This window comes from Pholcus phalangioides, unplaced genomic scaffold, assembly GCF_987345545.1.
Source record: "Pholcus phalangioides strain wild (caught in Gottingen) unplaced genomic scaffold, Ppha-v1.0 ptg000013l_1, whole genome shotgun sequence".
Classification (NCBI taxonomy): domain Eukaryota; kingdom Metazoa; phylum Arthropoda; class Arachnida; order Araneae; family Pholcidae; genus Pholcus; species Pholcus phalangioides.
Genome location: NW_028301606.1, coordinates 18,497,560 through 18,569,648, shown reverse-complemented (window position 1 = coordinate 18,569,648; position 72,089 = coordinate 18,497,560). Strand labels below are relative to the sequence as shown.

General features: G+C 38.2%; 5 protein-coding genes across 5 annotated transcripts; 4 read left to right on the top strand and 1 right to left on the bottom strand.

The window, feature by feature from the left end:
• Positions 1-19,705: 19,705 nt before the first annotated feature.
• LOC149078703 (disintegrin and metalloproteinase domain-containing protein 10 homolog) lies at positions 19,706-21,805 on the top strand. Its single transcript, XM_089241405.1, has one exon. It carries the CDS (start codon positions 19,706-19,708, stop codon positions 21,803-21,805), a length of 2,100 nt encoding a protein of 699 aa, XP_089097531.1.
• A 6,028-nt stretch (positions 21,806-27,833) lies between these two features.
• On the bottom strand, positions 27,834-29,294 carry LOC149078702 (disintegrin and metalloproteinase domain-containing protein 10-like). Its single transcript, XM_089241404.1, has one exon. It carries the CDS (start codon positions 29,292-29,294, stop codon positions 27,834-27,836), a length of 1,461 nt encoding a protein of 486 aa, XP_089097530.1.
• A 10,631-nt stretch (positions 29,295-39,925) lies between these two features.
• On the top strand, positions 39,926-41,560 carry LOC149078701 (ADAM 17-like protease). The gene has a single exon (XM_089241403.1). It carries the CDS (start codon positions 39,926-39,928, stop codon positions 41,558-41,560), a length of 1,635 nt encoding a protein of 544 aa, XP_089097529.1.
• Positions 41,561-59,829: 18,269 nt separating this feature from the next.
• On the top strand, positions 59,830-61,932 carry LOC149078700 (disintegrin and metalloproteinase domain-containing protein 10 homolog). Its single transcript, XM_089241402.1, has one exon. The coding sequence runs from the start codon at positions 59,830-59,832 to the stop codon at positions 61,930-61,932; it is 2,103 nt and encodes a 700-aa protein (XP_089097528.1).
• Positions 61,933-69,866: 7,934 nt separating this feature from the next.
• LOC149078699 (disintegrin and metalloproteinase domain-containing protein 10 homolog) lies at positions 69,867-70,892 on the top strand. Its single transcript, XM_089241401.1, has one exon. It carries the CDS (start codon positions 69,867-69,869, stop codon positions 70,890-70,892), a length of 1,026 nt encoding a protein of 341 aa, XP_089097527.1.
• The last annotated feature ends 1,197 nt before the right edge of the window (positions 70,893-72,089 follow it).

Genomic DNA, 72,089 nt, shown 5'->3' with positions numbered 1-72,089 from the left:
GAAAAATTAACTGTCTAGAACGTGAGTAACTGAAAAAAGACTGCTTAATGTTCTCTACACCAATCGCCAAGTCCTCGAAGCGTATACGTGAACACGAAAAGTTGCTGGAGTGAGTGTAGCTCGGCTTTGGATGCTTGAGTTTCCAGCAGCGGTTCCGAACCTTTTCAGTGCATACCCCAAGCAGATCATGAGTAAATACTAAACAAGGTATTGAGCGAAACAAGAGGGACCACCTTAGGGACCCCATGGATGGAAACAAAGTCCCTTTGGTCGGGTCCAATGCCGAGTGGGGAGTACTGAGCTGATATGAATTAGTACGAGACAAGCAGAGCCAGTTCAGGGCCCCACATGGATCTGCCGGCAAATAGATAGAATCTATTCTATGAGCCCACAGAGGGCTCACCTGGAATCACTGAGGTAAACAAAGTTCATTTGGCCGATCCCATCACCGGCATTCAAAATCTGAACAGGGAAAACATCTACCCTGTGCTGTACTGACACCTAAACTGCCTTATCACGGACCCTACATGTGAGAGGACAAAAGCTGCGCCGCATAGGTTCAGCTTTTTATCTGAAGCCATGAAGTCACTTGAAGTTTGAGTGGTCACAAGAATTTTTCGCCAGCTCAGTGCGACACGTTACGGGTAAGGGGGCTGTCAGTGTGCGCGTAGTAGCCTACCTATTTATTTGATAACTACTTTGTTGTTGTGCGTAAAGTTCATGCTCCCAAGGGTGGAGCTGACAGGGCCGGGGACGATTCTCATCATTTTTTTTGTTTTTCAAGCTATAAATTAACTATAAAGGGGCCCCACTAGAGGCTTTAGCCTAGGGGCCCCGCTCTAGGAAGTGGAGGCCATGGTCAGGGCTTTAGATAATTTTTTTTTTCCTTCAAATGTTCAAGGATCGTCTCTCTTAAACGAGGTTTCTTGTATCCGAGTTAGCTTAGAATTCATTTCCTCTGGTTGACCGAGATCCTTATTTTATCCATATTATTTTGCCTAATTGTTATCATAACGTCACAAAGAGAAACGTTTAATACTTTCACAGGGATCAAAAAAATTAAATTTAAACGGAAAGTATCTCTCTACTTCGACTTGGAAAGCTGGAAAAAATCATTTATCGAATACATTCGGATGAATTTTTATTTGTGCACATTGTTTTGTCCGGTTAACTGTGAGCCTTGATTTTTAATTTTTATCAAGCGAAGGAGGAAGAAGTAGTATTCTATTAACATTTTAAAATACCAATTCTTCATACGCTTTTCATATTCTGCTCTCTTTTCATGTGCAAAGTTTTTATTTATTTGCACAATTGCTCATGATTCTGTTAATAAAAAAACATTTTTAACTGGTAATGTGCATCAGAATTCCTTACAATGTTTATAAATATAACACACATTATTCAGTCTGCACCTCAAACTTTTTTTTCGTACGGTATTTTTTGCGAGGGTAGCCGGCACAAACGTTCAAATTTATTATCAAAAACATATTATTCATTAATTGTAACACCAGTTGCTGCAAGCAAGTTTTTAAATAAGTATGTTGCATATTGAAAAAATATAATTTTTATAAATATAAATTTTAATTTAGATTTAAATTTAACTGCCTTCAATTTTTAATTAATTTTTATTTTCAATTAAAATGTAATCTTAATTAATTTTAATGTTCAATTAATTTTTTAAATGAAAATTAATTGAAAGTTTTAAATAATTTTAATTCTTAATTAATTTTTTATTAGTTTTTTTATTTTAAGTACGTTTGGCACCTGCGGACACTAGGTTGGGTCTCACCGATCGACATCTTCATTGTAAAAAATCGCCCCTCCCAACACATCACCCTGGATCCGCGCCTGGAACAGCTTCATGCTAATCAAGGGTTCTGCGAGAAACTTTACGTCGGAAACCCCAGAAATGAGAAATGGACAGTCAGAACATTACGGAGCCAAACAGCACCACACTAGAAATACTTCTGGTATGGTGTTGCGAAAAAAAGCATTTGTCGGAAGACGAATAAGCCTGGCTCTAGTCCTGCCAACAACCTCCACGGCCTCGATATCACTGCTGAGAAGAGGCCCCAATAGTTCCTCCCAAATTCTAAACGAGGGATCATACTGAGCACTCACGGTCCCAGCTACTACGCCACTTCTCAACGCGAGCACATACTCCTTCTTCGGCTCCAATATCACTGCAATGTTAAACCTGGCGCTGGCCCTGTATGTAAGCCCTTTGGTCACCTTCAGATTCCGTGACTTGTACGCGTATGAAATGTTTCCTTCGTGTTTTCTTTTTCCCCTTTTTGAATATGTCCGTCCGCTTTCCGAATGATGCGTGCTTACCTCTCATTCGACGCTATTATGTACAGTATTCGTATAAAAAATCGTTCTTCTACCATTTATTTTCTCTCCCAGCTTACACATACCTTCCAATGGAATATGTGTAAATAAATGGGAAGTTTTGTGTGAGTTACATATGTGAGTTATCTGTAGCTTAATGTTGGAGCACTTACCCTGACTGCGAATGGCGACGGTTCGATTTCTTTTAGTGGCATGTGAATTTTCTTCCGAAATCAGTTCCGCTTGGAATCCAGACTTCTTTAATTAGTCTATGCTTCCATCTTTCTTCCAAACCGGGCACAACTGCGGTCTTTTGCCATGAGCAATTTACTAACAAATGTGCTGTGCCAAAAGTACCTGTCTGAGTGCGTAGCTAGTGTAGTGTTTGATTTTTCACGCGGTTGCCTTCTATATTTTAAATTTTAAGTGGCATGTAATGATTGAATATTTGTATTATTGTAGGCCTGCTGCTCTCTGGGGCCAGAATTTTTAACGGGAAGATCGGCTCGCATACATGTCACTAGGTCACCACCAAAAAGATAAAAAAAACTTATAAATTCTGTGGAGACTCGTATGTATATATGACATTTTAAAACTAGACCTTCTGCTAGCCTACCTCCAGACTCAGACACATCTTCGACTTCAGTCTTATCAGATTACTCACCGCCTGTTACTCGAAGCAAAACACATTCATTCCCAAAATATGCCAGTTAACAGCCGACTCATATGAGATAAGACTTCGGGATTTTCATGTGCTTTTGGATGCGAAATATTTTAAGCATCGTACGAGTTTGAGCACGCGTATACTTTAGAGATGTTGTTTCTTCGGCTTCCAAAATACTTGCTGGAAAATGCATGAAAAAAAAAAATTAAGGATTATTTGTCTGAAATAATTTAAATGAGTAAAAAACTTAATTTAATGCCTAATTTATTCCAGGTGCTTTGAGTAATTTTTGAATTTTAAGTTCAGTAAAAGTCAATTTTAAGTATGAGATATTTTTATTATCTGGAAAGTAAATATTTATTTTTTTTCCGTTAGGATCAAATTCCATTACAAAGACGTTTTTTGAGGAATGTTTTAAAATTCGTGAAATCAAAAATTCCTTTCTAACGAAATTTCGTAATAACGAAGTGATTTAATCAGTCCCTTGAAGATCATTTTAACGGGATTCGACTGTAATAAATATTGGACATCCATATTTTTCGGGAATTTTTTTCGAGCCACCTCGTTGAGCAATTTGTCTGTTGATTGTTTCAATATGTATTCGCATTTATAACATGTGGAATGCGTGATAATCCCCATATTAACTGTTAAGCCCTAATTACAAATCCACGTACGAAAGCATGCTACTCTCGAGCAAATGCAACAACTAGCTTATCGTAGCTTTTGTTTGAATGCTATCAATAAGCTTATTGATTGCATTTGCTTGAAATTAGCGTGCTTTCGTGCTAAGTAGGGCCCGCATTACAGGCCCCATGGTCTAGAGAAGTGCTGCTTTTCCAGCAGAGCAGAAATGACGTCAGACGAGAGGACTTACATTTTTAGGACATGTTTCTACGTTTCGCTTTTCTGACAACCTGAAGGGATTTTGAGCATTGATTTCATCGTAAATATTGTTCGTCTTGATGGAGAACATCACAACCTTTCTAAACAGTTTACGAACGCCCTGTTTATAATGTGAGCATGATATTTTCGCTTGATATTTTCGACGTGATAATTATATGCGCATGTTCGAATAGGGTGGGTCGAGTAAAAAACTTGAGTATATAACGTGATCCCTTTCATAATATTATACACACTAAAACTAATGCCTGAGAACTATCAGGCAGAAACCTCAGAAGCTGCGTCAAATAAATAAATTATCGTTTTTCGAGAATATATACACATCATAGATAAATGTTCTTTTATCTAAAGAAATCACTAACATAGATAATAGTAAACAAACAATACAAACAGAAATGTGTTTAAATTATTTTCTGATCTGAGGATCACTTTTATTGCCAATTAAAAATGTTGTTCCGAAGGGATAACAAATGAAAAAAAAGTAAGAGAACATTTTAGATAAGTAAATTTTCAAATAAATCTTGTGTGTGTGAAATATTCACCATCTTATGAAATAAACCGAAATGCAGTATTTTTTTGGATTCGAATCAGCTTCAATATCTGGCATTTTTTGATGTAGACACCGTTCCGCATATAGCTAATGATGTGTTCCAAGCCGATGTTGCGGAGGAGCTTTAATTACACCATGTTTTCCACGAATCCTTGATGGATGCAAATCCCGACGCGCTGACGATTTCTGTGCAGTTTTGCAGGGCCATACTCGGGGAAGATGCCTCTTCTTCTTGATAACATAATAGTAGTATGTACCAGCAATGACAGCGATCAAAAAGATCAGCGGGACAAGTACATATGGCCAAACAACAGTTTCACTTGGATATTCACCGGTGGGTGACTTGCACCATCCGTACCCATTGCACTGGAGTTTAGGGCCACATATTGTTCCATAAGGCAATTTTGCCCTAACGCCTTGAGGAACAAGTCCCAGTATCTCGCTTGAAATGCACTTTCCCTCTTTCAAACAACAAACTCTGCATCTCAATTCGTATTTGCACATGCAGTCATCCAGATAGTGGTCTCGGCAATAGCTGCTATTGCACGAGCCTGAAGAGCAGGTATAAACACCGCCGCTCACACCTGAACAAGTTGTCCCATCTCTAGAAAAAGTTTTTTTCCAGCAGTCCTTGGAATTACCATCGCATATCCCCACGACGCAACCACCCTTTTCAGAAGCACATCGTGTCCCATTTGCGGCCACTCTACAGTTTGAGCAGCAGGGGTCCGTTTCGTCACTGCATGTGTAACCCTTACTACGACGGTAGGTGCATTCTTTGTCTTCACCCAGACCACCTTTCGGTGTGCAACACTTGTCCATTTTTCCGCAAACATGTTCATCGGGACCGCAATCACATTCTTCGTCACCTTCCCTCACTCCATTTCCACATTCTGGAGATGAGGATCTCATGCACTCCCTCACGTAGTCCAGTTTTAGCGTAGCCCGTATAGCATCGATACTGCATGGAGAAAACTTAGCGCTATTTTCACCTATCGAACCGTAAGGCATCATCACGTAATTGAATATCCCATATGGTACGCATGTAGCATTTTCATCTATATCATGGGGTGACCCAAATGAATGACCAAACTCATGAATGAACGCTTCATCTAAGCGCGGTACTCCAATTCTTACGACTAGGAAATTTGCACTATTTCTAGAGCAGACAGTTCCTTCACCTGATATGCCATCGGCATTCACGGCCGTTCCAGTTACACCAAGTATTAAACAAGAATAATTACTACGTTTTTCGTTAATCTTTTGGAATTCCGTGTGATATTCATAAATGTCTTTTATGGCTCCAGGGAACGGATAGTCTGATCCGTCTTTATTTTTATAAATCTTAATCTTCCAAGGCAATACTCGGACGATATCCGCTCCTAAATCTGTATTGCGGAACGCGTGTGGTCGACTAACTTCAGCTTTAGATACAAAAATTGAAGAGTATCGCCTTTGTACGATTCATAAAGTTCTACGTCACCGAGTACCTCGACTCTACATACCAGGGAATTATTAGAACTAGGGACTTGTTGTTTAGCAATTGGGAAATCTTCAAATACACTGAGTTTGTGATGAAAGTTAGAGCGGTTGTTGTATGAATCGTTCTTGTTTCTGGATTTTTGATCAGTCGACATATATTTCTCTTTGGCCGTGGAATGCTGATTCGGTGCACAAATCGGAGTTGTCTTTTTCTTGATATCGACATCTCTGTACACCACAGTCTTCGACATCATGTTGGTGTCGTTGAAGTACCTAAACGCCTGAACACAATAATAAGTGACATTTTTCAATTTCACATTTCCTTCGAAACCACCACTTTCAGTCAAGTATCCTAACACTGACGTTGTTTCGTTCTCGAACTCGTAAATCTTGCCTTGAAATGGTCCGACGTATTTCTCTCCATTTCCATGTATTTCCACCGAGGTCTTTTTCAGCAGCACATCTGGAGTTTTATAGGCTGATATTGCAATGTCGTGTCCAAAGTAGTCGAAACCTATGTGCAAGGTGCGATTGGGCGTACCTACCGATTCAATTTCATCTTCATTCTCCTCAAACGATATGCGTAAATCGGTGATTTTGTACTGGGTTAAAACTTTCTCTAGTTCAGCTGAGGCAATTATAAATCTATACAGATTTATTATGAATAAGAAGACAATTCTACAAAACGTTTTTGAAAAACCCATTTTTTCTGGTATGATTTGTTTCTCTGGATTGTGTTAATTTTAATTCCTATTGTTCGGCAACAACTTTTCGACAAACAACGAAATCGTTTCCTGAAAGGAATGGATAAATATATTATCTCGTCTGTTACATATTTCTTTTGTTGTATTATCCTGTGAGTTCTTAATAAAGATTTATCAAAATTGATTTCTTTTGAGATAATTTTTTTTTATTCCTCTAATTTTCCTTTCAACTATGCTGAATCAAACGAAGAATTGTGTGCTGTGAAGCTATTTAAGAATACTAGAAACAATACCCGGCGCTGCACGTGTCTTCTAAATATGCTGCAAGCAAAACAAATTAAACCATTGTAGAGGAACAAAACTGTCTAAAACCTATTGTTGTGGAACTACAGTAAACAACGTAAACATATTTTTAATATTTAGGCATTTCAGATATAGTACACACTTTCAATGAATTCTTGTCATTCTTTACTTTTTTTGGAAAAAAGAATTTGCATTTCCAGTAGCAACTTGTTTGTTCTCTGAGAATTCCCTCGGTATGTTTCTGAAGGGAATCTCCCACTAGCTCACTATGCACATAGAAAACTTCTTATGCGTTTGGACACTCGAAATTTTTTTGCGCTCAATGAATTTTCATCATGGCTAAACACAGGGATTTTTGTCGGAGGGGGGGGGGAAACCTTGGTTTTGCCTCCGCTCCTCGTAACTGTAAAACTCTATGCCAATGTTTTCCTTTTTTATTATGTTTCAGAGTAAAACAATTATTTCAATTGGAGTCCAACAATTATTTCATAATCAGTACGTTCTCTTCATTTGATGCATACGCATTTCTGACTTGTATGCTACATAATTAAAATCTTTTTTACCTACGCCGCGCCGTTGCTCTCCCATAACGTAAAGTTATTTGAACCCCGACATAAACGAAACCCATCTCAAGAGAATTTAACGACACTCTTCCGGAAATAGCCAATGGTACGAGCCAAACTGACCAGATTCGTTTCAACATTGAACAATGACGAGAAAGAAACCGACTAGAAAATCGACTTGACGGATCGTTTGACGGAAGAATTCGACGAATTATTTCCCATCGAAGATGATATTCACGCTCTACTATCGGACGAGGACTACGCGATAGATATCGAAAAATTCGAGAAAGCGAAATGTGCCATGTTCGATGTGTCCCTCGTGTTGCCTCCTTCAGCTCAGCTTCCACCGACTTCATCAACACCATGTGCTCTCTAGCTGCCTACCATACACCTAGAGCCTTTCCGTGGTTGCGATGAAGACTGACAACAATTCACCTCTTTGATCGACGGGAATCTCCAACTGTTGACAAACACGTTTTCCTACAGGGATATTTTCCTGTAAGCTACCAAGAAGTTCGTCGATGGAGTCAGCGTCACAATCGGCGTCGGAAGCCTGAGAGATGGTGAAAACATGCTAATCGACAAGTGCGAAAATAAAGATTTCATCATTCAGACCCACATCGACTTCTCCTACATCCTGCGTCCAGCGACAGCTTCATCACCGGAGTTTCTCAACGACACCTACTTGGAAATCAACGCTCATGTTCAAGCTCTCCGATCACTCGACGAAGATGTCGGTAACTACAGCCGTATTTTTAACTCGAAGATTCTTCGGATATTCGTCAACGATGGATCATCCACTCTAAACGGCAAGAAATCTTGGGCATGGACATGGTGAAGAAATCGACCGACTTCGATTTTCTAGCAAAGTGAGAGTTTCGTTTGCCGTCTTCCACAATTTCCGATCAACTTGGAAGAATTTCATGTTCTCAACTCCTCCATTGAGCTTATATTACTGGAGAAAGCATCCAGCCGCCGCGACGGTAGCGACATGAAATGCAAAAAAAAAAAAAAAAAACACGTGACTCGGTGAAAACAAAGTTCCCGCCTGGCAATTTACCTATAGAAATGTGCAGTTCGGTCTCTAAATATTGGGTTTTAAAGATTAAAAAAAAGATACAGAACTCGTCTGAAGATGAAAAAAGATTAAATTACTTATTTCATTATTACTTCTCTCACCAAACACCAACCCTGGCCTTATCGCTATATTATAGTCCAGTCATTTGTTGTGAATATGTGACGTACATGGTAATGTTTATGTGTATAAACAATTATTATAAAAAGGGAAATTTATATTATGTAATTAGCGTATATTATGTAAATATGTGTGGGTAATTCAAATGTGATCGCTGCCACCCAGCACTGTCAACGGAGGCTCTGTTTGATTATTCCCGTTGCAGTGCAGGCTCTGTGTGAATTCTGTGTGTGTGTGTATATTGCATATTCTGCAATAGGACAGGCAAAACTGCTCAGCACTGTGGACGGAGGCTTTGTTTCTTCGTTTCCCGTCACAGTCGAGGCGCTGTATATATGTAATTTGTATACATTGTGTATTGTGTATTTTGATCATTCTCAAAGCTCTCCCACTTCAACTTGCCAGCTTCTTCCTCTTCTTTGTTGCCCACAAGTCTTTTCCACATTTCTTTCGGAATCCCAGGCTGCGGTCTCCGGCCCTTATGTGTCACTGGGCGCACGTGCAATTTTTCTCCCTAGTCATTGGATTCAGTCACCCATTTTTGTCAAATGGCTGGTATGTTGCATTGGTTGATGGCTGTCTTCCTGGGAGAACGACGCGAGTAATTTGAAACTTGCGGGCACGGGGCAAGGGGAGCCACCACTGTAAATCTTTGCTAACTTTTCCGACACAACTCTGCCTCTTTTGAGGGAACGGAAGTAAGGTGCTTTGCATCAGTCCGGGGTTGTGAGCGATTCTATCTATCTATCTATTATAGTCCAGTATTATTTCATTAATACTAGAATCATTTCTTTCATTAATACTAGAATCATTTCTTTCATTAATACTAGAATCATTTCTTTCATTAATACTAGAATCATTTCTTTCATTAATACTAGAATCATTTCTTTCATTAATGTGGAATAATTTATTTCATTAATGCTGGAATAATTTCTTTCATTAATGCTGGAATAATTTCTTTCATTAATGCTAGAATAATTTCTTTCATTAATGCTGGAATAATTTCTTTCATTAATGCTAGAATAATTTCTTTCATTAATGCTGGAATAATTTCTTTCGCTAATGTGCTGAAAAGTTACTTTCATCAGTTCTTGAATTTTCCTTCATCAATTCTTGAATTTTCCTTCATCGATTCTTGAATTTTCCTTCATCAATTCTTGAATTTTCCTTCATCAATTATTGAATTTTTCTTCATTAATTCTGGATTGTCCATTAATTTTCTTCATTGATTCAGGAATTTCCTGAATAGATGACTAATAATTATACAAGCTGGGAAGATACGTCAGCGCCATCGTGTGGGCAGTACTACAGTACCCCCCTCGCAGTCCGAAGGACGAGGACAGAAGAGAAAGAATTAAAGTTTAAAAGTCACGTGCTTCGATGAACGTAGACGGTTTTTCCAAATATTTTTGCAGGTCGTTGTCTTTTTTGGGATGCTTTTCGAAACGACGGAGGAAGTTTTTGGCGCGGATACATCTGTGTTTTTGTTGGTTGGCTGAGGCACACTGCCGGTGAGCAGAAAGGCAGGTTTTAACCTGTCGACCGATACCGTGGAAGGTTTTCCTTTTATGAGAAGGCAAAATGTCTTCTCACCACGTTTCAGCACTTCGTACGGTCCGTTGTAAGTGGGGACGAGCGCTCGTTTCACTGTGTCTGACCGCAGGAAGACGTGGGTGGTGTTCTTCAGTTCTGAATGTATGTACAGTCTCTTTTTGCCATGCGCCGTTGCAGGAGTTGGTTGTAGCTGCTGCATCTGGTCCCTTAGAATGGAGACAAATTCTGTGGGACACGGTATGTTGTTACTACTGTTGGTGATCAGATCGCCAGGCAATCTGAGCTCTGTGCCGTATACGAGTTGTGCTGGTGTGGCTTTGAGATCTTCTTTGTAGCAGGATCGTAGCCCTAACAGGACTGTTGGAAGTGTGTTCACCCAGTTCATGTTTGACCTAGCTATCAGAGCTGCTTTCAGCTGTCGATGAACTCTTTCTATCATCCCGTTAGCTTGATGGTAAGGTGTCGTCCTGATGTGCTGAATGCCAAGGAGTTTGGTGAGTTCGTGAAAGATGAAGCTTTCGAACTGTCGACCTTGGTCTGTTGTTATTTTCTCTGGGTTTCCGAAACGACTGATCCAACCAGAATAGAATGTTGAAGCAACAGTGGCTGCTGTCATGTCCTTCATCGGTAAAACGTCGATCCAACGGCTGAATCGATCGATGCAGGTGAGGCAATATGTGTAATCTTGGGATGACGGAAGTGGACCAATGGTGTCGATGTGAACGTGCTTGAAACGAGCGTCTGGCATTTCTATTTTTCCCTGGAGCAGAAACAGTATGTTTGTGCACCTTTGACTTTTGGCAAAGCACACAACATCGAGTCCAGGTGGTGCAGTCTTTCCGAATTGAAGGCCATGCAAAGCGATCGCAGACAAGACGTGTTGTTGCTTTGATGCCTGGGTGGCATAGATTGTGAAGAACATCGAAAACGTGTCTTCGAAGTGTATTCGGTATATATGGGCGTAATCGATTGCAGGATGTGTCACACCAGAGTTGTTTTTTCTATGCCAACTAAATTGCAGATGTTGAGTTTTAATGAGGAGGAATGCTTGAGAGAGTCAAGTTCGCTGTCGGTCGCTTGAGCTTCTGCGATCTTGGAATAGTCTATTGATGGAGGGCATGCAATGGCTTGTATTCTAGAAAGAGCATCAGAGACTAAGTTCTGTACGCCTGATACGTGTCGTATGTCGGTGGTATGCTCTCCGATGAAGTCAAGATGTCGTGTTTGTCTGGGAGATGTCTTGTGAAGCTTTTGACGAAATGCAAATGTCAAGGATTTATGGTCGGTGTAGAGGATGAAATGTATTCCTTCGATCATGTGTTGAAACTGCTTCACTGCCGCATATGCTGCTAATAGCTCTCTGTCGTAAGCGCTATAATTCATCTCAGCTTTGATAAGTTTCCTGGAGTAGAAAGCGAGAGGTTGCCAGTGCAAGTTGACAAGCTGTTGTAGGCAAGCACCGATTGCTGTATTGGATGCGTCTACCATGATAGAGAGTTCGGCTGATGGATGTGGAAAAGCAAGAAGTGTTGCAGAAATGAGTTTTTTCTTGCAATCTACGAAAGCTTGATTTGATGTTTCCGTCCACTCGATCTTCGCGTTGCTTTTGGCTTTTTCTTGAAGATATAAACATAGTGGAGCTTGTGTTTCTGCTAACCCAGGAAGGAATCTCCGATAAAAATTCAACATTCCTAGAAAACTTCGAAGTTCTTGGATGGTTGCCGGTCTTGGGAAATCTTTTATCGCCTTCACTTTATCATGAAGAGGAGAAATTCCTTTTCATGATATCCTGTGTCCGAGAAATGTGACTGCATATTGAAAGAATTTGCACTTCAGAGAGTTGATCTTTAGACCATGTTCGGCCAGTCGTTTGGAAACTATGTCCAGGTGCTGTTTATGCTGTTCAGAGTTCGCTGATGCGATGAGGATGTCATCTATGTATCCCGCTAAAAAACTGAGACCAGCCAACACTTGGTTGATATACCTCTGGAATGTCTGGGCGGCATTGCAAAGTCCGTAGGGCATGAAAAGAAATTCATAAAGCCCGAAAGGCGTGATGACGGCAGTCTTGGGCACGTGAGTTTCTGCCACTGGAATTTGTTGACACGCCGAGACGAGGTCGATGGTCAAGTATATTGCATAAGTTATGGCTGGTGTGTTTGTTAACTCATGGCATGTATATCTCCCCCTCCAATTAATCCAGTGTTTCTTAAACTTTTGGCACCCGTGGCTCCCCTGTCTTCGTCATAATTTATCCGTGACTGCCCAGAATAGCCTGATGCAGGGGGTCTCGAACTTTTTCCTCCCGAAGGGCCCCTTTCCCCTAATCAATGCTTGTCCGCGAGCTCCGTCAGCTCCCTAGAGCTGTTTAACAAAAAATATTTTCGAAAAACCTTTGTCGGGTCCACCACTAAGCATCCCGAAGGTTTTTCAAAGAGATTGTTAAACTGCTCTGGGGAGCCGCGGGCAAGCATTGATTAAAGTAACGGGGCACCGCAGACTGATAAAAGTTTGAAAACCCCTGCGCTAGTCTGTATCATTCATCACTCATATATTTTCATTCTTCTCTGATTTGTTATAAAACACATCGCATGAATTTATTTCACTAGAAATAAATATACATATACTATGCGCAATGCCTTTTTAAGTTTTTGAACTTCGAGCTGAATTCCCCCTTTAAATAGTATCTCCAAAGGAAGCCGGTTGATAATAAAACAAATGAAATATTTCAATCTATTCATACACCTGCCACTTTCACTTCGATTCGGAAGATGAGCACAGTTGCATTACAAACACGCATCAGAGATACTTAAATAGATTACAGACACATGCGACAATTTATGGCACTCTAATTCGTTTGAAGCAGTGGTTCCTAAACCTTTTTGGATTCAGGCCACCCTCCGCTTGTGCGTCTGCAATCCAGTAGTATGTGATAACCACTGCGATCGCGTGGGCATCATGATGGATTCATTCCGGTTTGAACCCCACTAGTGGCACAGTAGCGGTTGACTGAAGCGAGTCTTTTTTCTTTTTCTTCAATTTCTAGGTACGAATGTTGACCCATCTTTCGTTTGGAAAGCCTTCCCGCAGAGAGCAGACAGGCTTCAACCGTGGTATTTGCATAACACGAAACTTCAGGCATTTGCCAGTTTTACTTCTAATATGGAAGACAGAGGGCAAAACCTCTCGAACTGAAACCATGCATAACTATGACATCATATACAAATACAACGCCACAACAGACAAAATGCCCAACGAGGTGGCTGATAAAAAGATGCCCATAAAAATATGGTTGTCATATATTTTAAAAATACAGCAACCCAATCAAAAATGCAATCAACACAAATTATAAACAATATATACACATGATAAAACATTATACAACGCCCATAAAGAATACTAATGGTTGTCTTATTCTAAGAATGAATAGCTTCTCGATTTACCATAACATGTTTATAGTATTTCTTTTTAAACGTGTCAATTGTGTTACAATTTACTACCTCCGGGGGTAAGCTATTCCATTTATTAACAACCCTATTAGAGAAAAATTCCCTGCGACACCATAACCTTGCATTGTCCCTCACCAATCGACACTGGTGTCCCCCTGTAAAAGCAGTCGATTGACGGTGTACAAAAAGTTCATGGTCCATCCTATCCATCCCAATGAAAATTTTGAACACCTCAATCATATCTCCTCGATACCTGCGTTCATCCAATGTAAACATATTCAAAAAATGAAGTCTCTCTTCATAACTCAAGCCCTGTGTGCCAATAAGGACACGCGTAGCTCTTCTCTGCACCCCTTCACCCAAGTCTATGTCCCTCTGTAGGTATGGTCTCCAAAACCTTACAGCATACTCCAGTCCAGGACGAACTAACCCTCGAAAAAACCGGAAGAATGATTTTAGGAGAACACGAAGAGACCTTTTTGAAAATGAGACCAAGCATTCTATTCGCTTTTTGACCACCGCTGAATAATGTTCAGAAAACCTAAGTCGCTCGTCAATGAGAATTCCCAAATCGGTGACCCTAGTTGTGGTGGAGATAACATTACTTGACAGTCTCAGCAGATAAAACAAAGTTTCTATGGATATCTTCAAAAAAACCTCCCACCATCAGAATGCTTGGAAAATCTATAAAAAGAACCAATGTATTAAAATACCTCGGCGTGTACTTAGATTCTAGACTAACTTGGAGTCCACACATAGAAAAGCAAACCGAAAAAATTAATAAGCTTCTTCTCCAGCTCCAAAACATCGGCGGAGCGAAATGGGGAATCAAATATCGACACCGACGAGTTCTCTATTGGACAATAGCAACACGAATAATGGCTTACGCAACACCTATTTGGTACGCAGGCACAACCAACTCCATGCAACAGAAATTAGACTCAGCCCAACGTAATTTACTATTATATATCACAGGAGCGTACCACACAACACCAAATAGCGCATTATATGTCATTACAGGTTGTCCGCCTTGAAGCCTATGAATGAATTATGAAGCACAAATGGGTCTATTGTTACGTCTACACCGACCAGCAAAGATTGATGCATTAAACTTTGCTCCAGAAGAGTACCAGAGACGGGAAAAACAAATAACTATCCACCCATCGGAAGACCTGCATCAACACCAAGTACCTATCGTGAATAACCAGAACAAAGAAATAGCAGGCCAAAGAACTCATATATACACAGATGGCTCGAAGACTATCTCCGGAACAGCATCAGCATATGTAGTAGCGAAAGATCATAAGATCATCGAGTGCTGGAGTAGTAAGCTAGAAAACGACAATAATATCTTTCAATATGACATGAATGTCACTCTCCACTTGTTAATACAACATATACAGAAGACTGGATGTTGTGAAGATATTTATTATTTCAGATGTTAATTTTTTAAGGAAGGAAAAAACTCGTCTCTGCCTCTACCGGGAGTCGAACCCGGGTCCCTCGATTGCCGGACGAGTGCTCTGACCACTAAGCTACAGAGGAGATAGAGATTTTCCTTCGCTAGAGCATATATGTACATTAACTGCACATCTAAAGCACATGGCTGTGCCCGCTGCTGAAAATGCCGCACTCTGGATCAGAGAGATTTTTAAAAACAAAAGTAGAATAAATAAAGTCAAGAAAATAATTAGATGGATAGAAGACAATGAAGACAAAGTGATCCCACGGACGCCTTATCAGCCTATCTTCACAACATCCAGTCTTCTGTATATCTTGTATTAACAAGTGGAGAGCGACATTCATGTCATATATATAGCCCTCTGGTGGCTCGTCGTCCATGAGCTATTAGCTGATCGGTTTCACCGTCCATTGCACGGTTCCGTTCGGCACATATACGCTCTAGCGAAGGAAAATCTCTATCTCCTCTGTAGCTTAGTGGTCAGAGCACTCGTCCGGCAATCGAGGGACCCGGGTTCGACTCCCGGTAGAGGCAGAGAAGAGTTTTTTCCTTCCTTAAAAAATTAACATATGAAATAATAAATATCTTCACAACATCCAGTCTTCTGTATGTCTTGAATATCTTTCAAGCTGAATTACTAGCGTTATACATGGCAACCATAAAAGCTCAAGAATTCCAACAAGCATCTATAATCTATAGCGATAGCTTTTCAAGTACATATGCAATACAGAACCCGATGACCATCCATACTATGGCTAGGGAAATTCGGCAGGTCCTCCACAAGAACCCACAAATTCGCATATCTTGGATCAAAGCGCACGTGGGTGAGTGGGGGAACGAAGAAGCAGACGCAATAGCCAAAGCAGCGACAATCAATGGCGCACATTTAATTAAAATATTATTAACAGCGAAACAAAAGGCAAGAAAAGAAATACTCGATCTATGGCAAACCCGATGGAATGATGCCAAAACTGGAAGAAGTGTCCACAAAATAGTACACAAATAGTAATACAACGCAAAAAATTGGAACAGAGAACTTGTATTTTTTACAACCAATCACGGACCTTTTCCAAATTACCTTCAGCGCTTCAAAAAACGAGGAACAGATCATTGCCTTTGTGGTGAAATCGGCAATCCCATCCATTACTTGACAACATGTAAATTTACTGCACATCTCTAAAGCACATGGCTGTGCCCGCTGCTGAAAATGCCACACTCTGGATCAGAGAGATTTTTAAAAACAAAAATAGAATAAATAAAGTCAAGAAAATAATTAGATGGATAGAAGACAATGAAGACAAAGTGATCCCACGGACGCCTTATCAGCCTATAGCACAAGTACAAACTACACCACCTCGCCGCTCACAAAGAAAAAAGAAACTGATCAACTACAAAGAAGACTGACTGATAGCACAAGACCAGTATATTTTAATTTTTTAACGATTTAAATTGAGGATGAAATCGTTTATGAATTTTATCTGATTTATTATTGATTTCAATATGCGATTTAGGACTTTATATTCGAATTTAGATTTAATACGGAATATATAGGATTATATGTTTGATTTCCGATTGTATACGTAGATTTGTGATGTCGCAATTGATTTTACACTTAGATTATTATTTTATTGTTGTTATGATTGTAATATATATTTTGTAATGTATGCTTTTTTATGAATAAATTGCCAGAGGTATCCAGTCCGTGTGGCCGATATTGCCATATGGCGATGTGGCCTGGGTATCTTTTGGTTTGACGTACACAGGGGGCGGGGGCATAGGGAGGGCTCGTGTCTCCCTCCCACAATCAAAAATTTATTTTTTTAATGCAAAAAAATATTTTTTTTTCAATTGAAATTGTGGAAGAAAATACCTTTAAATGCTACTACAATCAATTTCTGTTAATTTCAATGTTATTTGAAGGCAATGAACTCAAAATTTATCTTTAATAAATTCACTGCGACCCATCCTCTATATTAGCCATATAATGATAAATCACATAAAGGTGCTTGGCCCGCGAACCAAATATGGCCCTGGGGGTTATCTGATGCGACTTGTCCTCTTCAAACATAATTTTATAAAAATGAACAAAGCGGCACATTTACGGATCGCTTAAGTGTCCCGTAGTACAATTCCAGAACATTTAAGCGGCCTGTGGCACATTTTCAGATCCCTTAAATGACCCGGGACACGGTTCCAGAACACTTAAGCGATCCGTGACACATTTACAGATTCCTTGAGTGACATGTGACGTAGTTTTAGAGCACTTAAGTGCCCCCCCCCCCACAGTGCGGTTCTACATCACTCAAATTACCCGCGGCACATTCTCAGATAATTTAAGTGATCCGCGGCATTTAGTTAAGGATCACTTGAGTGATTCTTGGCATAGTTCCAGAGTACTTAAGCGGCCCGGACACATTTCCAGAGCACTTAAGCGGCCCGGACACATTTCCAGATCACTTGGATCCACGAAAAATTTAGAGATCACTGAAGTGGCTCTGTGTAGGGCACTTATCAATAGGGGGGGATATCATTTCAATTGCCCACAAACTATCGAAAGGTTTTTCTCGTTTTCGGCGAGCCGAGTAAGATACCATTAAAAATATTTCATATTTTCATAAAGGGTGGTTGATGACGTAAGCATTATCCAAACCCCCCTCCCCCCCTTGTCATCAAAAGTCAGCAAATCGGAACCAACCCCCTCCCCTCGATGATGACGTAATACTTGAACGGCCCCTAAGGGCAACTTTCGGTGATGAAAAGCGTCACGAACGTTGCTAATCAATCAATTTTAATGATAGAAAAAATAGAAAAATTCTGAGTTACCAACCTTCATAAAAACTTTAAATTAACAGAAATTAATTAAAATAGCATAAAAGAGGCCCCTTCTTTCAGCAATCTTCACAATTCAATTATAATTTTCAATATCAATTACAATCTTTAATTTTAATAATAACAATCTTTAGTTTATTAATAATAGTATTTTTCAATAATCTTTGTATTATTTTTTCACTGAAGCTAAACTTCTTTACAGAATTATTTAAAACATTTAAACATTTTTAGTCTACTCGGTGAAGGCACAAGGACCCTCATGCCCATTTCTCTTTGTACGTCTCTGTCCTTAACATTTTAGCTAATTGTAAAGTGCCTATTTCGCGATTTTAACCAGTGAGATTCTGTAAATTTCATAGAAAATTCTAAATCATAAAGGAACTTATTTCACATACTGACAGGGCTGTAGAAATTTAAAAAAAAAAAACCCCACAAAATTGTTATATTATAATACTATTCACGATGTTTAAGCTAAATACGGTTAATTTTATTGATTCGAACTTACCACGAGTGAACGCGCAAGGGGGTGTTCGCACCCCACGTGAATATATATTACGAAATTTCTAACTTTGCTATTTTTTAAATGGGTATAACCTAGTGTAGCTGCTTATAATATCATCTATTTTAATAGGGGAACATGTCAGGTGCGAAATTTACTCTTTTGCTCTCTTGTAGGCAGCGCTACTGGAGTGTTAAACACCCCCTTGCGCGTCATGATGTTACTTTACTTGTACGAAAATATCTCTCTATTTGCGTTACGAAGATAGAATCAAATGCTTGCAGAAGTTTTTGAAGATGTTTCTACGCATGAAAAATCAATAAATGAGTATTATTGGTATATATGTGTCGTAAGACTTATACTCTATCTTCTGAGAAAAATCTTGTGAAGATATTGTGGATGTTGTAGATAAAAAATGGGTGTTCCATATTCTACTAAAATTTTAAATAGATGTCCCATGGTAATAGTTTTTGCATTGCTGACCATCACTGCAATCGATGCAAGAGTGCTTTTGTCATCAACGAAAAAACTGTCAAAAGAATTCAAGAACAGAATGTTGTCTTTCATATAGAAAGACTTTAGCCCTTCAACTAATCAGTCCCAAATAGTAAAAGAGTACACTCCATAAAAAGGGAGATTCTGAACAAATTTTTCAGCTTCCAAACCATTTGCAAACAGATAAAGACTTTGTACAAACGTTTTTTTATGTGCATGAGAAAAAGACAAAAACAAAAACGAGCTGCTCTAAGTACAGCAAGAATATTTGTCACTAATATACAATCAGTCTTTGCGCGGAGAGTGCAGAATAATATAAGTTTTCATATCAAATTAATGCTGGTATTTACTCACAATTTCTTTCATTTTGATTAAATGTAGTTTTCAAGATATTTATTACTAATTTTTTTTAAAAATAAAAATCACATTTCAGAAGAAATTTACTAGTGGGGTGTGCAAAGCACTCCCATGCGCGTTCTCATGTCCTCCTTGTAGCGCGCGTGCTCCTAGGTTGATAGATTTGTGTCTTTCTGAAAGCAACAGATTTATGCAGCTGAGATATCGCAATTTCAAACAGTAGTGGGTCCCATGATGGACTGTTGTCGACAGTCACGTGGTTCATTATTTAGAGTGAAATTCTTTCAAGAGTTAAAAATATCCACAACATATTCATAGCGAATTTACATTGCGTGACATATTCAGAGTGATTGGTAGACGAAAAAACAATGCATGTTTTAAAAATCTTTAGGAAATCAGCGCTCTTGTTTCTGTTGCAGCTTAGTGGATTCTCAACGGTTTCATCTCAGCTGGAGGAATTCTTATTCAAGTACCAAATTACGGAATTACACATATCTTTTGATGAGTATGAAGAAGGACCATTGGATACGCCGGATAACATGAAAATAAGTTTTGACTATTTTGGACACAACGTTGAGGTATTGGCAAATAAACTTCCGGATTCCCTGATGAAGAGGACCACGGTTGAAATACATGGGAATGGTACAAAGGACATCGGACCTTTCAGAGGCAAATTTTATGACTGTGAAAACGACAAATATTCTATTTCAGGGTACCTTACGGACAGTGGCAGTTTCGAGGGGATAATCAAAATACAGAATGTTACATATAATTTGGTACAAGCTTCCACGTATTTCAACGACTTGCGATCAGAGACGATTGTTTATAGAGATATTGATATCAAACCCACGAGAACTCCCAACAGTTCGAGTTACCGACATTTCATGGCCGAAAACAAATACACTCCGAGTGATCTTGAATTCAAAAGCATCAACGTTTCAAACTTGAGCCTCACAAATACGAAAGACATTAGAATAGTTGAAGATTTAAGGATGACAAGAAAACAAATCTCGGATTCTCATAATATTCTGGTGTGTAGAGTTGAAATGATCGGCGATGCAGGATTCTACGAACAGAAGAAAGAAAATGCTCTCCAATACATGTATCTGATGTTGCATGAAGTCGACAAGGCATTCCGCACTACAGATTTCGGAAATGACACTGTCCGAATATTACCTTGGAAACTCATTATTTATAAGAGTAAGAACGAACCGGGCTATCCGTTTAGTACACGTCTCAGTGACCTGGACACATATTTACAGGACTTCAGAGCTATTTATGGTAATACTCAACATGCATATAACTCTTGTTTGACATACGCATTGACTGGGTACACGTTAAAAGGCCCTCAGGGAATAGCAGTTGACCAAGGACTTTGTTCGAAACATGGGGGAAAATTCGGTATCGTAAGAACTAATCCGAATGTAATAATGAAGATAATTTTCATCCACGAATTTGGTCATTCCTTTGGAGCTCTTCATGATATAGATGAAAATGCAACTTGCAGGCCATATGGAATATACAACTACGTAATGGTATCAGGAGGCACACCGGGAGAAAATAAATATCGTTTCTCACCATGCAGTCTCGATCAAATGCGACCTATGCTCAAAGAGGAACACGTAAGAGAATGCATGCAGCCCTTATCTCCAGAATGCGGGAATGGAATAAGAGAAGGCGACGAAGAATGTGACTGCGGCCCCAATGAACATGTATGCGAGGAATTAGACAGATGCTGCACGCCGAAAGGCGGCAACGACGATGGAGATAAAGAATGCACCTACCGTCGTAGTAAAGGTTATACTTGCAGCGACAAGTCGGATCTGTGCTGCACGAACTGCACAATATCAGCAAGTGGAAAGAATTGCTCTAGAGAAAACTTTGGATGTATTGTAGGAAGATGCGACGGTGTTTTGAAAAACTGCTGGAACAAGACCAACGAGAAAGATGGAACAAATTGCTCAGATAGTGGTGGAGGCATCCATACCTGCTCTTCAGGATTCTGCAACAGCAGCTATTGTCGAGATCACGGACTCGATACATGCATGTGCAAACTGGAATGGAGATGCAGAGTCTGTTGTCTGAAAGATGGGAAATGCATATCAAGCCATATATTAGGATTTGCTCATTATGATGTCACACCAAAATTACCTTATGGTACAATATGTGGTCATAAACTGCAGTGTAATGGTTATGGTGGTTGCACTTCACCCACAGGAGAATATCCAAGTGAAGATACTGTAGTTTGGCCATACATTCTTGTTGCGCTGATACTGATAGTCATCACTGCATCTGGTACATACTATTATTACATTATCAAAAAGAAAAAACGTTTGCCACAAATATGGCCCTGCAAAACAATGCACCAATCTTCTGCTCGCCAGACATTGCATAGCACAGGAAGACACCACACAGTTCATTCTCACCCGAAACATAATATTGGATCACATCGCCAACGACACAATTGACATTGTTTTCGATCGAAATTTGCAGAAAAATTCAAGATGAAGAGAACATTTTTCAGAGAACAGACAACAACACTGTTGAAAATAGTGTTCAAGCATTATTAGAACACGTATACTTATCATTGTTTTTAAAGACTTGATCTAATTTTCTGATATTTTCAAGTAACTGCAATTCGGGTTCATTTCTACTTCAGCTTTGTTCGTCTCTTTTGTTTCTTCCAGGCCGTTCAATAAAAATGTGATTTTTGAAACATTAATGGGAGATTGTGCAATACTATTTTTACAAAGAAAAAATGCTAGTGTGCGCGCGCACACAAAAACACCGGGAGTGATTATCAGAAATCACAACCTGTCAAATTCAGAGGAAGTATGAGTATGAAGACTACTAGAGTTGGAGAAATAAACACTTTCTTTGTGAACATAAATATTGAAAGAACAAATTTTTTATCTTGGTGTTTGCTTTTTATCCTAGCACCCATTTCATACCATTCATCCAGAAATTTAAATTTTAAGCAGCTTGACGTCATTCATTACATTTAAAATGCGTTTGTTCCGATTGCCGTTGATAGTTGGTGGGAAGTACTGAGGATCGGCCCATTCGACTGTGATGACAAATAATACACACACACATTTACCCTCGCTACCCCAATTACAACCCTGTTTTCTTTGATAATGGTAGACTTTTCTTCAACCATGCTCATGTCAGACATGTTGCCAATCCATTCAGTCGATAGTGAACAACCAGGAAAAAATACGTTAAAAATTCTTCTCATCTCCAGATTTTGAGACTATATCCGATCGCATATTTGAAGAAGCAGCGCAACTGAAAATTTTTTTACGCCAATCACGATCCATGGGTGATCATGATTCGTTGTGGTTACATGAGTCAAAATTACAGAAAATCTTTACAAATTTCAAAAATTCAACAGAACAATTTTTTCATTATAGGTTAATGGTGAGTGGCCAAATCAATCCAACTATTCAGTAGCATCGGAAGTTTGTGGACCCGTGGGTGATCTTCTTGAGTTTCGTGTTAGAAATTTATTGGCGCAGGGATTATACAGGGATCAATTCGGATGATCTCTATTTGACGAATCGGCAATAAATATGGTAACCTTGTCCTAACCTAACCGCACGTTAGAAAAACGAAGGATACGAGAAAAAAAAGTGGAAGAGAAAACGAATAAACAAAAAGGTAAAACAGTATAATAGATAGTGAAAATAGAGTAAGTACAAAGTAGATCTCTCTCTTTTCACTCTCGCCCTATTTTTTCTCTTCCTATCTTACATGTATATAGTACACAGATATATCATATGTTGGGAAAATCCCTGTCAGGGCATAGAAAAAACGAAGAGGAAAAAAAGCTATGTAGGGTTGCAGCAAAGCTTCGCGATGATGAGAAGAGAGAAAAGAAAACAGAGAACTTGTTTTAATTTATTCCACTGGCGTTAGGACGTAATATTACGATCCTTGATCGTAAAGTAGTCAAGTCCAATTACACCCGAGTAAATAGTTCATATGTGTGTATAAGTTTCATCTTAGTAAAAAAAAAGTCTAAGTAATTCGCGAAATGGTAAAATACTTTGATGGTTCCATAGTAATATTAGTACACATAAGATTTCTGCTAGTCGTAAGTATCAAAAGATAACGTTGCTGCTATGATCTCACAACTTAGCCGAAGTCCATGTTTATTGCGCAATGGAATGCCGAGCCAAAGACATACCGATATGGTGAAATGGCTCAGCACAACAAGCAAAAAACCATTTCTTTGATGTATCAACACCTGGAGAATCATATTTGTATGAGCTGAAATCCATCCATATGCCACCTAGTTTTCGTTCAGAGTACTCCGCTGTGCTGAGTCTTCTTCTGGTTTTGATCTGGTTCGGCACTGTCAATGCTAAACCACACATTCACGAAGTGCAGCATCTAGACAGGTGCAACAGGTGCATCCGCACAGAGCCCACTTGGAAGGAGGGCACAGGAATATCTAGTTATGGAACTGCATGCATCTCTCAGAGATTCCCTATGAAAAGATTATAGTCGCCACACGAGTGAGGTTATTCACGCAGGAACAAGTTTCCTACTAGATCTTGACCATGGTAACTCCTCAATAGGTGTCCGGGCTACCATCTCTGCATCTAAATATTTTGGCAATTTTTCGAATCCTGCGCCATGGTCAGGATTTTCTTATGACATGGCCGTCTTAAGCGCATCTTATCATGGGCACAAAATAATTTTTCCGAGGCCTCTAACCTTAAAAATGTACGCCTTCCAGTTAACATGATTACATTATTATTATTTTTTTCTCATTTCCACCAGGTCTCATTTTCATCTGCACTTGAAGCCCTGGGCTGTGAACGGGTAAGCCCATGCGTGAAGATGGTATTGTCTTATGAAACTGTGAAAAGTTTGCCTAATATAGAAAAAATACGAATAGTTTTCGTGAAAAATATTATTTCGAGCTGGAAAAATCTGAGGATTCATACTTTTCAAAGCGCAAAAAATGCACTATGGAATAAGTCCACGAAAACCTCTACGTGAATATTTCTCTCTTCCAACTCTTATCACTAATCTGTTCAATGAAAGATTTCAGATGGTTTGCGGATCATATATGTAAACGGTTTCACACAAATTATTTTTCGCGACAACAAGTTCGTTAAAGTGAAATTCAAAATCAAATAAAACTTCGGCAGTGAAAAAAACGAAAAAAAAAACAAACCAGTGTGAGAATCTCGCGTGATAGAAGTGAAACTTGCAAATGCAATTTGCGACTCTTGTAGTACATACGATGCTGACGGCTTTTACATCAAGATACATTATAACTCAATCATTAAGTTACATAACATTTTATTATGGATTTTGCTTTAACCACTTTACAATCAAGGATATTCATTGTATTGCGTCCAAACACCTGTGGAATAAATTCAAAAATGTTCTGTCTTCTTTTATCTCTCCTCATCATAGCGAAGCGATGTTCCAACCGCAATTTTTTTTTTTTCCTTTTGGTTTTTGCATACCCTGATAGTGAATTTTTTTCCACATGTATATCATGCATCTTTGTTACGAGAGTGAAGGAGAAAAGGTCGGATGATGGTTGAAAATAAAGAGAGAAATCTACAATTTTAACTACATTCTTATCAAATTATATATTATACTGTTTTACACTTCCATTTGTTATTTTCCTTCCTATTCTCTTTTTTTTCTTCTTTTCTTTCTCCTTTTTCTAACGTGCGGTTAGGTTAGGGCAAGACAACCATGTTTATCTTAGATTATTCAAATACAGAACATCCGAATTTCTTGCAATCATTTGCAGGCGAAGGGCCATATATGTGTGCGGTGTGTGTGTGTAGGTGGTACATGTGTATAAATGGGAGCATAACACAATATGCACTCATCAACACACTCCTATAAAGACTGTTGATTCCAAAATCTCCAATCATCACGCGAAGAAAGATTTGAAGGGCTTACAAAATGTTACGAACTAATTTTCCACAGCGATTATAACGCGAAGAAACCAACCGCTTCAGACTTTGATGCTTCCCACGATGCCGGATTTTGAAGAGCTGTAATGACGCGAATAATAAAAAGTTTAATTCCAAAAACTTTTATTTCCGTTCACGTGAATACGGGTTGAACCGGCGTTTGATGCGCTTAGAATATGCAAATCTCACTATCAAAGTGTGAATTTGATATCATTGATTCAGAGCAAATTCATTGACATCAAGAGATTTTAAAAGTTTTGTGCATTCGTGAAATACACCTTTCGAGCTTAATTTAAGGGAATTTCAATTTTTGAATGTATTCTGGGGGTGCTCAGAACCATCTTGTGAAATGGTGAAATATTCACTACATTACCGCACACCATGTCCGGTCGTATCACTATACGGCATTGCATGGAAATAAATGCGCCATCTTTTGGTGATCGCTCCAGGTTAGGTAGGTAAAGAACTTGTTATCTCTATGTTCTTTCCACGGTTCGAACCCATAGTTTGTCAATTGCGATTTCTTTTGCGCTTAGCAAAATATATAATGTGAAACCATGGGAAACGATCAAGACCTAAACAGATCTCGGCATGATGACCCATTTCGTAATCATTACTATTAGCTGTTGTCCAAAAAAAGTTGTCAGCGACGCTTTCGCGAGGTTATTAGAACCACCGCATATGAACATTCAGCATTCGTGGTCAAGCTGGCTATTGAATCAGGAAAGCGAATCAGGTGCGAATAGAATATCAATTGGAATCTCTTGAAGTGTGAGGCAACAAGATGGGCGCGCAACGGACGCTCAAGATAAAAATTACATCATGTCATCTATTCTTGCTTTTTATTGATGATTAAGACTTGATTTACATCCGTGACACAGTGCAAGCCATCGCCAATCATGGCCAACCGGTAAGCTAAAGTCTTTGGGTTAAAAAAATTACCTCTTAAAAATCAAATCTCGCAAACCAAAAAATTCCGGTCGGGCCCGAAACGGAACATATGGACATATAATACACAATCGTGCCAATTTTAGATTTCGACAGGTCTGATTGACGCTTGCTAATTGGCGAATTTTCTGTTTTCTTCCCAAAAATGAAATATTTCTCTGTGGTTTGACGAAATGGTGACAATTAACACAACACTTATGAAGCAGCAGTTTATTTCCGGGTAAATTCTTGGGCAATATTTTTTCCTTAAATGTAGGGATTAGGGATTTTTTAAAATCATGGGTAAAATTCGGGAGATAAAATAATTATTCGAGAGTCCGGGAGATAGAGAAGAAACTCGGGATCCTCCCGGAAAATTCTGGAGACTTGGATGCTATTTTCTTTGGATTCCAATGCAGTATGTTCGTCAAGATCCATATAGAAGGCATTTTGAATGACACAATAACACACGAACCACACAATAACACACGAACCACACAATAACACACGAACCACACAATAACACACGAACCACACAATAACACACGAACCACACACGAACCACACAATAACACACGAACCACACAATAACACACGAACCACACAATAACACACGAACCACACAATAACACACGAACCACACAATAACACACGAACCATAGCTTCATAATTACACGTACTATTTTGTACCTTTAAATGATACGAAATGGGAACTGAGAAAGAAGCACATATTTCGAGCAAGTTTGTAATTATATTAGAGCACGATCTCACTTTATTACAAAAAAAATCGTATTTTTATTGAACAGCCTGAAGGAAACCAAAAACGAACAAATCTAAAGCATAGAGGAACGCATGTCTTGCAAGTACTTGAAAATATCAGAAAATTCTATCATATCTTTAAAAAATATAGATATGTATTCTAACTACGCTTGCGTATAAATTTACTTGTTTTTGTTATGTCCATCTGTTCTCTAAAAATATTTCTTTTTATTATGAATTATATTACTATCACATATTGACTTTTTCTGCAGTTTCTGACCAAAATAGTGTCATTTGTGCTGATGGCGATGTGATCCACGATTTTCTTTCCGGTGAGAATGATCCGGGTAGTTTCGTCGTGTGCTATGCAATCTCCGATGAGCAGAAGATTGCTGCATGATTTTGCAGCGCCATATTTGTGGTAAACGTTTTTTCATTTTGATAATGTAATAATAGTATCCGCCAGATACAGCGATGACCATCAGTATCAGCACAACAAGAATGTACGACCAAACTACAGCTTCACTTGGATATTCACCTGTGGGTGAACTACAAAACCCAGCGCCATTGCACTGGAGTTTATGTCCACATATTGTACCATAAGGTAATAATGGTATGACTCCACGTTGAACAAATCCTAGTGTTCCGCTTGGTATGCATTCTCCATCTTTCAAACAACAAACTCTGCATCTCCATTCGATTTTGCACATGCATACATCGAGTCCGTGATCTCGGCAATAGCTGCTGTTGCAGAAGCCTGAAGAGCAGGTATGGATGCCTCCGCCACCATCAGTACAATTTGTTCCGTCTCTCTCGTGGGTCTTGTTCCTACAGTCTTTCGAAATACCGTCGCATGTCCCTACGATGCATCCAAAATTTTCTCTAGAGCAGTTCTTTCCATATGCTGATACCGTGAATTCGTGCAACACAGATCCGACTTGTCGCTGCATTCGTAACCCATACTTCGACGGTAGGTACATTCCTTATCTACATCCTTGTTGCCACCTTTCGGCGTACAGCACTTGTCCAATTCCTCGCATACATGTTCATCGGGGCCGCAGTCACATTCTTCATCGCCTTCTCTTATTCCATTTCCACATTCTGGAGGTAAGGGCTTCATGCATTCTCTTACGTAATTCTTTTGGAGCATAGGACGTATGGCATCGATACTGCACGGCGAGAAGCGATATTTGTTTGGTCCTGCTGTGCCTCCTGGTAACATTACGTAGTCTTTGCCATACGGCTTGCAAGTAGCATTTTCATTTGTATCATGATCTGCTCCAAAAGAATGACCAAACTCATGAATGAAAAGCGTCTTTATCGTTATAGCCGGATTAGTTTTGAAGATGCCGAAATTTACCCCAGGTTTCGAGCAGATGCCTCCCAGAACAGCCCATCCTTGATTACCTGATAATCTGTATCCAGTCACCGCAAATGTCAAACAAGAGTTATATGCGTGATGGGAATTACCATAGATAGTTTTGAAGTTATTGAAATATGTTCGCATGTCACTGAGATGCGTACTAAACGGATATCCCGGTTCGTTCTTGCTCTTGTAAATCTTGAGTTTCCAAGGAATTATTCGGACGACGTCATTTCCGAAATCTGTAGTGCGGAACGCCTTGTCAACTTCGTGCAACATCAGATACATGTATTGAAGAGCATTTTCCTTCTTTTGTTCGTAATATCCTGCATCACCGATCATCTCAACTCTACATTCCAGAACATTATGAGAACCTGAGACTTGTTTTCCTGTCATGGTTAAATCTTGAAATATTTGAGTGATGTACTCACTGTTTGAGAGGCTTGAGTTTGAAATATTTCTGAATTCATGATCATTCGACGTGTATTTTTCTTCCGAAATGAATTGTCGGTTACTCAAACTATTGGGAGTTCCCGTAGGTTTGATGTCAACATCTCTATAAACAATTGTCTTTGACCGCATGTCGTTGAAATACGTAGAAGCCTGTACCAAATTATATGTGACATTCTGCATTTCGATAATCCCCTCGAAACTGCCGCTGTCCGTTAGGTATCCCGAAACTGAATATTTGTCGTTTTCAAGTCCATAAAATTTACCTTGGAACGGTTCGACTTGCTTCGTTCTATTCACGTGTATTTCTACCGTGGTCCTCTTCATCAGGGAATCCAGATATTTATTGGCCGATATTTCAACGTCGTGTCCAAAATATCCGAAACCTATCTCTATCTTATCCGGCGTATCCAATAGAGTAGATTCTTCTTTATTTTCATCAAAAGATATGCGCAAATCAGTAATTTGGTACTGGAATAAGAATTCGTCAAGTTGAGACGAAACCATTGAGAATCCACAAAGCAGCAGCAGCAACAAGAATGCCGATTTCCAAAAGATTTTTGAAATATCCATTTTTTTTCCTCTCCAATCACTCTTAATATCACGAAATGTCAGTTTGCTATGAAAATATTGGGTTTTTTTTTACTCTTCAGAGTGATTCACTCTAAAAAATGGACAGAACAACTGTTAATCGAAAACAATCCTTCATGGAATCACTACTGTTCCAAATCGCGAAACCTCTTATTGCTTTTGGCAGGAAAGAAACCAATATTTAACTAAGTTGTAATCAATTAAGTGAAATCTCTCTCTGTTTAGCTTTAACTTTATGAATAATTTAATAGTATATTAATTCTGTGGTTTTTGTTTTAAATCTGTACACGACTTTCAGTTATGGGAGGTTTTTTTTTATAATATGGGATTTTTTTTATAGAAATTTCCAGAATCTCATTAAATAAAACATTGAAAGAGTGTATCTGCAGCAAAGTTTGAGGTTGGCGCATGCAAGTTTTCCATATTTTCTGCGTCTAACTGTTCAGGATTTTTCCGACCTGTACTAAAAATATTTCAATATTAACTGCTGACAGACATTATACGCATGCTAATGTTTTTCACTAAAATGCGTTTTTTGTCAGATAAGAAACATTTTTTTTCGAACACCACTCATTCAAATGTCTTGAAACTATATGTGTGTCTCAACGCTATGGTGTTACATACTTCAACGCCAGCTCCTAAAATACCAGACCAGACCAGAATTGAACTTTAAGCCGATTCCCAGCCAGCGAGGGCCAACTGCCGGCATAAAAACTGGCCAAGAAGGCCTGTGAAGAAGAAAATGTGTACATGTTTGTAGATAGATATGTGTTTGCATGAATGTGTAGTGTATGTAAAAAGAACTGGTCAAATTGGTGAAAAGTCATGATCTGGCTATAAGCAGGCAAATGTCATCACAGTTCACAGAAGCAGGTCACACAATCTCTGCAGCTAGCAACATCTATTCGAAGTGGAATGGGGGAAAAACATCACATGGGAGTCGTGACGCAAAAACCCCAGCTGTAACATCAAAAATGCAATACAGGTAATAAAGTTCTGTTTCAACTCAGTGCATCGGAAATTAATGGGGATTTACTATTGACAAATTTTATGTAAGCAAAACAATCCAAAATTCAAAAAGAGTCTTTTCGCTCTTTTTTTTACACCTTTTTCAAATGAACATCATATGCAGGTCAAGTTCAATATGCAAGTTCAATTGGGAAATAAATATGTTTATATCAAAATTCAATAATGAGAAGATACAGAGTATGTAAGTAATGTGAGAACATACAATTGAATGAGAGAATTTATATATTAAAATAAATAATAAAGTAGTATGGAATGCATAATACATATCAGAAATGAATGGGGATTTACTATTGACAAATTTTATGTATAAGCAAAACAATCCAAAGTTCAAAAAGAGTGTTCTCGTTTTTTTACACCTTTTTCAAATGCATATCATACGCAGGTCAAGTTCAATATGCAAGTTCAATTGGGAAATATATGTGTATATACAAAATTCAATAATGAGAAGATACAAATCGAATAGATGCGAATAAATGTCAAAAGTGGATAGATACATAGTATGCAAGTAATGTGAGTATATACAATTGAATGAGAGAATATATGTATTAAAATAGTATGTATACAATGAGATTTGTAGAAGAAAGCATCTTTACAAATTCTCCCATGTAAGGCGCCCAATTTGTTTGGGCCTCCTATATTTCCTTAAGCAGTCAGCATCATAGTCAACAATTTCCCTCAGATGTTCGAATTGGGAACTAAACATTCGCTCTCGAATTGATCATTGTTTAATTTCTTAATGTATGTGAATATGTGAGGTATGTCCAAGTCTTGTCTGATGTTTATTCCACGAACAAACCAAGGGGCTCCAACAAATCTTCTGAGTATTTTGTTCTGCATAGTCTGTAGTTTTTTGATATTCGTTTTACAAGCATGCGCCCAAGCTGGCGAAGCATAGAGTAGAGTAGGTCTTATTATGGATTTAAAAAGAATAATTTTGTTCTTTAATGAAAGTTTTGCCTGTGGAAATGTGATGCGATTGAGCATACCCATAATTCTATTAGATATTATTCTATTATTTGTTTATTACATGACCAATGTGTGAAGAGAAAGATAGATTTTTGTTGAGGATACAGCCCAAGTATTTTATTTGTCTAACAGGGCTTAAAGATTGTGTACCAATTTGAAGTCATCTGTCCGGTATTTTACGACGTCTAGTGAACCACAAAAATTTGCATTTGTCACTATTCAGTTGGATGGCAGATTGATCACACCAATATTCTATTTCATCCATGGTTTCTTGTAAATTGTTGAAGGCCTGATTTGCTTCCCTGCTACTTCACAAAACTGCACAGTCGTCTGCAAATAAAGATATTATGCCATTTTGGGGACAAGGTATGTCATTAATGTATAGCAGGAACAGTTGTGACCCCAACACACTGCCCTGAGGCACAGAGGCATGAATTTGTTTTATTGAAGAAAGTGTATTTTGAATTTTTACTTGAAAAGTTCGACCTAAAAGATAGTGATAGAAGAATATGACCATATGCGGAGGCATATTCAAGTCAATGAGTTTGGAAAGCAATGTAGCATAATCACAACGGTCAAATGCTTTTGCTATGTCTAAGAATGATGCAGCCACAAAATCAAAATTGTTAAAAGCTTCATTTATGAACTCTGAGACTCTAACCAGCTGTGTCACACAAGAGTGATCAGGCCGAAACCCGTGTTGTTCGGGTCTAATTAAATGATTTTCATTGATGAATTGTGTAAGTCTATTTGCGACAATCTTTTCAAAGATTTTACTCCAGTTGCTCAGTAAACTTATTGGTCTGAAGTTTTGTGCCATAAGTGGGTCAGTCCCAGCTTTGTGAATTGTTTTTATAACAGAATGTTTCCAAGGTTTTGGAAAATAATTTAATGTTAAAGCACTGTTGAAAATTTCTGTTATGTGAGTAATGATATTTTCTGGCAGGCACTTCAAGGCCTTATTGCTAATTTCATCAGCACCTGGTGCTTTTTTGACATCCAATGAGTTGATGATTGAGCTGATTTCATCATTAGTTGTTAGATCCATGTGACATGTAGAGTTATTTGTGTGAAAGTGAATAAATTGTGCGACTTTTCTACGAAGCCATAATTTAGTATTGTTAGGCTGATTCCTATTGGGTGAAAATTGCCCTTCATAAGTAGTTGCGAATGCTTCAGCAATTTCCTGATCTGTGTAAACAATTGTGTTGTCTGTCTTTTTAATTTTGTTAATTCATGTAGTTTTGGGCTTGCATATCCGCCAAGCTTTCCATAAATTGCCGTTTTCTGCTGTAGCATTACACACAAAGTCAGAAAAACGATCATTGATGTGAGATGCAACTTCTTTTTTGATCTCCTTTTGGAGTCTGTTTAAAATTATTCTGTCTAAGGCACCTCTGTACCTCTGCCACTTTTTCCTAACTTTGTTTTTATGCCTAATTTTATCCAAAATTTCTTTAGGCAAGCCAAATTGATTCTCAGATTTGATTTTTTGAGTAGAAGAGGCTTTAATTGAGTCATTAATAAGATGGGTCAAATTATCAACAGCTTGGTCAATGTCATCACTGTTTGGGTTATCAACAGTGTTTAGTGCGGTTGAAGAAAGTCTGTCATTATAAGCATTCCAGTCAATGTGATTTACCAAAAGTCTTTTTCTGGGTATTAAAAAGTCAATGTTGAAGAACAGGGGATTGTGAGGAGAATACAAAATTGCCTTAGTATACATTTGTATATCGTACAAAAAAATTTTTGCCAGACCAAAATCAATGACATCAGGCGCTCCTCTGTTTTGGCCAGGGAAATGAGTTGGCTGAGGGGAAGAGATTACTTGTAGAAAATTGTCAATACAGAATTCCCTAAGAATTTTACCATTTCTATTTGTTCCTAAAATACTTATTAATGGTTATTCTTCTGTGGAATTTTAACTTTAAGAACATGCAACTTTTAAAAATCACCGAAATTAACCCATGCTGGCAGGGCGGGCTAAATGTCCGTAGAAACTTTAAAAATCCATGGAAACCTGAAAAATAACCGAAACAAAAACGGTTTGCAGGGTTAGCATCGCTAGGTGACGGAAATTTTTTAAGACAGGAGAAAATAACTCAAAATACAGCCGATAGGTGGTGCTGACATACAAACAAGTCAAGAAAAGATACGAATATTTCCATCCAAGTCGCTCGTACCAGCAACGTATAGTCTGTTTTTTGAACTGTTTTTTTTTCCTGTCTGAAGAAATTCATTTTTTTTTTCGCTTTTTATTCATTTTTCAGGTTTCTACGCGTTTTTTGTCCCATATGTATGTAACCCTGTATGTAACATAATAGTGTTGAGGGACACAAAGTTTCAAGACATTTGAAAGAGTGGTTTGTTTGATAAAATATATAACTATAGAAGAAAATATCTAACACAAAAAGTTCATTTTGAGTAACACTCATTTTATAGTATTTTAATGAAAGACATTAAGGCTGTGCGATAAAGAAAGGCTGTGCGATACCTGTCAGCAGGTTATATTTAAATATTTTAAAAATAGTTTTAGTACAGGTAGGACAAAGAGTTGCACACAGTTAGACGCAGAAAATTTCACAGTATTTAAAAATTGAAAAATCGGAAAATGTGTATTCTGGAAAATTTTCGTGCACCAACCCTCTTAAACTGGGCGTCCACAGGTTCCGGGGTTTTAGATGAAAAAACAGTTTTACATTATTTCATACTGACTTTTTTAGTATGATTTCAGTTTCCGTAGAATTCATCTCATCAGCAAAAAAAAAAAAGCTCTGAAAAAAGCTCGTCATCAGCTCTGACCCTCTGAATCCAACTCATATTTTCTTAAAGGGTGGTTGGTGACGTAAGCATTATCCAACCCCCCCCCCCACCCTTGTCATCAAAAGTCAGCAAATCGGAAACATCCTCCCTCCCATCGATGATGACGTAATACTTGAACGGCCGCTGACCTGAACAGCAAGTGCAGTCCTACATAAGGGGAGGGAGGGGGTTGTTCCTTAATGGTACCCCCCTCCCCCCACCAAATATTTTGCAAACTATCTTCTTTTTTTTTATTAGTCCACACTCGTCAGCACGTCATGATGATTCATATCCTTTTAAAAAGTTATGGATTTTATGTATATTTATGCTATTAAGAAGAAGGCGTGGCCGTGTCGGGAAATATGCTTAAATTGCCCAAGGGGTCATTCAAGTATTACGTCAGCATCGATGGGGGGGGGGGTTTCCGATTTGCTGACTTTTGATGACAAGGGGTTAGGGTTTACCATACCCGGGACCTCGAGTTCCCAGAAGAATTTGTACGAATTAGGTGAAACTTGTATAAAACGGAAGGTCAAGAGACTGAGATTATTTTCCGTTTCAGACAGTTTTCCGTGTTATAGAGGTGCACATAAAAATATATGCAGCGATTTATTTCTATCGTTTACGAAACTGCAGTTTTCAGAACATCACCCTAACTTCTATGAACCAACGAGTGTTAAACAGAGACATGCATATTATTATTTCGCATTTTTTTCATGTTCGCTGTTTCAAATAACTATACATTTTTAAATTTCATATTTAATGCGTTAATAGCTAAGCTTCAATATAAAACGTTCTCCTGAATAGCAATAGAATGTACATTTACTTTTGTTAAAAATGAATTTCCTTTAAACAGGAAAACCTCGATATAACGATATTCTGAGGACCATATCGTTGTAGAGGGGTAATCGTTATATCGAAAGGCAAATTTATCCTTACATGAGATCAAATATATGCTCTTGTTGTCATCTTTTGTTAACATGATCAGAAAATGTGCTCTTTTGCATTTATTCTCCGCAAAAAATTGTAATTGATTAATTTTTTATAAAAATTCACTAAGATGCATTGCCCCTGTAAAGAAGTTTACCGCATTGCACTTTCGTGTCTTACACAGAAAGTGGTAATACTTTTAGGTGCACAATTCCATTAGCTTTCTAGCGCAAAATATTTATGTTATGAGATGTCTTCAGAAGAAGGAAAACAAGTGACGAAATTAAAATTAAATTCAAAATGATTTTGGACAAAATATAAAAAAATATCGTTATTGCGGTTTCAATAATCTAAAAATATCGTTAGAGAGGGATTTATCGTAGTGAGGGATATCGTTATATCGAGTATTGTTAAAGTGAGGTTTCATTGTATTCAAAAACGAAGTTGAGAAATTGCATACCTTTTTTAAAAAAACAGTGAAAATGAGATCCACAACCAATAACGTTTATGAACGAAAGATTCTACATTTCTGTGACATTTCTGTGTTCAAATTTAAAATGCGTTTCTTGTTGCTGGTGGACATCTCTACACTGAATGAAAATTTCTGCAGTAGAGAAAACACGGTATCGCTGAATTGTGTACAATAATTCAGTCTCATTCCTCTCACGAAATTATCAAACATTTTCCAAGAAATAGGATTATTTCAAACAAAAGTCACACCATTTCCATCATAAATGAAATGCTAAACAAGCTTTTTAAATTTTGAATAGTAAATCCGCTCCTCTCAATCCCGATCCCCAGAACCAGTTCAGATAGATTATAAGCATTCATCGTTTTTCCAAGAAGTGAAAGAGTTCGCCTAACAAAAGGGGGTTCAGAAAAATAAACTTTCCTCCCATCCAAAAAGTAGCACTTCCCCAATAAATAGTTTTTTCAGGTTTTGTGTCTACAAATAGACTAAATATGCTTCCGTTTCCGCGTTAGGCAGCTTTCGTCTTAAAGAGGTTTCCTATCATTGAAAAAAAAACCCCATTAATTATTCACAAGACTATTTTTTTTTCTCGTTTAAGACGGGTTTTCGTCTTAGGTTTTTCAATATATTTATACAAGTGGTAGCCATGCAACGAACAGTGGTGTTATTCAAAGCAGACACACAGTTGCACAAGAACATTAAAACGGGTACCGCGCAAGATATACCCGAGATGAGACAGAACAAGAACGAATGTGTCTGACAATTTAACCGGTGAATCCGTTTTTACAATTTTCCAATAAGAGTCGCTACCGATGAGAATTTGAATTGGGATGCGTCGGACGAGAAGGGCCCGCAAGCTGAATTGCATGAAATAGCAAACACACCAATGTCTACAGGAGCCATAGTATGTGTAGCCATAGCATCACTTCCGAAAGCAACTTTCGGAATCGACTTGTCATCCCAATGTGAGACATTGATTGTTTAATCACAGCTTCGAATGCAGTGATATACAGTTTGGTTGATTGCAGCTCAGGCAATTGCAGTTCATTCACTAAGCTGCTGTGAATGAAGGAGGTTTGACTTACGGCGTCTACACCCAAATGCGTGCAATTCGCGGATACGTAAAACTGAGAAATATATAAATTTTACCCCAACAGCAGTATAAATATAGTATATTCCCAATAGTATAAACAAGGGAAATTTTTGTAATGTAAATAATGTATGAGTGTAATTCAAATATGAATGTCCAGCTCTGTCAACGGAGGCTCTATTTGATTATTCCCGTCGCAGTGCAGGCTCTGTGTGTATTCTGTGTGTGTATATATTGCATATTCTGTAAAAGGAAAGGCAAACAAAACTGCTCAGCATTGTGGACGGAGGTTTTGTTTCTTCGTTTCCCGTCACAGTCGACGCACTGTATATATGTTTTTTGTATACATTGTGTATTTAGACCATTCTCAAATCACTCCCACTTCAACACGCCAGCTTCTTCTTCTTTCTTGCCCACAAGTCTTTTCCACACTTCTTTCGAAATCCCAGGCTGGGGTCTGGCCTTTATGTGATACTGGGCGCACGTTCAATTTTTCTCCCTAGACATTGGATTCAGTCACCCATTTTTGTCAAATGGCTTGTACGTTGCATCGAATTGATGGCTGTCTTCATGAGGAGAACGACGCAAGTGATTCGATACTTGCGAGCACGGGGCAAGGGAAGCCACCACTATAAATCTTTGCTAACATTTCCGACACAACTCTGCCTCTTTTGAGCTAACGGAAGTAAGGTGCTTTGCATCAGTCCGGGGTTGTGAGCGGTTCTATCAATCTATCTATCTACCAACAGCAGTAGGGGCATGAAGTGAAGGACTAAAAACTGATACGTGGTGTTTCCTTTCACAGTCAGAACAGAAAGCTCTGGCATAACGTGGGCAAGTTTTAGGTTTTAGCTTTATGCGAAGAAGAAACAGAGACGGGATTCTTCTATCATTTGCACTCGTAGTTGAACATCAGTTATAACCGAGAAATATTGGGGTGGGGGACAATGATCATACGATTCATAAAATGGATAAAAGAGAGCTGAAAGGCCAGTCATGGCCCAGGCTCTGTCCCTGGTGGGATGTAAGCCATTTACCCGGAAGAGGGGTTGGACCACGCTGGGCCGGCTCTCTGGGATGCCTGGGATTCCTGGGCCTGGATTCCAGGCCCAAATATAAGAGAGGTGACAGAGTTTTTCCTCGTTACGTTGAGTGCGAATATGAAATGAAGAGGGCAATGGCAACTGACTCTGCACTTTGGCGTTGATTTCCAAGTAGTGTCGTTGAGAAACTCCGGTGATGAAGCTGTCGCTAGACGCAGGATGTAGAATAAGTCCACGTGGGTCTGTATGATGAAATCCTTGTTGCCGTACCTGTCGATCAGCATATTTCCACCATCATCACAGGCTTCAGATGTGACGCTGATTCTATCGACGAGCTTCTTGGGAGCTTACAGGGAGATATCCTTGTAGGAAAACGTGTTTGTCGATGGTTGACAGTTGAAGATTCTCGTCGATCGAGGTGAATTGTTACCAGTCTTCAACACAACCACGGAAAGGCTCTAGGCGTATAGTAGGCAGCTTGAGAGCACATGGTGATGATAAAGTCAATGGAAGCTGAACTGAAGGAGGCACCGAAGTAGCAACTAGAGGAGACACCGTCGTTAGGGACTTGTTGAGTTTTCGTAACACGAAAGACGTATAGAACATGGCACATTTAGCTTTCTCGAATTTTACGATATCGATCGCGTAGTCCTAGTTCGATAGTAGAGCGTGAATACCATCTTCGGAGGGAAATAATTCTTCCAATTCTTCTGTCAAACGAGAAATCATGATGTCGATTCCCTAGTGGGTTTCTTTCTCCTGATTGTCCAATGTTGAAACGAATCTAGTCAATTTGGCTCGTACGGTTGGCTGTTTCCGATGGAGTGTCATTGAATTCTCTTCAGATGGGTTTCGTTGACCCAAATATTCGTCCGAGAGGTTTTGTTCACCAAAATATGTCGGGGTCAAATAGCTTTACGTTATGGGAGCGCAACGGCGTAGGAAAAAACGATGTTAATTATGCAACATACAAGTGAGACATGCGTATGCGTCAAACGAACTGAACGTGCTGATTATAAAATAATTGTTGGATTCCAATTGAAATAATTGTTTTTACTCCGAAACATAATGAAAAGGGAAATCATTGGCATAGAGCTTAAGAGTTTTACAGTTACGAGGAGTGGAGGCAAAGCAAAGACTGCCCTTCCCGCCCGACAAAAATCCGTCTTTAGCCATGATGAAAATTTATTGAATGTGAAGATTTTCGAGTGTGCGAACGCATACGATCTTTCACGTGCTTAGCGACCCATTGAGAGATTCCCTTCAGAAACATAGCAAGAGAGAATTGTTGGTAGAGGAAATGTAATTTTTTTTTTCCAAAAAAAGTAAGGAATGACAAGAATTCATTCAAAGTATATCTGGCTGAAGAAATTGCCTAAAGATTAAAAAAATGTTTACATTGTTTACTGTAGTTCCACAACAATACGTTTCAGACAGTTTTATTAGTCTAGCTTGCAACATATTTAGAAAACACGTGCAGCGCTGGGTATTGTTTCTAGTGTTCTGAAATAGCTTCACAGCCCACAATTGTCCGTCTGATTCAGCATAGTTGAAAGGAAAATTATAGGAGAAAAAAAATTATCTCAAAATATATCAATATTGATAAATCTTTATTAAGAACTCAAAGGGTAATACAACAAAAGAAATATGTAACAGTACGAGATAATTTATCCATTGTTTTCAGAAAGTGATTTCGTTGTTTGTCAAAAGGAGGTGCTGAAAAATAGGAATTAAAATTAACGCTGTCCAGGAAAAATCAAATACCAAGAAAAATGTTTTTTTCAAAAACGTTTTGGAGAAGTGTCTTCTTATTCGCAATAAATCTGTACAGATTCATAGTTGCCTCACCCGAACTAGAGAAAGTTTTAACCCAGTACAAAATCACCGATTTACGCATATCGTTTGAGGAGAATGAAGATGAAATTGAATCGTTAGATACGCCCAATCGCACCTTGCACATAGGTTTCGACTACATTGGACACAACATTGCAGTATCAGCCTATAAAACTCCAGATGTGCTGCTGAAAAGGACCTCGGTGGAAGTACATGGAGATGGAGAGAAATACGTCGGACCATTTCAAGGCAAGATTTACGAGTTCGAGAAACGTCAGTGTTAGGATTCTTGACTGAAAGTGGTGGTTTCGAAGGAAATGTGAAAATGAAAAATGTCACTTATTATTGTGTTCAGGCGTTGAGATATTTCAGCGACACCAACATGATATCGAAGACTGTGGTGTACAGAGATGTCGATATCAAGGACAAGACAACTCCGATTTATGCACCGAATCATCATTCCACGGCCAAAAAGAAATATACGTTGACTGATCAAAAAACCAGAAACAACAACGATTCGTACAACAACCGCTCAAACTTTGATCACGAACTCAGTGTATTTGAAGATTTCCTAATTGCTAAACAAGTCTCCAGTACTAATAATTCCCTGGTATGTAGAGTGGAGGTACTCGGTGACGTAGAACTTTATGAATCGTACAAAAGCGATACTCTTCAATTTTTGTATCTAAAGCTGAAGTTAGTCGACCAGGCATTACGCAATACAGATTTAGGAGCAGATGTCGTCCGAGTATTGCCTTGGAAGATTACGCTTTATAAAAATAAAGACAGACCAGACTATCCATTCCCTGGAGCCATAAGAGACACTAAGAAATATTTTACTGAATTCAAAAAGATTAATGAAAAACGTAGTAATTATTCTTGTTTAATATTTGGTATAACAGGAACGGAATTGAATGCGAATGGGATATCAGGTGTAGGAACTGCCTGCTCTAATGGAAATTTCGGAGTCGTAAGAACTGGCATATTGAATCTAGACCAAGCGTTCATTCATGAGTTTGGTCATTCATTTGGGTCACACCATGATACAGACGAAAATGCTACATGCGTACCATACGGAAAATATGATTATGTGATGCAGTGTCACGGTTCGATAGGTGAAAATAGACTTAAATTTTCTCCGTGCAGTATCGATGCGATACGGGCTACGCTAAAACTGGACTACGTGAGAGAGTGCATGACACCCTCATCTCCAGAATGTGGAAATGGAGTGAGGGAAGGTGACGAAGAATGTGACTGCGGTCCCGATGAACATGTTTGCGAAAAAATGGACAAGTGCTGTACACCGAAAGGTGGTCTGGGTGAAGACAAAGAATGCACCTACCGTCGTAGTAAGAGTTACACATGCAGTGACGAAACGGACCCCTGCTGCGTAAACTGTACAGTGGCCGCAAATGGGACACGATGTGCTTCTGAAAACGGTGGTTGCGTCGTGGGGACATGCGATGGTAATTCCAAAGGCTGCTGGAAAAAAGCTTTTTCTAGAGATGGGACAACTTGTTCAGGTGTGAGCGGCGGTGTTCATACCTGCTCTTCAGGCTCGTGCAATAGCAGCTATTGCCGAGACCACCATCTGGATGACTGCATGTGCAAACACGAATGGAGATGCAGAGTTTGTTGTTTGAAAGAGGGAAAGTGCATTTCAAGCGAGATACTTGGACTTGTTCCACATGGCGTTAGAGCAAAATTGCCTTATGGAACGATATGTGGCCCTAAACTCCAGTGCAATGGTTACGGGTGGTGCAAATCACCCACCGGTGAATACCCAAGCGAAACTATTGTTTGGCCATATGTACTTGTCTCGCTGATCTTTTTGATCGCTGTCATTACTGGTGCATACTACTATTACGTTATCAAGAAGAAGAGGCATCTTCCTCGAGTGTGGCCCTGCAAAACTGCACAGAAATCGTCCACTCGTCAGGATTTGCATCCATTAAGAATTTATAAAAAACATGAAATTCAAGCTCATCCGCAACATCGTCCTGGAACACATCATTAGCCATACGCGGAATGGCGTCTCCATCAGAAAATGCCTGATATTGAAAGTAATTCTAATCTAAAAAAATACTGCATTTCGGTTTATTCCATAGGATGGTGAATATTTGACAAGTTTCATGTGAAAATCAACTTATCCAAAATGCTTTCTTACTTTTGTCTTCGTTTTTTTTTTGTTATCCCTCCGGAACAACATTTTTCATTGGCAATAAAAGTGCTCCTCAGATGAGAAAATAATTTAAACACATTTCTATCTGTATTCTTTGTTTACTATTTGTAAATGAATTTTTATTTATTATCTATGGTAGTGATTTCTTTGGATAAAAGAACATTTATCTATGTTGTGTATATATTGTCGAAAAACGATTATTTATTTATTTGACGCAGCTTCTGAGGTTTCTGCCTGATAGTTCTCAGGCATTAATTTTAGTGTGCATAATATTATGAAAGGGATCACGTTATATACTCAAGTTTTTTACTCGACCCACCCTATTCGAACATGCGCATATAATTATCACGTCGAAAATAACAAGCGAAAATATCATGCTCACATTATAAACAGGGCGTTCGTAAACTGTTTAGAAAAATTTGAAGAGTGATTGTCTCCATCAAGACGAACAATATTTATGATGAAATCAATGCTCAAAATCCCTTCAGGTTATCAGAAAATCGAAACTTAGAAACACGTCAAAAAATGTAAGTCCTCTCTTCTGACGTAATTTCTGCTCTGCTGGAAAAGCAGCACTTCTCTAGACCATGAGGGCTGTAATGCGGGCCCTACTTAGCAGTACGAAATCACGCTACTTTCAAGCAAATGCAATCAATAAGCTTATTGATAGCATTCAAACAAAAGCTACGAATAAGCTAGTTGTTGCATTTGCTCGAGAGTAGCATGATTTTGTACTACATGGCATTTGTATTCAGGGCCTAACCGTCAATCATTCGCCGTAGTTAATATGGGGATTAACACCCATTCCACACGTTATAAATGCAAATACATATAGAAACAAACAAGCCACAACAGACAAATTGCCCAACGATGTGACTGGAAAAAAATTCCCAAAAAATATGTACTACATTCGAATCCCGTTATAATGCTCTTCAAGAGACTGATTAAATCACTTCGTTATAACGAAATGTCGTTAGAAAGGAATTTCTGATTTCTCGAATTTTAACATTCCTTAAAAGATAGCGGAATTTTATTGTAACGGAAAAAAATATTTACTTTCCAGATAATAAAAATAATATGAACTTAAAATTCAAAAATTACTCAAAGCACCTCAAATAAATTTGGCATTAAATTAAGTTTTATTTACTTAAAATATTTCAGGCAAATTATCCTTAATTTTTTTTTCCCCATGCAAGTATTGTGCGAGCCGAAGGAACAACATCTCTAAATTATACGTGTGCTCAAAATCGTACAATGCTTGAAATATTTCGCATCCAAAAGCACATGCGAATCCCAAAGTCTTATCTCATATGAGTGGGCAGGTAACTGGCATATTTTGGGAATGAATATGTTTTGCTTCGAGTATATATATTGTTCAATAGCTCAGTTAAAAATGTAACTTAAAAATGCTACTACTGTGCATTAATGAGATTCAATCACACAATTCAACTTAAACACGTACTCCTATAGTTTTGGTCCGTCTATAGCCATAGGATAATTGAAAATGAATGCTAAATATAGTCGTCAAAAAGGAACTGTGAAATCTAAAGTTACTCAACTAGAAAATTTTGCCAAGGACTTTGAGCCATCAGTGGATTCAAAACAATTACTTGATGTGAAATTGAACAATATCGCCGACATAAAAATAAATGTTGAAGCGTTGAGGAAAATATTATACGCTCAACCAGAGACTATAGACATTAGTGTGTTCGACGAAGAGCTACTGCACATATATGAGCGACTAGAAACTCTGGAGGTAAGATTTCTTTTCTACCGAGAGTCGATTAAAAGTTATCAAATAGTTAATGTTGATGAGCGTAAAGAAATCTCTCGTGTAAAATTGCCAGACATTCCTCTACCAGCATTTTCTGGTAAGTATGAGGAATTTAGTCAGTTCAAAAATCAATTTAAGTGTTTAATTGAAGGCAATGAACAATTAACCGACGTACAAAAGCTGCATTATTAGTGAGCATCATTAAAAGGGGATGCAAAAAAGCTTGAAACAGCTGATGAAAGCTATGCTTCTTTGTTTCAGGCGTTAATAACTCGTTATGAAAACAAAAAAATAGTTGTTGGCACTCATATTCAAGCTTTAATAAATCGCGCTTAAGTTCAACACGAGTCAGCTAAGGAATTGCGCAATCTAATTGACAATGTAAATAGAAATTTAAGAGAGTGGAAATCATTAGAATTTGAAAGAAATGATTTATCACACACCATGTAGGTTCCTAACCTAGATGAAGGAAAATGTTGAACATGGGGAATCCATGCAATTAGCTGAGCAAAGGCTGAATTTGGCTGTGGAAAAAAATGGATAAAGATCCCCAAATGTCTGTTCTTTACAAAAATTTTATGGAAAAGTATGAGGACTTGGATCACATGCAGGAGATGATGGAGGGACACGAGGATATAAAATGTGTTATGCCTCACCATGGAGTCTACAAACCTGATAGCAGTACCTATAAATTAAGAGTAGTTTTCGACGCATCAGCCCCCTCTACCAATGGGTTATCACTTAACAACTGCTTGTTAAATGGGGGTGTGGGTCCAAGAAGACATCTTTTCGATACTGCTAAGATTTAGAAGACATAAAATCGCTTTCACTGCCGATGTGAAAAATATGTACAGGCAGATCTGGGTCAATCCTGATCATTGCAACTTACAATGCATCTTATGGAAAGAAAGTCCGTTAGATGAACCCAAGCTGTACAAGTTACTTACAGTAACATATGGAACAAAATGTGCACCATATTTAGCCACTAGAGTGTTAAGGCAGTTAGCTTATGACGAACAGAAGAAATATCCTCTTGCTGCTGCCGCAACTCATACTGATTCTTACGTTGATGATATTCTAATTGTTTCTTACGATATAACAAGTGCCATTGAATTGCAGCAACAGCTGATTTCTATGTTAAAATGTGGAGGAATGGATTTACACAAGTGGTGCTCCAACGAAAATGCATTGTTGAACAATGTCCCTGTCCATGAACGAGAATATTGCTTTCAGGATCCTGACAATGACACGATGAAAACTTTGGGTTTAAGATGGAACCCCAAAGAAGATTTTTTTGGTTTCACTGTTGCTCCTGGTAACAACATACCTACCAAGCGTGCTGGGTTGACAGATATCGCAATATTATTTGATCCGTTAGGCTTGCTTGGTCCTGTTCCAGTACAAGCAAAGATTTACTTGCAGAAGCTTTGGTTATTGAAAATGGACTGAAACGATGAACTGCCGTCATTCTGTATTCTGCCGTCTCAACAATCGAAAAACTGAAGGAAATTCCGAGAAGGACTTACAAAGTTGACAATCCTCCAGATTGATCGTTTCGTCTTATCAGACTTTGCTGAAAAATTAGAAATTCGTGCATTTTCAGACGCGTCAAAGGATGCATACGGGGCTGTTGTATATGTGCGTTCTATTACTGCCGTGGGTAACGTGAAGGTAGTGCTTCTTTGTAGCAAATCCAGAGTTGCACCTCTCACAGTAGTAACCATACCACGTCTTGAACTTTGTGCTGCAGAACTGCTCTCAAAGCTTGTTGAGAAGGTGCTATCTTCTCTGCGTGTGGAAATGGACAAGGTGTGTCTGTATACCGACTCAACAATAGTGTTGGGTTGGATCAACGCTTCACCTCATCAATTGAAGGTATTTGTTGCTAACAGGACCTCCAGAATCAAAGAAATCACCAAGAACTTCCATTGACATCATGTGAAATCCGAAGATAATCATGCAGACTTAATTTCAAGAGGAGTTAGCCCTGATCAAATCATCGATCAGACTTCATGGTGGAATGGACCAGGGCTTCTTTAAGAGAGAACTGTCGACTCCACAGATGGAGCTTATCCTATCACATCCGATGCAGATTATCTTCGGGAGTTCAAGAAATATGCTGATGTGACTTTGAGTCTAAATCTGAACGAAGCTTTCATGGATTCTTTATTTTGCATTACAAATAATCATGCTAAATTAATTCGCATTATTAGTTTTGTTTTCAGGTTCATCCTTTATTCGAGAAATCCACTTAATAAGCGAAAGTGTTATATCGAACCACTGGAAGAATATATATATGTAATTATCTGGATCATAGTTTTACAAACTTTTTGTTCCATCGTCCCCCTTCTTTACATCTTTTTCCTTCTCATCGCCCCCCAACTCCAGTGAACCCGTAGGATCCTATGTTATACTCGCAGCTTCTATCGCCCCCTTGGACTATTTCATCGCCCACCAGGGGGCGATATTGCCTACTTTGGGAAACACTGATCTAGATTAACTCAGGCTCCTAGTGGTCCAATATACATTTAGAATAAAACGATGACTCATGAAAAGAGAGAATCAGTTAAATTTCAATAGCATTTAATATTTAATCAAATGATCATATGAAAAGAACGAGTTATATTTACACAAATAAAAAGTCAATTTAAAAAAAAAACCATTTCCATGATACCAAAATCTTCATAATACATAGACAGAATACTATATGTTCAATTATAATAATTTTAACTTGATGTTGGAATAACTCTCTTTTAATCATTTTTTATACCTAATATCGCCATCTGCCCCCTGTCAATTCCCCCTAATTTAGGTTTTAACTAAACCTCTATAATTTACTAAAAATGTGGTAAGAATTTCTTTCCTACCTTTCCTCCATCCCTTTCAAACTTTGAAGTGGCCATAAAATTAAGGAGTGTTGATGGAGGCGAAAGAGCATGTTTTGTACATTTAAATGGCTTAAGTCCCCTTTTCCCTTATTATTATATTATATTGGGCTGGAAATTGGAACTCTCCCGCTTCATCTGATAGCGATGGCCATAGACTTAAGATATAAATATATAATAATAGTATATAATAATAATATATATAATAATAATATATATAATAATAGTATTATTACTCTGTGGCGATGGCTATTGACGCCATAGCAAAAGGGTCCTTTGTCACATCAGGAACTTCAAGGTAGTATGCAATATCTAGTTCGTTGCGCACAAGAAATAGTTCAAAGGTGACATATCCAATCTTAGAAAAGGGAAATTGGCAACAGACAAGATAAAGAACTTACTTCCATACTTGGACGAAAAGGATATTTTGCGAGTAGGTGGTCGCTTACGGCACAGTCAAGTAAGTGATATCCAAAAACATTTGATCATATTACCATCAAAACATAAGCATACTAGAATGATCATTGAGCATAATCATAAAAAATATTTACACATTGGTCCGCAAAATTTATTGTATTCTTTGAGGAGAGAATTTTGGCCATTACGTGGCAGAGATATGTGTCGTAACGTTGTACATGACTGTATCACTTGTTTCAAGATAAAACCTGTAACAGTAGAACAACTCATGGGGGATTTACCTAAAGAAAGAGTCACTGTGAACTATCCCTTTAACTGCTCTGGTGTCGACTTTTGTGGACCGTTTCTGATCAAATATAAGGGCCAGAGAAAGGGGGTCTACCACAAGGTGTATATTTGAATTTTTGTATGCATGGTCACGAAAGCCACTCATTTGGAAATAGTGTCTGATTTGACAATCGAAGCATTTATCGCTTGCTTGAAAAGATTTGTTGCCAGGAGAGGCAAACCTCAAAAAATGTTCAGCGATAATGCAAAAAACTTCGAAAGTCCTAATAAAACTCTGAAAAATGGGTATGCTGATATTGGGCAGAGTAATAACAATCTCGTCAACTATTTATCAGCAGAGGGTATTCAGTGACAGTTTATACCTCCCAGACTTTGGTGGTTTGTGGGAGGCCGGAGTAAAATCCTTTAAGCACCATTTGAAACGTGTAGTTGGGAATTCGAAACTAACATACGAAGAACTGTTAACTATTGTCAATCAAGTAGAGGGAATTTTAAATTCACGTCCGTTGACACCACTATCTAGGGATATATATGATTTAGATATTCTTACGCCTGGTCATTTCCTCATTGGTCGCCCAGTCACTGCCATTGTAGAGCCATCACTGACTGATGTTAAGGAAAACAGATTGAATTTATGGCAACGTACATCTAAGTTAGTGCAAACAATCTGGAAGCATTGGCAAAACAATTATTTGAGCAATTTGCAACAACGAAATAAATGGAAAGGCTCCAAGCCCAACATCAATGCTGAAGATATGGTTGTCATGAAAGAAGAAAACCTCCGAAGTTGTAAATGGGTTTTGGGAAGAGTCGTGGAGGTTTTCCAGGGTAGGTAAAATAAAGTGAGAATTGCAAATATAAAAACAATGAATGGGATCTTCAAAAGATAAATATGTAAAATCGCGTTGTTGCCATTAGAAGGGTCTCGATAGAAAAAAAAAATCATTAGGTTTCCGCCTTGAAATTATAATTGTATAATATAGTACATTTGTATTTTATATAATTATTTTTGTTTCGCAAATATGAGATCTGTACTGCATCGAATTGTAGTTATATGTGAATTTTGTTTATGTATTCAAGTTTTATATTGTCGTATTTATTGAAATTAATATTTCAATGCCGGGTGGCATGTTAGCCCGATACATCAAATTATGTGAGTTGGTGGCTATTTTGTACGCCAATTGTAGCGAGCGTTTTTCTGTGACTGTATTACGAAATAAGTCGTTAACTCACATTATTTGATGTATCGGCCTAACATACATAAACAGGCGGTGAGTAGTCTGATAAGACTGAAGTCGAAGATGTGTCTGTCTGGAGGTAGGCCAGCAGAAGGTCTAGTTTTGGAATGTCATATATACATATCAGTAATCCTTAGAATTTATAAGGTTTTTTCATCTTTTTGATGGCGAACTAGTGGCGTGAATGCGAGCCGATTTTCCCGTTAAAAATTCTGGCCACAGAGAGCGGCAGGCCAAATATAATACAAATACCGGCACAGTAATACAAATATTCAATTGTTACATGTCACTTACAATTTAAAATATAGAAGGCAACGGTGAAAAATCCAACGCTACACTAGCTACGCACTCAGACAGGTACACACACTCATATTTTCGACTCAATTCATTTGTTCGTAAATTGCTAATGACAAAAGACTGCAGTCGTACCCGGTTTGGGAGAAATATGGAAGCATATACCAATTAAAAAAGTCTGTATTCCAAGCGGAACTGATTTCGGAAGAAAATTCACATGCCACTAGAAGAAACCGAACCGTCGCCATTCGCAGTCATTAAGCTACAGAAAACTCACATGCAACTCACACAAAACTTCACATTTATTTACGCATATTCTATTGGAAGGTATGTGTAAGCTGTAAGGGAGGTGCGAAATAACATACGCATGGGAGAGAAAATAAATGGTAGAAGAACGATTTTATAACGAATACTGTATACAACAGCGCGTCGAATGAGAGGTAAGCCCGCGTCATTCGTGCAAAAAGGGGAAAAAGAAAACACGAAAGAAATGTTTCAAACGTGTACTAGTCGCGGCATCTGAAGGTGGCCAAAGGGCATACAGGGTCAGCACGGCTCGATCCATCGTTTCGAATTTGGGGGGACTATCGGGGCCTCTTCTCAGCAGTGATATCGAGGCCGTGGAAATTGTTGGCAGGGCTGGCGACAGGCTTATTCATCTTCCGACAAATGCTTTTTCCTGCCAACACCATACCAGAAATATCTCTAGTGTGGTGCTGTTTGTTTCCGGAATGTTCTGACTGCCCATTTCTCATGTTTGGTGTTTCCAGTAAAGTTTCTCGCAGAACCCTTGATGATAATGAAGCTGTTCCACAGAACTCAAACAAATTTTTGAATATTTTTCTGAAAAAGTGTGGATCCTACTGCCGTCCCAATAACATCATAGCTTCAGTGAAAATGAAGGAGGACCAAGGCAGCACCTCTTCATTTACTTATTTATTGTCATACATTATTGTGCTAGATCTTATCAGCGATGCTCCTATCCAACTGAGGTTCCTGCATGGCTTCCACAAAGAAGGGCGGCCTTTCAGGCCTCCTACCCAAGGGCCCGAGATGATTCTCATCAGATACACTGTGTATGGTTCTACTCGGCCATCCTGACACATTGTTCCATTTTTGATTTTCATACGAGAAATTCATATTAGAGGGGCACGTGAACAGTCCGACCTGGAAGTCCACCAAAGATCTTAGCCTAGGGCCCGTGCCCGGTTCAGCTCATAGTCGGGGCTCGTGAGGTTGCAGTCCTGCAAGTCAATTGGCAGGCATATTCACAAATCAAGAGCAAAATGGGAATGGATCTATTATAACCATCCATCAGACGAAACGCTCCCGCGCAAGAACTCTGACATACACTTTAACTGAAATAATCATGACACTAATCATTGAATCAGGATTCTCATATGAGTTGTCGGTGAATATCGCCTGAGTATGAAATCAAGCATCTGTCCTCAATGTTTCATGGGAGCACTATAAGCCCTACAAGGATAGGATTGGCAGGACACTAGCACTGAGGCCTGCGACAAACCTCGCTGTTGTTTTTATTCACACTATGAATTCACTTAAGAGGAGGCCGTGGTAAGCATCTCAGTCTTGAGAGTGCCTACCTCCAGGATAGAGGGGACGGGGTGGAGTAAAAAGGGAAAAAGGGAAAATTGTAGAACTTTTTTATTCTTACAAGAAATATGCCCTATAATTTTTTTACAGATAGAATTGCCGTTTATTTCACCTGTATAGACGTGTTTCTCTGATCACGGAATTTGTGTGGGGTGACAAAATATATGGAAATTTTTTCTCTGCAGCATAAAAAAAAACTCTATACACGGGACCATCCTTAGTCATTCTCAGACTCTAAACGTCCATGTTTTGTGAATTTTTTCGACACGAAAGCTTTTCTTATGCACTTTTGTACCATAAGCAATAAACGGATAAAAAAAATAACATTTCATCAGAAAAAATATGCCTTTGGGAAATATTGAAAACAATTACTCATTACAGTATTATATTGCGTGTGAGAAAGACATCAATGAAGTAGAACCAATCCCGGCACCTATTAAATAAAACTATTACAATTGTTCGAATGAAATTAGGAACCAGATTTCTATTAATGTGACGTATGGAAAAAGCAATATGATGTGATATTAGTTAATATTTAAAAAATAATAATATGAATCAAGTTTGCCTCGAACTCTCGAACTTTTAACATTTGTTATTTGTGCGTGGTGAAGGAACGTTAGTAAAACTTGCAAAGTGTAGTCGTAATTGGTTTTTATACTGTTTTACTGTTTTTGATTACGATCACAGAAAACCTAGGATGGCTACACTTTGCAAGTTTTGCTAACGTTATTTTAGCATGCACATAAAACAAATGTTGAAATTGTGAAGCAAACTTTATAATTAAGCTAATATTATATTAGCTAAGATTTAATTATTAGTTAATTATTATTATTAGTTTAATTATTATTATTAGTTTAATTATTTAATTATTAATTTAATTATTAATTAATTTATTATTAAGCTAATATTATTGTTTTTAAAATATTAACTAATATTATAACGTATTGTTTTTCCATACGGCATATTAAACAAAATCCGGTTGCTAAGTTCAATCAAGATTTGTTTCATGTCTATTTTACATGCGATACAGTGTGATTCTAAATTCATGGGACACACTTTGAGAGGTGATACAAGATATCAAAACAAGCATATTGATCATAGAAAGTGCAGACGAATCGCAATGGAATACGCAAAGGCTGTAGAGAGTGCTTTTGGAGAGTCCACAACAGCACTTCGAAAAACAAATCCAGTTTTTCCCACGGATTTGCTACGATATGTACTATCACCCTTCCCCCCCCCCCCTTTTGCAAGCATTTGATGAGATCAAATGCTTACAAAATTTTTTAAACGTATTTCTGCGCATGAAAAATCTATAAATGAGTCAGATTAGTATGTGTCGTAAAAGTTATACTACCTATTCTGAGAAAAATCTAGCAAAGATATTGTGGATGTTGTGCAAGGGTGCTCTTGTTATCAACGAAAAAACTGCCAAAAGAATTCAAGAAAAGAAGGTTGCCTTTCATCTAGAAAGATCCCAGCCCTTCAACTAATCAGATCCTAAATGGTAAAAGAATCTGTAGTCCAACTAAAAGGGAGATTCTGAACAAAATTTTCAGCTTCCAAACCATTTGCAAAAGCTGAAAACTTTATACAACCGCTATTTTTTATGTGCATTAGAAAAAGACAAAAATAAGCTGCTCCAAGTACAGCAAGAATATTTGTCAATAATATACTACCAGTCTTTGCGCGGAGTGTACGGAATAATGTAAGTATCCACATCAAATAAATGCTGGTATTTAACCTTCTAAACGGTGAAGACTCATATATGAGTTCGAAGACAACTACCGTCATTTCGGCCTGAACTCATATATGAGTCCGAAGACAACTACCGTCATTTCGGCTCGAACTCATAAATGCGTTCGCCAGGAACCAGTTCCTTCCCCCATCTCATTGTACGGTTAGTGACAGGTACACAGTGTCGTCAAACCGCCCCTTCCTGCAACAATGTAGTCCTCTCCTCCCCAAACTCATCAATGTTTGAAAAGAAGAATAGCTTATTGAGAAAAGAAGGATTACTAGGTTTGAAAAGGGCACAAATACCCACGTTGTAGTTGGAAAAAAGAAAGAAAGAAAAGAAAAAAGTTTACCAGTAAATAAGAGATTGTTAATTTATTTGACAAAAATATTTATCATTCGTATCTGTGAATATATATTCAACTCTATGAAATTTAACCACTGTTCTGAGGTTTATTCCGAATCCAATAATTCATTCATCATCCACGCAGAAAACTACAGCTTGTGCTAAGAGAACTAGTTATTAGTTCTTCCTCCAGTTATTACTAATTATATTTGTGCTAATTCACTCGTTAGTAGCTTGGTTAGGGCAGCGGTTCTCAACCGGTGCTCCGTGTGCATTTTCCAGGGCTCTGCGACCGGTCGAGGAAAATGAAATGAATAAACAAAATATGATAAATCAATTAAAATGAGAGGCCCACGGGGCTCCGTGAGTCAAAAAAAAAATTAAGAACCGCTGGGTTAGGGTATCTTCGTGTATATTTTTTAACGAATATTCTATTTACCATTTGTTTTATGTACTATGATTCTTGTGTAATTTAATGTTTTACTAAAATTGACACCAAATTATTGACAGGTTTGAAAAGTTGAAATGAAGGCCCTGCTCTTTTGTCCCTCTTTGAGACCGATTGAGAGGCATGTTCTGGTTTGTTAGCCAATATTGTATGTATGTGTATACACAAAGCATACATTTCACTTAAACATGCCAAGTGAAATCGACTGGGTGTTTAAAATTTTTGAGCTAGTTATTCAGCGACAATTTCCTAAGTTTTTATTTTAAAAAAAATCTTTTTTTTTTTTTTTCAATTTCATTCAGCGGAATCAACAGATGGGGCTAATTTGAAGACATTTATTTGAACCAAACATTCCAAGGCATTTGTAAAAAGCTTGCTCGATGGGGCAAAACACACTCGTTGTCCTCAGGTTTGCTTCGTATTGTTAAACGTGAAAGTATCCAATTGTTCAGGGAAATTAATTTTTTCACATTTTGTTCTGTATTTTTTTTTCTTCGTGTTTTGCATTTATCTGGGTAATAATAGTGCCGCATTCACTCAGGAAGAAATTTCTGTCGCTGAAGCTTGGTGGTTTCGCCTCGACGATGATGATGACGTGATTGTCGAGCGGCTTCTTATATTTTTATGGGCCCCAGGGCAGCATGATGGAAAAGGGCTCCATGAAAGCTGTGATATCCTGTTCAAAGCTAATTTAAAATTTTTTCACGCTGGAGACATTTTTTCACATGGGTGCTTGACTTGTCATGAAAAAGATTTAGATTTCTGAATTAATTTGGGGGTGCTAATACTGGTGCTACAAAATAGTTTGGGTGATCGTGTACCAACCACACCCCTGGCTCCGACGCCGCTGCTTGCCATCAAAAGCCAGCAAAAAAAATTCGAACAGAGCAAGAACTTTTTATATGGTTTTTTTTGCGGCTTGCTCTATCCGTACTGAACTATAGTTTCATGCCTTTCTGTACCCGATTGACCTATTTTTCGGGTTGCTGAGATCCTACTGTATATTGCACAAAGGAACATCGAAGAAAAAAACCTGAGGGAAACTATAAAAACTTAAAATTACTAGCGGAACCCAGAGTTGCGCGGAATACAATATGAGAAACACTAGACAAGATTTCTGGTACTGGAGACCTCATCATCATTGTGTCATCTTCTTCCCCCCCCCCCCAGCCCTTCATGTCTATCTCCGCTTATGATCTATAGGTAGCAACATTGTCAAAGAAATACTGAAATTATGAGGAAAGAGCATACTCATATACATATATACTTATCGAGGGTATTATTATTAAGCTTTGTCTTGCTCAAATTGTTTTTTAGACAGTTTAATGTTATTCGGTAATACGTCGTTCTCGTTGGCATCGTTTTAAAAGCCGTCCGTTGAACAACGTTCTAAAGGGGTTTCGCTCTTTTTTGCTTTGAATTATTATTATCTACTCTATAATATAAAATCACAAACTCGAAAAGGGCCCGTTTCTAAGCAACAGAAATTAGTGACGATTTTATGTAATGAAAATCTGTTACGTTTTTGGGTTACGGAAGTCGTATTCCCCATCGGGACTAAGTTATGTGTATGTACCGAGAGGCTCCCAATTCCTACAGCAGGGGCCCCGTAGGATGGGATAGATAGCGAGCCCCAAACCAGCTTTTTCACGGGCCCCCTCTGTGGTTAATTTATAGTGTGAAAAATCAAAAAGTGATAAGAATCGTTCCAGCCCCTGACAGCCCTGCACTTGTGGGGGGGGTCATGCCGTCATTGTATAATATACATAAATCACCAGTGCTCCCAACACACAGGGTCTTGTTACCTGGGAGTGGCATTGCACATATACCTTCATGGGGAAGTTGAAAGGTTTAATTTCCAGAGGTCCTTGATGAATCTCATTGTTTTCTTTTGTTTAACATTATGGAACTTGCAACAGCTGAAGTCAGATATAAATATAGTCTGGGTCCCCCACTAAAAATTTGCGTACTGGGTACCCGCTACTGTATGTGGGGCCCTGAATTTTATTATTTGTAAAATTAATAAAAATGAAAAATTTCCGTGGTCCCTCACAGGGGGGGATGTCCGACAAGCATCCAGGTCAGCCCCCCCCCCCCCATGAAAAATTTGACAGGTTCCATTTCGGGGGCAGCTGGATGAATCTCATATTTTTTATTATTTGATAGTAAAATTTGCAACATCGGTAGCCCGGAATAAAGCCAGTTCGGGGGCCCCCCACTAAAAGTATGCGAATTGATGACCCGGATAATTGGTTGGGAGCCCTGGATTGTATTCGTTGGTAAAAGGAGTACAAATGAAAATATTTCATAGCACTCGCAGCGGGGGATGACCGACAAGCTTTCAGGTCGGGGGCCCCATGTGGAAATTAACAGTATTAATTTTGGGGGCTATGGATGAATATCTTCATTTTCTGTGAAATTTTGCAACAGCGGAAGCCCGAGATCAATCCAGTCTGGGTCCCTCACTAAAATTCAGCGAATTGGAGTCTGGGGACCCTCATGGAGAAGTTTTCTGGGGTTACTTGATGAATCACATTTGTTTTTTGTTGCTATATTATTGTGAAATTCGCTTCCTCAGTAAGCTGGTGCTTTCACGTGTCCCTTTCCATAGCACTTTGATGAAGTGGGACGAAATAAACAGGATATGTTCTGAAGAGGAAAAGGATGGGGGTTGGATGCCAAAGGCGGCAGAGGGGCAGAGCTTCCCCCCCCCCCGTAGTAATAGTATATTCTTATACAAGGTGCATGTCATTTTACTTGCGAACCAGTAAATCCAGACTCGTAAATACAGGTGCTTGAGTTTAAAAAAATCTCATCTCTGTTGTACTTTCAATTGTCTATTGTGTGCCAATACAACAGCTGTTTCATCGGACTTCTTAAAACTGGCTATTTTTCTAGTGCCCACAGTAGGTACAACAGATAAGTGTGCACAAAATGACCATGGTGCAACAAAAATAAATCCAAAATGAAAGAGAGAGAGAGAGAACTAGCGAACGCTTTTTCTCAGAAAAGGAACTTGTATTGTATCAAATAAATGCCGAGCCAAGTTGGCAAACCCCTTTTTTTTTGTCAAAATGGTTGATGCAAAGATGGAATGTCCTGTTTTTTCTCCTTTGTGATGTCACTAATAGTTTTCTTTGTAAAGATTCGCGATCCCCAAAAAAAGGTTGAGGAGTGTAAACTTCCTAGAAAATGTGCAGAAATCTCTCTTGTGATAAGATTATCTGCCTTAGGCGGAGATAAACTTGGAAGTCTGAGGGGCACGGTCATTATTGCTGTGGGGGCAAGGTGATGATGATATCAATTCATATATACTCATATACATTATACTAGTGGACTTCACCTTTGACGTTGGGGGGCGCAATGCCCATGCCACCCCCCGTATGTCCGCCCATGTGATCTGCTATTTTTTAAATTCGAATTCAGCAGGCCCGTCATTTGGGGGGGGGGCAGGGAGGCCGGCCCCCTAGCTTTTGAAAATACACTAAAAATGATATATATATGTATATATACATACATTGAGTACATTTGCTTTGCCCCCATCCCCTGGAAAAAGTTGAAATGACGGCCCTAGAATTCAGTCATTTCCTTGGATTCCATGCCATTTTGCACAAAAATTAAAAAATACGAAACCATGGTTCTCGAATAAAATGACTTCCCTCATTCAGTTTCTCGCTCAATAATCAGATAACTCAATAATTCTTTTTAAATAAAGTATTTCAACATTGACTATTGTTCATTTTGAGGCATATTTCTGGAAATTTTTCTGGATATTTTTGCAATATAAATGCGTTTTCTTTTTTTATCATATTTTTCATTTCTGACTTATTTCTGAATTCCGAAATGAACGATTTTTTCTTCTTTTTTTTCTCTGTGTATTTTCTCTCTAGGGAAATTTCCGCATTTCAAATACATATATAAATAAATAAATATATATAAATAAATAAATATATATATATTTTAATTATGCGTATATTTTTCAATACTCCTACATATTCTGAGCCTTTAGGGCATATTAACGCATTTGTAAGGCACATATTTTTATATTTCATGCATATTTCGGCATTATAGTATGAGTATTTTTGCTTCGCTGGAACATTCCAAAGCATAGTTTTTCATTTTTTATCTCTTGCAAATGCATATATAATTTTTTTTTCAATTTTGCATGAATTTTTCATTTTTGATGCCATAATTTGGGATAATTCGACAATGGCTTCAATTTTTCGCATATATACAACCTTTCCAAAAAATTAGAACACCCAAAAATTTACGAGAGCAGTTCATGAAACATTCAAGTTGGAAAGCGCAATTCAAGGTTGTAGCGCAAGTAAATTTGTATAATTTGCATTTTCCTTCTCTATCATGAGCATATATGAGCTTTCATATCTTGAGCATATCGGTGGCAAAAAATTTGCACAAAGTAGATTAAACGCGTTGTAAAATACCAAATTAATTTTTTCCTCTTTGTTTTAAAAAATTAGAACACTCCGAAAGCTGTTTGAGAAAATTAGAACATTTGGCTTAAAACCTATTACTCTATTACATGAATATTTTCATGCAAATTTACGTCAACTTCATCGAATAAGTTTCATGTCTTTCCTCGTTATGTATGGAAACCTACAATCATTCAATCTTCGCAATACGGGTAGAAAAACGGGAAATTTCTGAAAAACGCAGAAATTACGCATGTATTTGCTAGGACAGGGGGGGGGGGGGAAGGCGCGTGCTGATATTGAATTTATGAGTGTCCGACACAGACCCGAATCGAGCCTCAGCCATAAATCCCATCTTCGCTATCGGCTCCCCGATAGCGATTTGCAATGGATCGGTTTTTATTAATTTATTTATTTTAGCTCGAGTCCGCAATCTCTTGATACGATTAGTAGCGGGTACAATCATCAGATATCACGAAACCATCGAAATATCGATGAGGTTTGATACACATTGGCGAATTCTTGATACTATCTGCGTTTTTCATCTTCAAACGAAGAAGTTGAAGACGTATGGTATGGAGAAATAAATTGCATTTTCCATCATGATTTTAACTCTTTCTTAGAAGCTATTACTTAATTGCTGCAACAATTCACATAGGTGGAAAGATGAAAATGTAAATTACAACCGTACCCTTAATTTGAGCTTTCCAACTTGAGATCTCCATGAACTGCTCTCGTAAATTTCTAGGGTGTTCTAATTTTTTTGAAAAAGACCGGGTATTTTTATTTCATGGTGTATTTCGACATTTTTAAAAATGCAGATTCATCTTTATTTTTAGTGCATGTTTTAGCGTCTAATCCGGGCTCTACTTACAACTTTCTTTCACGTTTACTTCGTTATTTACTTCCAGTATTTGTGTATTTAAAATTTTTTTCAGTATGTTACTTGCGTTCATGTTTTTTTTTGTTTTTTTTTTGTAAGATGATTTAATGCACGAAATTTATATATTTCAGAGAATTATTTTATTATATTCCGATGCAAATGACTGTATATCTAATATGCGTATTCAATCTCACTAAACCTACGCTCATTTTCGAAATTAACTCCACGATCATAAGATATCATGAAAAAAAGACATGAATATTCAAAAACAATGTGAGTAAAGCAATGAGAAGCAGTTTTATACCCGAAAGTTTTGATATATTAATTATTTAATGATATTCCTCGGTTGGGAAGTAGCTGTAGTTTTGCTCAAATAGATTTGTAACAACTGATAAATATCAGTTGTTACAATGCCTTGCCTCAAATAGTAGTAATTCCAACAACACTGATTTAATCAACGCACATTATTTACGAAAAAGCTTTTCGATTTTCAAAAATAATTCACATTTTAGGTGAACCTCAAAATCGCGAGAACATACTTCAACACTATCGAATTTAAAAAATACAATTAAAATATTAAGGGGCATGGAATGTTTCTCGAGATTCAGAATATTTAGAGTGTTCAACTTGAAAATATTGGGACATTTTAAATACCTGAGGGATGGATTAGTAATTTCTTCTTAGTATACGTTCTGACATTCCGTTAGGGGCCGTTCAAGTATTACGTCATCATCGATGGGTGGGGGGGAGGGGGTTTCCGGTTTGCTGACTTTTGATGACAAGGGGGGAGTTTGTATAATGCTTACGTCATCAACCACCATTTATGAAAATATATGAGTTAGGAATCAGAGGGGGCAGAGCTGATGACGAAATTTTGCTGACAAGGGGGGGGGGGTCAAAAATGGCTAAAAATTTGCTTACGTAATACTTGAACGGCCCCTTACCAAGTTAATCATATCAATATTTCACAAGCGAAAGCAAGTAAATTTTATTGCCTGTTAAAGCTAATCTATATTGATAGAGTTATTTACCATAGAATGCTGAGCATCAATAAACACGCTACAATAATTTCGTTCAAAATTTTGGGTATATACCGCCTTTATGTGTTTTTTATTTAGTTCGGAAAATAGAAAAACTTTGGAGAAAATGAAAGGAGAAAGTACATTTCGGGGAAGAAAGGGTCAATCACCGGGCGTTACCAGCCTGTCACTTCGGTACAGCCCCCTCTCGACGGATTATCATACATGCCAATTACCCATTGTCACATATTGGGGGGAAAGCATTCTAGAATCACCTGACACTGTGGTCATTTTGAAACGATTTTGTGAAAATAAGTAGCTTTTTTTGAAGAGGTTTTGTGTTCGACCCTGAGCCGTCGATAGGGTTAACTCATAATTTCATTCGTTTTGATTTAAATGTAGTTTTCAAGATATTTATTACTAAAATTTAAATAAAAAACGCGTTTCAGAAGAAATTAACTAGTGGGGTGCAAGGCACCCCCCTTGCAAGTTCTCGTGTTCCTCCCTGTAGCGCGCGTGCTCCCGAGTTAATAGATTTGTGTCTTTCCAAAAGCAACAGATTTATGCAGCTGAGATATCCCATTTTCAAACAGTAGTGAACAACAATCCCATGATGGATTGCTGTCCGTTATTTAGAGGGAAATTCTACAAGAGTTAAAAATATCCACAACAAATGTTCATAGCGAATTTACATTGCGTGACATATTCAGAATGATTGGTAAAGGGGAAAAATGGATATTTCAAAAATCTTTAAGAAAGCAGCGTTCTTGCTGCTGTTGCTGCTTTGTGGATTCTCAACGGTTTCATCTCAACTGGAGAAATTCTTATTCCAGTACCAAATTACGGAATTACGCATATCTCTTGATGAGCATGAAGAAGGAGCAGCACCATTGGATACGCCGGATAACATAATAATAAGTTTCGACTATTTTGGACACAACGTTGAGGTATTGGCCGATAAACTTCCGGAGTCGCTGATGAAAAGTACCACGGTTGAAATACACGGGAATGGTACAACATACATCGGACCTTTCAGAGGTAAATTTTACAACTGTGAAAACGACAAATATTCTGTTTCAGGATACCTAACGGACAGTGGCAGTTTCGAGGGGATAATCGAAATGCAGAATGTTACATATAATCTGGTACAAGCTTCCGCGTATTTTAACGACATGCGATCAGAGACGATTGTTTATAGGGATCGTGATATCAAACCTACGGGAACACTCAATAGTTCGAGTAACCGAAATTTCATGGTAGAAGAAAAGTACACTCCGAGTGATCAGGAATTGAAAAGCATCAACGTATCGAACTCGAGCCTCACAAATACAAAAGACATCATTAGAATATTTGAAGATTTAAGGATGACAAGAAAACAAATCTCGGATTCTCATAATATTCTGGTGTGTAGAGTTGAGATGATCGGCGATGCAGGATTGTACGAACAGAGGAAGGAAAATGCTCTGCAATACATGTATCTGATGTTGCACGAAGTCGACAAGGCATTCCGCACTACAGATTTCGGAAATGACACTATCCGAATATTACCTTGGAAACTCATTATCTATGAGAGCAAGAACGAAGCGGGCTATCCGTTTAGTACACGTCTCAGTGACCTGGACACATATTTAGAGGACTTCAGAGCTATTTATGGTAATACTCGTCATGCATATAATTCTTGCTTGACATACGCAGTGACTGGATACAGGTTAGAAGGCCCTCAGGGAATAGCAGTTGGAGGAGGAATTTGTTCGAATCGCGGGGGAAAATTCGGTATCGTAAAAACTAATCCGGATGTAATTTTGAAGATGATTTTCATCCATGAATTTGGTCATTCCTTTGGAGCTCTTCATGATATAGATGAAAATGCAACTTGCAGGCCATATGGAATATACAACTACGTAATGGTACAAGGAGGCACACCGGGAGAAAATAAATATCGCTTCTCACCATGCAGTATCGATCACATACGCCCTAAGCTCAAAGAAGATTACGTAAGAGAATGCATGAAGCCCTTATCTCCAGAATGCGGGAATGGAATAAGAGAAGGCAACGAAGAATGTGATTGCGGCCCCGATGAACATGTATGCGAGGAATTAGACAGGTGCTGTACGCCGAAAGGTGGCAACAAGGATGGAGATAAAGAGTGTACCTACCGTCGTAGTAAAGGTTATACTTGCAGCGACAAGTCGGATCTGTGCTGCACGAACTGCACAATATCAGCACATGGAAAGAATTGCTCTAGAGAAAACTTTGGATGTATTGTAGGGAAATGCGACGGTATTTTGAAAAACTGCTGGAACAAGACCAATGAGAAAGATGGAACAAATTGCTCAGATAGTAGTGGAGGCATCCATACCTGCACTTCAGGTTTCTGCAACAGCAGCTATTGCCGAGATCATGGACTCGATTTATGCATATGTAAAGACAAATTTAAATGCCGAGTTTGTTGTTTGAAAGATGGAAAGTGTATAGCAAGTGATACACTAGGACTTACTCCTTACCGAGTCAGACCAAAACTACCACATGGTACAATATGTGGACGTAAACACCAGTGTAATGGCTACGGGTGGTGCACTTCACCCACAGGTGAATATCCAAGCGATGCTGTAATTTGGCCGTATATTCTTGTTGTGCTGATACTGACAGTCATTACTGTATCTGGTGCATGCCATTATTATATTATCAAAAAGAAGAAACCTTTGCCACAAATATGGCCCTGCTGCAAGCAGCAATCTTCTGCTCGCCAGACATTGCATAGCACAGGAAGACACCACACAGCTCATTCTCACCCGAAACATAATGTTGGATCACATCGCCAACGACACAATTGACATTGTTTCGATCGAAATTTGCAGAAAGATTCAAGATAAAGGGAAAATTTTTCAGAGAACAGATGGATATAACAACACCGATGAGAATGGTGTTGAAGCATTATTCATTATTTAGAACACGTACACTTATTGTTTTTAAAGATTTGATCTAATTTTCTGATATTTTCAAGTAACTGCAATTTGCATTCAATTTTTACTTTTGCTTCTCGTTCGTCCCTTTTGTTTCCTTCAGGCCGTGCAATAAAAATGTGATTTTTTAAAACATTAATGGGAGATCGTGATTTATTTTTGGTCGGGCCACAAATTATATCTCACACGCGCACACACACACACCGGGAGTGATGATCGGAAACTACAGCCTGGCAAAGCAAATTCAGCGGAAGTGTGAAGGCTACTAGAGTAAGAAAAATTAACAGTTTCTTTGTGAGCATAAATATTTAATGAAATAGCGAATTTTTTATCTCGGGTGCTTCTTATCCCAGTACCCATTTAATACCATCTCTCCAAAAACTTAAATTTTGAGCAGCTTGACGTCACACGTCATTACATTTAAAATACGTTTGTTGCTATTGCTGTTGATAGTTGGTGCGAAGTACCGAACATTGACACATTCGACTGTGGTGCCAATATATATACATCCACTCTCACCACCCAAATTACTACCCTGTTTTCTTTGATAATGGTAGACTTTTATTGAAGTGAATAGGTCATCATACCCAACGTCAACTTCGCTCATGTCAGACATATTGCCAAAAATCCATTCAGTCCATAGTGAACAACCGGGAAAAAATACGTTGCAATTCTCAGCTCCAGATTTTGGGACAATATCAGATCGCATATTTGAAGAAGCACCGCCACTAAAACATTTTTACGCCAATTACGGATCCATGGGTGATCATGATCCGTTGTGGTAACATGCGTCAAAATTACAGAAAATCTCCACCAAATTTCAAAAATGCAACAGAACAACTTTTTCATTGTAGGTTGATGGCGAATGGACAAGGTGAAGGTATCAGCAGAAGGTATTCAGTGACAGTTTATACCTCCCAGACTTTGGTGGTTTGTGGGAGGCCGGGGAAAATCCTTTAAGCACCATTTGAAACGTGTAGCTGGGAATTCGAAACTAACATACGAGGAACTGTTAAATATTGTCAATCAAGTAGAGGGAATTTTAAATTCACGTCCGTTGACACCACTATCTAGTGATATAGATCAGTGGTTCTCAACCATTTTTTGTCCATGACCCCCTTTCAATCATTTCTCATTCCTGTGGCCCCCTTGCGAACATGAATAATTTTCTACTCCCCCCCCCCCCCCGTTTTCCCATTGGAAGATAATTATTCAAAAATTGTCTGAAGTGTAAATATTTTTGAATTTAATTTGATTAATTTTAAATTTATGAAAATAACGAAAAAGCAAAATAAACATAGTAGAATAAATCCCTTGGGGTCACAAAGTGTCTGTATCATCGTAATGTTACTTTTTGTGAAGTTTATTGTTTTGTGTTTTTCACAGTTTGATTTGTATGTTTTATGTGTTGTGTCAGTCCAATTAAAAAAAAATATTTTTAATCAATGTAAACTCTGCGCTTTGAAGACGACACAATGTCTTCAGTCGTGTTACAATGTCAAGTTACTGTACTGGATAAAATTTTTATTATTTCCAAATTAGTTATTTTTTGTGTGTAAAAGATAATGGCTTCATTGAGAAATGTCAGTTGTAGCTTCCAAAATACGCATCCTTATAGTGATAAAAATCGCAAAAAGTGGTAGCAAGCAGTTTTATTAATTTTATTCTCTTCATGTGGATAAAAGTAGTAATGAGGGAGTAGCCACACACAAATGAATCACAATTGAAAAGTTCAACCTTCCACATCGTTTTCAACAATTATACATGTATCAAGGATATAGGTTCATGTTGTATCCCTGCTATGAATTTAAAAAAATGAACTAAAATACATGTGAAAATTTTTTAAATATTTGTTTGAACCATTCATTCCAGAGAAATCATGTATGCAGTGACGAAACTGTTCGTGTGAACATAATAATGATTCATTATCAGGATTTCAAGCCCATCGGAAAATATAAATAATCAGATTTTAAAATAAGAAAATTATCAGTTTATTGACTTCAATTTCGATACGGTGAAAATCTGATATTTCGTTGGATGACAAGCTACCTTCAAGTGGCTTTTTGGTTCATAATGTGACCGCTCTCTCGCAGGCGAACGAAGCAACGTGCGTGTTGGCTTAAACACAACACAATATTTCACATAACAGTCCATACTATATTTCATATACAGTGCGCATAGGTAACGGGGCATATGGCATTTTTCTGGCGAACCATTGGTCCTAGAGGCATACTTCCAGTTGGAAAAAGTACCCGAATAATGTGTATTACTCAGATATTTGATTCATGTTGTCAGGGGTTACATAGTTATTAAAATAAAAATGTCAACTTTTTATGCGGACACCCTGTGCCCCAAAACCCAATTGGAAAGTTTTGTTTCCTGGTCTCCGACAAAAAAATTCAACCTGTCTAAGTTCAAATTTTCACTGAGATATTCGAAGAAAGTTGGACAGAAACAGCATTGAATGAGGGGAAACCATTTTACCCGCATTTAATGCTATTTTTCCCAAATTTCCCCAATTTTTCGAATTTGCATATCTCGGTGAATATTGCACTTAGAAACGTGAAATTACTTTAGTTGGCATCGGGAAAGACAGTAAATATTAAGAAATAAGTCGTTAACTCACATAATTTGATGTATCGGCCTAACATATATAAACAGGCGGTGAGTAGTCTGATAAGACTGAAGTCGAAGATGTGTCTGTCTGGAGGTAGGCCAGCAGAAGGTCTAGTTTTGGTATGTCATATATACATATCAGTAATCCATAGAATTTATAAGGTTTTTCATCTTTTTGATGGCGACCTAGTGGCGTGAATGCGAGCCGATTTTCCCGTTAAAAATTCTGGCCACAGAGAGCAGCAGGCCAAATATAATACAAATACCGGCACAGTAATATAAATATTCAATTGTTACATGTCACTTACAATTTAAAATATAGAAGGCAACGGTCAAAAATCCAACGCTACACTAGCTACGCACTCAGACAGGTACACACACTCATATTTTCGACTCAATTCATTTGTTCGTAAATTGCTAATGACAAAAGACTGCAGTCGTACCCGGTTTGGAAGAAATATGGAAGCATATACCAATTAAAAAAGTCTGTATTCCAAGCGGAACTGATTTCGGACGAAAATTCACATGCCACTAGAAGAAACCGAACCGTCGCCATTCGCAGTCATTAAGCTACAGAAAACTCACATGCAACTCACACAAAACTGCACATTTCTTTACGCATATTCTACTGGAAGGTATGTGTAAGCTGTAAGGGAGGTGCGAAATAACATGCGTATGGGAGAGAAAATAAATGGTAGAAGAACGATTTTATAACGAATACTGTATACAACAGCGCGTCGAATGAGAGGTAAGCCCGCGTCATTCGTGCAAAAAGGGGAAAAAGAAAACACGAAAGAAATGTTTCAAACGTGTACAAGTCGCGGCATCTGAAGGTGGCCAAAGGGCATACAGGGTCAGCACCAGGCTTGACATTGCAGTGACATTGGAGCCGAGGAAGGTATGTGTGCTCGAGTTCAGAAGTGGCGTAGTAGCTGGGGCCGTGAATGCTCGGCTCGATCCATCGTTTCGAATTTGGGGGGACTATCGGGGCCTCTTCTCAGCAGTGATATCGAGGCCGTGGAAATTGTTGGCAGGGCTGGCGACAGGCTTATTCATCTTCCGACAAATGCTTTTTCCTGCCAACACCATACCAGAAATATCTCTAGTGTGGTGCTGTTTGTTTCCGGAATGTTCTGACTGCCCATTTCTCATGTTTGGTGTTTCCAGTAAAGTTTCTCGCAGAACCCTTGATGATAATGAAGCTGTTCCACAGAACTCAAACAAATTTTTGAATATTTTTCTGAAAAAGTGTGGATCCTACTGCCGTCCCAATAACATCATAGCTTCAGTGAAAATGAAGGAGGACCAAGGCAGCACCTCTTCATTTACTTATTTATTGTCATACATTATTGTGCTAGATCTTATCAGCGATGCTCCTATCCAACTGAGGTTCCTGCATGGCTTCCACAAAGAAGGGCGGCCTTTCAGGCCTCCTACCCAAGGACCCGAGATGATTCTCATCAGATACACTGTGTATGGTTCTACTCGGCCATCCTGACACATTGTTCCATTTTTGATTTTCATACGAGAAATTCATATTAGAGGGGCACGTGAACAGTCCGACCTGGAAGTCCACCAAAGATCTTAGCCTAGGGCCCGTGCCCGGTTCAGCTCATAGTCGGGGCTCGTGAGGTTGCAGTCCTGCAAGTCAATTGGCAGGCATATTCACAAATCAAGAGCAAAATGGGAATGGATCTATTATAACCATCCATCAGACGAAACGCTCCCGCGCAAGAACTCTGACGTACACTTTAACTGAAATAATCATGACACTAATCATTGAATCAGGATTCTCATATGAGTTGTCGGTGAATATCGCCTGAGTATGAAATCAAGCATCTGTCCTCAATGTTTCATGGGAGCACTATAAGCCCTACAAGGATAGGATTGGCAGGACACTAGCACTGAGGCCTGCGACAAACCTCGCTGTTGTTTTTATTCACACTATGAATTCACTTAAGAGGAGGCCGTGGTAAGCATCTCAGTCTTGAGAGTGCCTACCTCCAGGATAGAGGGGACGGGGTGGAGTAAAAAGGGAAAATTGTAGAACTTTTTTATTCTTACAAGAAATATGCCCTATAATTTTTTTACAGATAGAATTGCCGTTTATTTCACCTGTATAGACGTGTTTCTCTGATCACAGAATTTGTGTGGGGTGACAAAATATATGGAAATTTTTTCTCTGCAGCATAAAAAAAACTCTATACACGGGAGCATCCTTAGTCATTCTCAGACTCTAAACGTCCATGTTTTGTGAATTTTTTCGACACGAAAGCTTTTCTTATGCACTTTTGTACCATAAGCAATAAACGGATAAAAAAAATAACATTTCATCAGAAAAAATATGCCTTTGGAAAATATTGAAAACAATTACTCATTACAGTATTATATTGCGTGTGAGAAAGACATCAATGAAGTAGAACCAATCCCGGCACCTATTAAATAAAACTATTACAATTGTTCGAATGAAATTAGGAACCAGATTTCTATTAATGTGACGTATGGAAAAAGCAATATGATGTGATATTAGTTAATATTTAAAAAATAATAATATGAATCAAGTTTGCCTCGAACTCTCGAACTTTTAACATTTGTTATTTGTGCGTGGTGAAGGAACGTTAGTAAAACTTGCAAAGTGTAGTCGTAATTGGTTTTTATACTGTTTTACTGTTTTTGATTACGATCACAGAAAACCTAGGATGGCTACACTTTGCAAGTTTTGCTAACGTTATTTTAGCATGCACATAAAACAAATGTTGAAATTGTGAAGCAAACTTTATAATTAAGCTAATATTATATTAGCTAAGATTTAATTATTAGTTAATTATTATTATTAGTTTAATTATTATTATTAGTTTAATTATTATTATTAGTTTAATTATTTAATTATTAATTTAATTATTAATTAATTTATTATTAAGCTAATATTATTGTTTTTAAAATATTAACTAATATTATAACGTATTGTTTTTCCATACGGCATATTAAACAAAATCCGGTTGCTAAGTTCAATCAAGATTTGTTTCATGTCTATTTTACATGCGATACAGTGTGATTCTAAATTCATGGGACACACTTTGAGAGGTGATACAAGATATCAAAACAAGCATATTGATCATAGAAAGTGCAGACGAATCGCAATGGAATACGCAAAGGCTGTAGAGAGTGCTTTTGGAGAGTCCACAACAGCACTTCGAAAAACAAATCCAGTTTTTCCCACGGATTTGCTACGATATGTACTATCACCCTTCCCCCCCCCCTTTTGCAAGCATTTGATGAGATCAAATGCTTACAAAATTTTTTAAACGTATTTCTGCGCATGAAAAATCTATAAATGAGTCAGATTAGTATGTGTCGTAAAAGTTATACTACCTATTCTGAGAAAAATCTAGCAAAGATATTGTGGATGTTGTGCAAGGGTGCTCTTGTTATCAACGAAAAAACTGCCAAAAGAATTCAAGAAAAGAAGGTTGCCTTTCATCTAGAAAGATCCCAGCCCTTCAACTAATCAGATCCTAAATGGTAAAAGAATCTGTAGTCCAACTAAAAGGGAGATTCTGAACAAAATTTTCAGCTTCCAAACCATTTGCAAAAGCTGAAAACTTTATACAACCGCTATTTTTTATGTGCATTAGAAAAAGACAAAAATAAGCTGCTCCAAGTACAGCAAGAATATTTGTCAATAATATACTACCAGTCTTTGCGCGGAGTGTACGGAATAATGTAAGTATCCACATCAAATAAATGCTGGTATTTAACTCATAATTTCATTCGTTTTGATTTAAATGTAGTTTTCAAGATATTTATTACTAAAATTTAAATAAAAAACGCGTTTCAGAAGAAATTAACTAGTGGGGTGCAAGGCACCCCCCTTGCAAGTTCTCGTGTTCCTCCCTGTAGCGCGCGTGCTCCCAAGTTAATAGATTTGTGTCTTTCCAAAAGCAACAGATTTATGCAGCTGAGATATCCCATTTTCAAACAGTAGTGAACAACAATCCCATGATGGATTGCTGTCCGTTATTTAGAGGGAAATTCTACAAGAGTTAAAAATATCCACAACAAATGTTCATAGCGAATTTACATTGCGTGACATATTCAGAATGATTGGTAAAGGGGAAAAATGGATATTTCAAAAATCTTTAAGAAAGCAGCGTTCTTGCTGCTGTTGCTGCTTTGTGGATTCTCAACGGTTTCATCTCAACTGGAGAAATTCTTATTCCAGTACCAAATTACGGAATTACGCATATCTCTTGATGAGCATGAAGAAGGAGCAGCACCATTGGATACGCCGGATAACATAATAATAAGTTTCGACTATTTTGGACACAACGTTGAGGTATTGGCCGATAAACTTCCGGAGTCGCTGATGAAAAGTACCACGGTTGAAATACACGGGAATGGTACAACATACATCGGACCTTTCAGAGGTAAATTTTACAACTGTGAAAACGACAAATATTCTGTTTCAGGATACCTAACGGACAGTGGCAGTTTCGAGGGGATAATCAAAATGCAGAATGTTACATATAATCTGGTACAAGCTTCCGCGTATTTTAACGACATGCGATCAGAGACGATTGTTTATAGGGATCGTGATATCAAACCTACGGGAACACTCAATAGTTCGAGTAACCGAAATTTCATGGTAGAAGAAAAGTACACTCCGAGTGATCAGGAATTGAAAAGCATCAACGTATCGAACTCGAGCCTCACAAATACAAAAGACATCATTAGAATATTTGAAGATTTAAGGATGACAAGAAAACAAATCTCGGATTCTCATAATATTCTGGTGTGTAGAGTTGAGATGATCGGCGATGCAGGATTGTACGAACAGAGGAAGGAAAATGCTCTGCAATACATGTATCTGATGTTGCACGAAGTCGACAAGGCATTCCGCACTACAGATTTCGGAAATGACACTATCCGAATATTACCTTGGAAACTCATTATCTATGAGAGCAAGAACGAAGCGGGCTATCCGTTTAGTACACGTCTCAGTGACCTGGACACATATTTAGAGGACTTCAGATGGTAATACTCGTCATGCATATAATTCTTGCTTGACATACGCAGTGACTGGATACAGGTTAGAAGGCCCTCAGGGAATAGCAGTTGGAGGAGGAATTTGTTCGAATCGTGGGGGAAAATTCGGTATCGTAAAAACTAATCCGGATGTAATTTTGAAGATGATTTTCATCCATGAATTTGGTCATTCCTTTGGAGCTCTTCATGATATAGATGAAAATGCAACTTGCAGGCCATATGGAATATACAACTACGTAATGGTACAAGGAGGCACACCGGGAGAAAATAAATATCACTTCTCACCATGCAGTATCGATCACATACGCCCTAAGCTCAAAGAAGATTACGTAAGAGAATGCATGAAGCCCTTATCTCCAGAATGCGGGAATGGAATAAGAGAAGGCAACGAAGAATGTGATTGCGGCCCCGATGAACATGTATGCGAGGAATTAGACAGGTGCTGTACGCCGAAAGGTGGCAACAAGGATGGAGATAAAGAGTGTACCTACCGTCGTAGTAAAGGTTATACTTGCAGCGACAAGTCGGATCTGTGCTGCACGAACTGCACAATATCAGCACATGGAAAGAATTGCTCTAGAGAAAACTTTGGATGTATTGTAGGGAAATGCGACGGTATTTTGAAAAACTGCTGGAACAAGACCAATGAGAAAGATGGAACAAATTGCTCAGATAGTAGTGGAGGCATCCATACCTGCACTTCAGGTTTCTGCAACAGCAGCTATTGCCGAGATCATGGACTCGATTTATGCATATGTAAAGACAAATTTAAATGCCGAGTTTGTTGTTTGAAAGATGGAAAGTGTATAGCAAGTGATACACTAGGACTTACTCCTTACCGAGTCAGACCAAAACTACCACATGGTACAATATGTGGACGTAAACACCAGTGTAATGGCTACGGGTGGTGCACTTCACCCACAGGTGAATATCCAAGCGATGCTGTAATTTGGCCGTATATTCTTGTTGTGCTGATACTGACAGTCATTACTGTATCTGGTGCATGCCATTATTATATTATCAAAAAGAAGAAACCTTTGCCACAAATATGGCCCTGCTGCAAGCAGCAATCTTCTGCTCGCCAGACATTGCATAGCACAGGAAGACACCACACAGCTCATTCTCACCCGAAACATAATGTTGGATCACATCGCCAACGACACAATTGACATTGTTTCGATCGAAATTTGCAGAAAGATTCAAGATAAAGGGAAAATTTTTCAGAGAACAGATGGATATAACAACACCGATGAGAATGGTGTTGAAGCATTATTCATTATTTAGAACACGTACACTTATTGTTTTTAAAGATTTGATCTAATTTTCTGATATTTTCAAGTAACTGCAATTTGCATTCAATTTTTACTTTTGCTTCTCGTTCGTCCCTTTTGTTTCCTTCAGGCCGTGCAATAAAAATGTGATTTTTTAAAACATTAATGGGAGATCGTGATTTATTTTTGGTCGGGCCACAAATTATATCTCACACGCGCACACACACACACCGGGAGTGATGATCGGAAACTACAGCCTGGCAAAGCAAATTCAGCGGAAGTGTGAAGGCTACTAGAGTAAGAAAAATTAACAGTTTCTTTGTGAGCATAAATATTTAATGAAATAGCGAATTTTTTATCTCGGGTGCTTCTTATCCCAGTACCCATTTAATACCATCTCTCCAAAAACTTAAATTTTGAGCAGCTTGACGTCACACGTCATTACATTTAAAATACGTTTGTTGCTATTGCTGTTGATAGTTGGTGCGAAGTACCGAACATTGACACATTCGACTGTGGTGCCAATATATATACATCCACTCTCACCACCCAAATTACTACCCTGTTTTCTTTGATAATGGTAGACTTTTATTGAAGTGAATAGGTCATCATACCCAACGTCAACTTCGCTCATGTCAGACATATTGCCAAAAATCCATTCAGTCCATAGTGAACAACCGGGAAAAAATACGTTGCAATTCTCAGCTCCAGATTTTGGGACAATATCAGATCGCATATTTGAAGAAGCACCGCCACTAAAACATTTTTACGCCAATTACGGATCCATGGGTGATCATGATCCGTTGTGGTAACATGCGTCAAAATTACAGAAAATCTCCACCAAATTTCAAAAATGCAACAGAACAACTTTTTCATTGTAGGTTGATGGCGAATGGACAAGGTGAAGGTATCAGCAGAAGGTATTCAGTGACAGTTTATACCTCCCAGACTTTGGTGGTTTGTGGGAGGCCGGGGAAAATCCTTTAAGCACCATTTGAAACGTGTAGCTGGGAATTCGAAACTAACATACGAGGAACTGTTAAATATTGTCAATCAAGTAGAGGGAATTTTAAATTCACGTCCGTTGACACCACT

Bases quoted from the DNA above. Each gene is read 5' to 3' on its own strand.
- LOC149078702 (XM_089241404.1), bottom strand. From the start codon at position 29,294: ATGGTTTCGTCTCAACTTGACGAATTCTTATTCCAGTACCAAATTACT.
- LOC149078700 (XM_089241402.1), top strand. From the start codon at position 59,830: ATGGATATTTCAAAAATCTTTAAGAAAGCAGCGTTCTTGCTGCTGTTG.
- LOC149078703 (XM_089241405.1), top strand. From the start codon at position 19,706: ATGCATGTTTTAAAAATCTTTAGGAAATCAGCGCTCTTGTTTCTGTTG.
- LOC149078701 (XM_089241403.1), top strand. From the start codon at position 39,926: ATGATATCGAAGACTGTGGTGTACAGAGATGTCGATATCAAGGACAAG.
- LOC149078699 (XM_089241401.1), top strand. From the start codon at position 69,867: ATGATTTTCATCCATGAATTTGGTCATTCCTTTGGAGCTCTTCATGAT.